This window comes from Pinus tabuliformis, chromosome 6, assembly GCF_031772625.1.
Source record: "Pinus tabuliformis cultivar Carrire ecotype Pingquan chromosome 6, CPIR1, whole genome shotgun sequence".
In the NCBI taxonomy this organism is placed as follows: domain Eukaryota; kingdom Viridiplantae; phylum Streptophyta; class Pinopsida; order Pinales; family Pinaceae; genus Pinus; species Pinus tabuliformis.
The window spans coordinates 1,713,268,539-1,713,340,627 of NC_142292.1; the positions used below are offsets into that span (position 1 = coordinate 1,713,268,539).

Here is a 72,089-nt window from a genome sequence, read left to right on the forward strand (position 1 = left end):
GTCATAGAGTTGTTGTTCATACAGATAAGGAGGACTTTGGTTGCACATATTGTAGACATTTGTATAAATGTTGATATACTTCATTACAAGAAACTTGTCTTTTAAATATTATTTTAGAATATCTATCAACTTTAGGATGTCATTCTGAATAATATTCCATATTTGATTGAATTCTATAGTTGTATCCCTTGACATCATCATCTCTTTTGAAGTGGTAATGTTACCCGATTGTGTTGACTGCTATTTGTGTTGACCATTGCGCATAAAACAAAAGAAAGGGATTGTGTCTCATTGTGAGGAAAAGAAAAACCATTTTGATATATTTATAGGGAAATCACCACTCCATATCTAGGTCATTCATTAGGCAGATGATCTGATGATATAAATTATGTTAAGTTAGGATTTTTGCACTAGAAGGAAACCCTTGGTTTATACGAGGGAATTTTATTATTACTGATTATTATGATTATGAGAGAGAAAGGTAGAGGAGACTAAGTGAGAGTATTAAATTTCTCCATTTTTTTGGATAATATAAAAGGAAGGACTAGTTGTTTCTCTGTGAATGTAGCCCAAATTAGGTGAACTATGCATATCTCTGTCTCTCTTGTTTTATGCATTTCTATATTTGTGTTTCCGTAATTTATTTTTGTATTTCATTGCTCCATTAATTAATTTCTAACATTTTTCATTATGAAGTCAAATCAAGGGTATTATTTAATATGCCATAAATTCATGTGATATGTCATAGGTTCATTGAGTGAAGCCTCTGTGAGGCTATGGCTGCTAAGGTTGGTTGACATGTGATCTCTACAAGTAGCTTATGGTGCAATTTTTTTATATCACAAATACATAAGTCCTTAGTTAATTATAGGATAGATGTGGACCCTAGATCTAAGGAGATCAAATGCTTTAGTTATTTGGAAGGAGGTTATTCACTCGTTTGATGTGATTAAAAAGGGATTGGTTCCGGAAGTGGATAATGGGGAGCAAGTTAGAATTGGACCAAATCCATGGCTCGGGAGTGGCCCAAAGTATCGTCTCCCACAAATATGGTAGATCATCTTTTATAAAATGGATTTCACACATTGGCTCATGTTGAAGATGAGGAAAGTTCCTCAATCTGGGGGCAGGGCTGACATTCAGTGCATCACCTTAATCTACAAGGAAACTGGAAAGATCTCTTACGATATTTCATAGCCTATATAAATGAATTCCATGTCGGCATTATTGATAGGGAGGACTCACTAATGTGGACTCATTCAATCTCTAGAAACTACATAGATGTTCACATCAATGACAACAACATTCAAAAATATCCCCTTTGTTATGAAACTAGCTCACAAAAAGATAGAAAAGATAGATCAACGCCTTAGAATTCAACCTCTTTTAGGGGGAAACCTCCTTTACATTACACAAATGAAAAATTCTTGGATGATACAAATGACAAGACCTCCTTTATATATATAGGAGTCTAAGGGGTCATAATATAATCAGAGTCGAAAAAACAATAATAATGTAAGGGCACAATAATACGATAGTGGGCTTCTATGGGGCACAATAATAACAATATGGGGACCACATGGGCACAAAAATATAATAAGGGGTTTGTCCTCAACGCTTGAGTAGTTCTTGATTCTTCTGTATAAAACTATTTTCCTTCCATGTGGAATATTCAATGAGTAATTTCTTCCACTTGATGAGATACTCTGAAATTAATCAATTTTGTAGCTGTTCGGTTCTTGTTTTTGTGACTGCTTTAGGTTCCAATATGATTTTTCCTTCCTCATGAATTTCTAGCAATATTGTTTGAATTGGGATCTTCTGCAACTTTTGAATGAGTGGCCACACTTCTTCAATGGGATATTTATCCACATCAAAAGAAAATATGACAAAATGTTGTGATAATAACAAGATGGTTCAATTTTTTTGTTGCTTGAAAACATAGAAAACTATAGTAAGTAAAATTGCAAACATTTGTTCATTGTTGATACATGAGAATTTTCCATATTGATATGATTTCTATAAATTTTGAATTTCTTGAAAATAATTCACCTTTTAGTCTACTGTTTGCAAGAACAGTGACATGCCCTCACTTTCTACAATTTTGAACAATTATTATTCTCTATATATCTATTCTAAACGAAATCAATATGTTCAAAGATGGAATTGATTTCTTACACACAAAATTTGGTGTGGCATAATGAATATATCTAAAGTCCAAAAAGGTATGTGCCCATGCTAGTTGGAGCCTCGCTTGAACATATCTCTTCATTGGATGAACCTCGCTTGAGCCTGCTCTGTCTCTCGCTTGGGAAAATCAACATGCATGAAATAGTTGCATCAACAATGATAGGGGATGGGGAAATAATACAAATTTCCAATATTGTGTCAGAAGCATAATCTTCCAATGAAATCCTGTACTTGTCAGAGAGTTGTTGCACTTACAAATAAGGAGGCCTTTGGTTGCACATTTTGTAGACAGTTGTTTAAATTTTTATGTACGCTGTCACAAGAAACTCATCCTTTAAATATGTTTTGAAAATATTTGTCAATTTTAGGATGCCCTTATGAATAATATCCCATCTTTCTCCTACTTTGGAAAAGAGAGATTCATCAAAAAATCGAGAGTAATGTGCCCAAAAGTACAATAGAAAGTGGCACCAATAACGTGTAAATTATTGTCTCTGAATGAAAAAAAAAATAGATGAGCTTTGCGACCATAGAAGCAAAGATAATCACGAGCATTCTCATCATGATATGGATTTTTCCACGACTGACACTTCAATTTTACCCCATGTTCTCTGTTCTTATCTTCTTGAGCTTTCGACGTTCCTTTGCACCTCTCAGTGAAATTGCTAGTTTTAAACAGATTGTATTGTTTTATTATTTAAAAGTTATTTTTAAATACAAAAATAAATTCAATATCCTTAAAATATTCAACTCTTCCAACTCAACCGCAAAAGTTGAAGAAAAACCTATAATGAATTTAAACCAAAATTTTTAATAATTTGTTAGAATGCACTCAACATCTTTCTTATAACTTCTCTATCACATGTTTCTTGAATAGTTCAAGTAACGAAACTAGCCCTTAACTCTATTTTAATTACGTTGAATGTGTTCTCTATGTGGGCTTTTGATGTCCAGACATTGTTCATTGCAGCGAATCAACGAGCATAGTTTTCATCCCCGCACTTATACAATTTTGACATGTGGAATCTCCGTCTGCCTCTCTATAGTGTTGTGTAGGGTGGGAAGTTGTGTATCTGTATTTTCACGATGACAACCACCAGTCACTGTTGACCAACTCCGAAGAACCTCAACGACTACTATAAGTGACGAGTAGCTATCATGTTTTGTTAACATGTGGACTCTCCACGTAAATAGCTCAGAAAATGCATGTAGAGTGGTCTTGAACACCCGGAAGATCTTTCCAAAAAAGTCGTGTTGTCTTCTTGACACCCATTTCATAAAGTGTAGGGTTGGAATTCTGAAGGGTTTTTATTATATGCCAAATCTTACATTTCTATAGAAGAAAGCTTGTTTGAAGAAGAAAATAACTGTCGTGGGGGAGTACAAAATATTGTTGTTCCTTGCATTTGTTTGGGTTTTCTTTAGAGAGGCCTACTATGGAGACCCGTTTGTTTTTTATGAATCAAACGTTTCTTACATTGAAGTTGCTGCTTTGGGTGTGAAGCAACAAGTGATTGGGATTAATGGGTAGTATCTTGGACCCCTGGTTAACTTGACAACCAATTGAAATGCGGTAGTGAATGTTTTGAAAAATTTGGATGAGCCACATCTGATCACCTGGAATGGTTTGCAAAATCGTAGAAATTCTTGGCAAGTTGTTGTATTTGGAACCAATTGCCCTATTCCAATAGGACGGAACTGAACCTATAATTTTCAGGCCAAATATCAAATTGGTAGCTTCTTTTACTTCCCTTACCTTCACTTTCATAGAGAAACTTGAGGGTTTGGAGGAGTTATTGTGAACAATCGCCCAGTGCCATTTGGAACTCCTGATGGAGATTTCACAATATTTTTAGGTGACTAGTATACAAGGTGTCACCAAGATTTGCAAGCATCCCTTGATGCTAGTAAGGACCTTGGAATGCCTAATGGAGTGCTTTTAATGGGAAAGGGCCCTACCATTACAATAATTCAATCCCCGCTCATATTGAGTATGAGACATTCAATGTTCAGCCTGAGAAAAGCTATCGCTTGAGGGTACCCAATGTTGGGATTTCAACTTCTTTGAACTTTAGAATCCAAAATCATAATTTGCTGCTTGCGGAAATAGAAGGGTCCTATACATCACAACAAAATTACACGAACTTGGATATTCATGTTGGTCAGTCTTACTCATTCCTGGTGACGATGGACCAGAATGCAAGCACTGATTATTACATGGTGGCAAGTGCTCACTTTGTTAATAAAACTATTTGGTCCAATTTCACGGGTGTGGCGATATTGCATTATTCCAATTCTAAAGGTAAGGCAAAAGGGCCTCTTCCATATGGTTTAGATGATTATTATGACAAGTACTTCTCTATGAACTAGGCGAGATCTATCAGGTGGAATGTATCTATTACGACGGCTAGGCCTAATCCACAAGGGTCGTTCAAATATGGATAGATTGATGTCACTTGGGACTTTGTGTTGAAAAACAAGCCACCATAATTTATCAATGGGATACAATGTTGCATTTTGAATGGAATCTCTTACTATGCTCTTGCAACTCCACTCAAGCTTGTTGATCATTTTAATCTATCTCGAGTCTTCAAACATGGTTTCCCAGAGAAACAATTGAATAGGACACCAAATCTTGATGCGTCAATAATTAATGGAAACTATAGAGGATTCATGGAAATCATTCTACAGAATAATGATACACCTTGAGAAGTTATCACATGGATGGCTATGCCTTTTCTGTTTTCGTGGTGGAACATGGAGATTAGATCAAAGATAGCAGAGGAACTTACAATAAAGGGGATGGATTTTCTCATTCCACAACACAAGTTTTCCCTAATGTCTGGACAACAATTCCAGTATCTCTGTTAGGCCCCTATACTACTAGTGTAACCCCTTATTGTTATTAATACAAACCCCTTATTATATTTTTGTACCCATGTAGTCCCCATATTGTTATTATTGTGCCCCATAGAATCCCACTATTGTTATTCTTGTGCCCTCACTATTGTCTTGTCATTTGTATCATCCAAGAATTTTTCACTTGTGTAATGTAAAGGAGGTTGCCCCCTCGAAGAGGCTGAATTTTAAGGCATTGATCTACCTTTTCTATCATTTTGTGAGATGGTTTCATAACATTTGGTATCAGAACTTTGGATTCTAGGGTTTCGCTCCTCCAAATAGGTCATCGTCGCATTTTCTCTATAACTTTTTTTCTGCGATGTTTCAGACACTAAAAATAAAACCCATTTGGTTTGAAATCATTCTAAACCTCAGATACAAATTTTAGATATTTTTGCACTACATTTGTAGAGATATGATTTGAGGAATTCGGCCTTTTTGTAGACTCCCGAATTACATTACAAACGGGTGACTTGGGGAAATCGTCATAACTCTCTCTCTCGGCATCAGATTGAAATTTCGTAAGAAGTTACAGAAAGAGGATAGACTGTAGTTTCCTGTGTATAGTTTTCAGATCCGAAGGTCAACACAATGACACATGGCACTTCATACAAGTTCGCTCTTCTAAAAAGGTATATAATCAGGTCATCTTGGGAGATTGTGCATAACTATTTCTTGGAGAATCCAATTTCAATTAGACTGGTGGCATAGGAAGAGGATGCAGAGGACTACTACAGTTCAAGATTTAAGAACTGGAAGATCTGAAATTACAATGTTACAGTCATTTCAAGATCGAGCTCCTAAAATCAAGAAAAGGCGATATGAGGAAGTTTGATGGCAAGGATCTGGTAAATTGGATACTACAGATGGAGAAATATTTTGATCTACATGGCATTGTTGAAATTTGGTACCGAAGGACAGGTGGTTCCCTTAGGCTTTGATCTTTGGCCTAGGGAAAAGTGTCCAAAAGAATTTAATTTTTCTCCTAAAGTGACTTTATAATTTTATAAAGTTAAATCTAATTTAAAAGTGACTTTAAGTGATAAAGTTACTAAGTCTAATTTTAAAGTGACTTTTATAAAGTCAATGAAAAATTAGAAAGGAAAAGTGACTTTGGAAATAAATGACTAAGTGGGTCTTTATTAAAGTGGGGTGAATTAAAACATAAAAGTGAGATTTAAATGAGCATTTAATCTCAGCCATTGATCTAAATCTATTTCAGCCATTGGATTTAGAGATCACCCAAAAGTCACTTGGATCACCCAAGAGTCACTTGGAGTTATATTAAGGGAGGAAAAGGAGGAAAAGATCACATTCGATTCAATTCTTTCATGAGCAGATTGAGAGAAGGAGAGCAAGAGAGCAAGGGAGATTTCTGGGCAGTGTATCAGCAACATCAGCGGTGTATCAGCAACAACAATGATGTATCAGCAACAGCAGTGGTGTATCAGCAGCTGTGTATCAGCAACAACAGTGGTGTATCAACAACAACAACGGTGTATCAGCAACAGCAGCGGTGTATCAGCAGCTGTGTATCAGCAACAACAGTGGTGTATCAGCAACAGCAGCGGTGTATCAGCAGCTGTGTATCAGCAACAGCAGCGGTGTATCAGCAGCGGAGTATCAGCAAGGCTGAGATAAGTTGTAAAAGTTTGTTTGCTGATTTTCACTGAATATTTCTCTTACTGTAAAAAGGCATTTTCCAGAAATAAAGAAGAGCTCTCAAACTGGTTTTCCCCAAGAGTTGTAGGGGGTTTTTCCAGGGTCACATTGACCAAAAATCTCAGTGTTTAAATGTGTTTTAATGGCTATTTATTACTGCTGATTTTTATTTCTGCAATTTCCAGCATTCCGTAAAATTTCCAAAATTTGTGTTTTCAGCAAATTTATTTTTTTCAGCTTGTTAAATGTATGGTTATGGGAAAGGGCATTTAACTATATGGGAGAAATAAGGAGAAACTGAAAACCGGGGTGGGAAATGAGAAATTTCTACATGGTACCAAAGCTTGAGTGCTGAAGGGCAGTTTGGGACAGCAAAAGGAAAAATTACAGTTGCTGATTTTTCACTCAGAAAATTCCAGCAAGCTGATTTTTTTCATAAACAACAGTTTTATCTTTACTACAGCAGTGCTATTTTTCAGTTTTAGGATAGCAGGATGTCATTGGGATTGAGGGTGGAGTGTTATAGACATTTTTGTGCCTTACAACATAGAGCATGAAATGTCAATAATCTAAGGGATCCAAAGTCCCTAAACATGTTGTTCCTACCCCTAGAGGAACAAGGTCAGCAAACCACAGCACTTCAGATCAGTTCTCCACTGAAAAACACTCAAAAACAGGTCAATTTTGGATCAAAGCAGCTGCTCCACTGAGCATCTGCGCTGAATGTCAACTGCTCCATGGTGTACCTGCGCTGAATGTCAACTTCATCAAAGGCTACCTGCGCTGAGCGAGTTTGGACATGTGGAGGAATCTTTCCTCAATGTGCCAGTGCTCAGGAAGCTTCCAAATTGACACTTGGATCAGAAGATTCGCCTAATGATGAGTAAAGAGGTTCTAAAACTCCAAGTGGAAGGTAGAATCTCCGAGTGGACTCAAGAACTAAAGAACAACTGGGGTTGAAGAGGACAACAGTCACACATCAAGCTGACTTATCTTCACTCCAAAACTCTATATAAGGATCTCATCCCATGGGATCTGGAGGCCGGAATTTTGTGCAAAGAATTGCTGTTGGTTTACAGTTGAGAGTATTGGGTGATTGCTTGAGGGAGGTGAAGAGGAGATTTCTTTCCGTCGGGAAGGTGATGCTGGATTGGGCCTCTTATGGTTGTATCACCGCCTAAACCTTACTTTCTTCCATTAATAAATCATTTGAGGTTCTTCTATTCGCATGTGTTTCAATGATGTATTGTCTTACTTGCGTATTTGATTTATGTTAATCCTTGAATCAATTATGAATGCATGCTTCTTGTAGTTTCCTTTTCTCGTCTTGTTTGCAGGATCTTGTGTAGCTGGGCCCGTGAGAAGACAAGGAGCTGGGAGCAAGCGGCAAAGAGGGAAGATTGGATCGACCATTTGTGCAAGACATCGGTAAGTGGATCTCTTCCTTTCCTCTTTTGCATGTCATAAAGAAGTAATCTTAGATAGCTTTGCTTTGACTGTTGCTAAGGAACTATCACCCTTAGAGTGGGATAGGGTCATTCCGTGTCGGATACTTTTCCCCACAACAGACTGGCGACTCCGCTGGGGATCGTGTCTTGTTGGTAGCTTGTGTTTCTTGCTATTCATTTCCTAAACAAAGGGAGTACCGAATCGAACTGCATTCGAATCCTTCGAAGGCAAAGTAGAGGGCAACTACTCTAGCTCAGTTCTGGGCGTGTTTATGATTTGAAGAGCTGATCCACAAGGACTCTTATTAGCTCTTTGTGATAGTGTTCATCTTCCTTTAATCATCCTCTAGTGTATACCTGGTTGATAGCCTTTGATTTGGCCTAAAACAGTTGATTTTTGAGCAATCTGTGACCCGGAACCAAAGAGAGACGAGAGTTTTCTCTTCAGTGCAGCTGCAGTGAAGGCTACCTGCGCTGCAACGCAGGTCCCGAAGGGGCTACCTGCGTTGAATGTCAAACTGACAGTGTCTTACCTGCGCTGAACCAGTTTTGCATTGTGCAACTGGGGTTCCCTGCCTTCTGTTGCCCAGTTTTCAGTATTGTTTTTGCAGCCTGTTGTCAACCTGTATACCCATCTGAAACTATCTTTCTTTGCCATCATTCTGCCTCAGTTGTGTGAAGAAACCATGATTGTTCTTATTGTATTTCTTACTTTCATTCACAGTTTCCCGTAGCGAAAGTGAACTAGTCTTGCTGTGGCCTCTTGGATCTAGACCTGTGATAAAGTGTCGTTGTGATTCTAAGATCTAGTTTATTGCTGTTCATAGCTGCTTGAGCATTTGCTTTCGTTATATGGTTCGGATTTCAGTATTTCTTGTGTTGAAACGAGTGAATCTTAAGGTGTTCTTTTGATTATTGGACAAAAGCTTGTTTGCTTTCGCTTGAAATTGAATTCGAAATCATACAACAGCTTTCTTTTTGTAATACATCAACATTAAGGAAGAAGAAAAGAAATACTTGCATTGTGCATGTGCATTTTGACAGTTTGCATGTCAATTTAGGAAAGTGCATCAGTGTGTGCTCTATGATCTGTTTGAAAAGATGATGTCTTTCTTTTCCCTCAGTAGTTAAGATTTTCATAAGTTGAAAGAATTGAAAAAGCTTGCTTATCATTCTTAGACTGCATTTAGGAGTTGTATCATACATCACGTGGTGATCCATAAAGGCAAACTGCTAAGCAAGATCAACCTAAAACGAACTGAATTTACATAACAACGCTTTGAAACATAACGAAACACAGTAAAGGTCTAGGTAGAGACGTGTTCCGGCGTCGTTAAACATAGTGACTGTCGATCTCTACGAAGGTGGGTGATTCCTCCTGAGGGACGATAGCACTAATACGGACTTGTGCTCCCACGTACCGTCGCGTATATTGGGAGACCCCTATAGGAACAAAGCCTTTATCCATAGGAAGCCGTGTCGGCCGCCCTACTGATCGCGATGCAGTGAACACAGCATTCACGAAGATCGACCACTCGTACCGTAAAACGTATTCTGTGGTTTCGCGAAAGGTTTGGCACACCCTCTGCCTAGAACTCCATAGTAGTTTCTTTTGGCCTTTTTCAAACTCTATAACTGAAAAAGTCCATCCGAGCATTTGTCACTTCGGGCTCGTTAATACATCGAAGGAGACTAGAGTCATCTTTAGGTTTTTCTCGACTCTTAAAAAGTGAAAAAGCAAGTTGTGTCTAAAAGCGTCGTCATAATAAAATTCATTTTAAACGGAACATAATCACCTCCTATTCCTGCGTTGATCTTCGAAGTTAGTCTTTTGGCATCGTAAGTTCTTGTAGAATCGCTATAAAATCTTTTGGATAGACTAGATATGTCTGAACAACCGTCGACATCTAGGACTGTGTCGTCTGACACAGCAGCAGCAGAACCTCCTGCTGCTACTCCAACGATGTTCGCTGGTATACCATCTGTCCCGGCAAATTGTCAACAACAAGCCGGAGTCCAATCGGGGGCGACAATATGGTTAGTTCCTATTTCTTCATCCGGATTATCATCTGGTACTTCTTATGTTGAAACTCAACAAACTGATCCAATGTGTCTTCAAAGGCCAATTTACCCTTTAAGTACTGGATTTCCACCATATGGAGGGCAGTATGCTCTTTCATTGTTCCCTCCCAGAGAACAACCATGTGGGAGTTTACAACAAGGTTCAGGTCAAACTGGAATTACATCCAGCGGTTGGGTACCAATACTGCCTCAACAACTAGGGGTTGTATATTCAATGCAACCAATACACCCTATGTCGAATATTCCCACCACACCTGCTATGGTGAATGCGTCGCAAATACAAGCGCTACCTGTTGTATGTCAACCCCAGGTTGCAATACAACAGCCCCTTGTCTCAATGACTCAATCACAATCTCAGGGTAGTGCCTCCTTATCTGGAGCGACTCAGGCTCAAACAAGTACTGTGGCTCCTCATCTTGGTCAATCATCCAGTATTGGTCAACAGCAAATGGTCCAACAACCAGAGCTGGTTCAATCTCAACAACCGCCATTCCAGCAATCATATCAAGGACCTGAGCAACAAGTCTTTGTAAGTAATGGGCAACCATGCTATAATGGTTATGCCCATCAACCTTGTCAAAGTTGTCAGCATTATGCTGGTCTGCAAAGGCCCATTGCTCAGGCGATACCATCTTATCCTGGATATGCTTCGCCTAACCTGAACCAACAGTTGCCCTTTGTAGCAACTCTAGAATTACCAGATCTAAACCGGCTGACGAATGATCTAATTGCTTATGCCCCTTGGTGGCCAGCGATTCCGCATAAACTTCCATCGGACATTCCTAAATTCAATGGAAATCCAGGTGAAGACCCGTCGAATCACGTCATGACTTTTCATCTGTGGTGTTCATCGAACACTCTAAACGATGATTCGATAAGACTTCGCCTCTTCCAGAGGAAATTGACAGGTCCAGCGGCTAAATGGTACATTGAATTGCCAAGAGCCTCTTTCGACAATTTCAGCTCCTTAGCCACGACTTTCTTAACCCATTTTCAATTACCAATCAGGTATGAAACAGGAACCGAAATACTGACCAACTTCAAACAAACGACAGCTACTCACATATCTGATCATATACATGAGTGGCGTCGTCGTCGTAGGATGGTGAAAACTTACGTTCCCGATCAGCTGTTAGCTGAATGGTTTATAAAGTCGTTACTTCCGGCTATAACGGAAGATGTGGCCAAGGGAGGAGTCGTAACAGAGGAGCAAGTCATTGCTCGCGCTCAATATTTAGACTTAGTATATACTCAGTCTGGCACGCTCTACGACAAAATACCTGACGCCCCCAGACCTGAATTTTCAATTCCTCCCCCTCCTAAATTGAACACTGACTCTCACGCCAGCAATGGCGTGACTGGCAAACACAAAATTTCTATTCAAAATGCAAGTGAAGAATTTCTTGCCTCAGAAGTAAATGCCATGTCGACCGACAAGGGCAAACAACTGAAACAACCAGGGGGCAAGAAGAAAAAGAAAAAGAAAGGGAAACCCCCGACCGGGTGTCATATATGCGATGAGGATCATTGGACGAAAGATTGTCCACATATAGCTGAAGTTAAGAAACTCTTCAAGAGTTCAAAAACCCCAGCAGTATTGACTGATCCGTTTCCTAATCCAAGACAAAATCTGGTTGCTAATCAAAATGCTTCCCGATCCCAAGTGCTTATGTTGTCTACCTCAAAGCAGCAGAATAATGCTTTGACAAGGAATAAAGATTACAGGAATCCAAAGCAGTTGAACAACAAGGCAAATAAACAACCTAGTAGTTCAACAACAACTTTGACCAAAGTTGTGCCACCCATCATTCCTAAACCAATGATAAAGTCGCCAAAGGGAGTAGTACACAAATCGACATTTAATCCTCATGAAAAAATAACACAGGATTATAATATAATAGAGGACTTGGCCCAATCGTCGTCCGCTATGTCGACACTTGAGGTAGCACAAAATTGCACCTCCCAAGAGCAAGCTTTATTATCAGCCATAGGTGGGGTTGGCCCAATGGATTCCAATCTTGTGGCCTTTGATCATAAAGGATATGACCCTCAGATACCAGCTCAACTAGCTTTCCTTATTCAAGTGAAAGCCCTCAACAAAACTGTTCATCGAACAATTATTGATGAGGGGGCATCTACATGTCTTATGTCGATGAGTTGCTGGAAAAATTTAGGCTCACCACCCTTGTCGAAATCGTCAACGACCTTAAAAGCATTTGATGGACGATCATACACTCCATACAGGATTTTAAGTAACTTGCAAGTTGAACTGGGGGGCAAAACAGTAGAAGTTGATGTTGAAGTAATCGATGGAAACCTCGATTACAACATCCTACTGGGAAGGCCCTGGATATATGCCATGGCCGCAGTAGTGTCGACCTATTTCAGGAAGATTGCATTTCCCTTTCAAGGAAGAATTACAATCGTCGACCAACAAACATTTCTCCCCAACAGTTCACAAGTTACGGGAAGCAGCCCAATGATCCATGAAAGCGATCATTCGCTTCAAAATATTGGAGTAGGTCTCCTAAAAGACCCTGCCTTAATGGGTACTTTTGCCCTACCACCTGCAAGTAATCTAGCAGAAGTGGCCACAGTGGAAACCTACAATATGAAATCTTCTATATCTAATGGATTCGGAAGATTCCTAAACATTTTTTCAGCGTGGATCATCACCCTAATGGAAATACTATAAATACAGTGGGCCCCGGGGACAGTTCTTATCTCGTGTCAACCTCGTTAAAAAATGAAACAAGGAGTCATGAGGATAGTTCTTTTACTGTGTCAACCTCATTAAAAAATGAAACAAATCCCCTTTTCAAAATTCAAAGGTAAACCTTCATTCCAACCACCAAGTTGAATGCAATGAAGCTTGGGGGGCACCATCCTTTGACATGCGTTATTATGATGCTGGGGGCATGCAAAAAAAAAAAAAAAAAACATGAGCAGTTTGGCAAAGTTCATGCTCGTTAAAAAATAAACGCAAAACCGAGCAGTTTTAGCAAGAGTTCATGCTCGTTAAAAAAAATAAATGCACATGTGAGCAAGCTTCCTCCAGAGTTCGAGCTCATCCAGAAAAAATGAACCGGTAAATAACCATTTGAGACCGTAAATTCATCAGCCATAAAAAGCCTTGGTCGTGTTTGCACCGTCACCTCCACTTTTTCATTTGGCCGATCATTCACATCCACTTGATTGTTTACCTATTTTGAGGAACAGCTGCAAAGAGTGATTTCACCTAGCCATCCTTGTGACACTGCCGTGATTGGAAAATTCCAACCTGTACCTGGAATCTGCTGCTATCCCTGTTTATCACTCGTTCCTCAAAATACGAGTCTTCTTTGAGCTCTTTTCACTGACTCGTAAAATATGAAAAGTTTGCCAAGTTTTGGCCTTCCAGCTCGTTAAAAGGACTAGAAGAGCTATCCCTCCTCTAGATTTTAATCTTTTTGGACCTGAGGGATTATTGCACAAAAAGATCGAGCACTTGTCTAGTTCAGCTCGATAAAGCTATCGAACATTCATCCCTTTTGTATTGTTTTATACTTTTTTGGACTTAAGGGATTAGATGACGAAAAAGGACCTTTGGAGTTGACTTTATGTACCCTTTTTAGACTCTCTAAAAATGAAAAGGATGGAGTTGTCTTTGTCGCTGGTCTCGTTAAAAATATTGAATAGCGACAAACTTGTCTTTAGACGAGAACGAGTTTCCCTATCGCTAGGCTCGTTAAAACATAGCGATGGGCTTGCCCGAAGGGCAGGTTATAGAACAAGCATATGTTATCCTCCTCAAGCTTGACAAAAATAAAGAGGTACTGGTCAGAAATGACTGGGGAAAAATTGGGAGAACCTCAAAGCTTAATGGTAGCAAGTCGCTCTTGAACATGACACTTTTGCCTCCGTAAAAACATCGGGTTGGGTTGTTTTCATTCACCAGTCCCTTCACCATGGTCTCGCCATACCATCCACATTTGGGATAATGCTACCGATCCATCACATCAGTGTCGTTATATGTTCAAGAGATGTCATTCAGAGAGTGTCAACCGGGTCCCATCCACTGCCATACATCATCTTTCATCCTTTCATGACCGCCACCCTGAATCATATTTCACAGATCGTTTTCACCATCATCACAATTACTAGCTCCATTCCGTGTCACTGATGTGGGATTCATTAAGGCCCTCCTTTGACAGATCGCTTCTTGTCGACATCAACTCATTATCCAAGAAGTTGATCTAGGGACACCCCCTCAGTACTTTGAAGCTTGCATGCCTCAATGGCAAGTTTCTCACTTCCGGCGACAGGTATACATTAATGACCTTCGACCGGGAGACTTTGCGTGGTGTTCGATGCCAAATCCTATATTCATGCCACGTGAATTGTGCTGTAGTACCTTGAGGGTCATCATCATTATCGGTGATTCCTCTCGCGCTTGTTAACAGTTTACATTATTGACTGGTAATCAAGCGATGTCTTTCCATGTTCGACTCCAAGGAATTCTCACATGGATCGACCTGTACTTAGAGTGAAGATCGGACAAGTTTGAAGACCCCGGATCTAGTTTCATCCATCCGGGCTGTGATATATATTCAGGAGATAAAGACATAGACATGTGCAGCAGATGATCATCCTACTAAAAGGATGATAATTTAAGCAGAGAATTATCAGTCTACTATCAGACGATCGTCTGTTTATGTACAGAAAATGTATTTATAAAGCTGAGCATGGGAAATGCCCACATCAGCTAGATCATGAAAGCAGTATGAAAAATAATGTATTGTATTGTATTTTGTTACAGGTCACCTCCCGATGATTGAATGAACTTCGGATCCTCCTAATAAAGAATTTCACCCGATAAACGACCTCATACTTTAGGGGGCAACTGTTATAGACATTTTTGTGCCTTACAGCATAGAGCATGAAATGTCAATAATCTAAGGGATCCAAAGTCCCTAAACATGTTGTTCCTACCCCTAGAGGAACAAGGTCAGCAAACCACAGCACTTCATATCAGGTCTCCACTGAAAAATACTCAAAAACAGGTCAATTTTGGATCAAAGCAGCTGCTCCACTGAGCATCTGCGCTGAATGTCAACTGCTCCATGGTGTACCTGCGCTGAATGTCAACTTCATCAAAGGCTACCTGCGCTGAGCGAGTTTGGACATGTGGAGGAATCTTTCCTCAATGTGCCAGTGCTCAGGAAGCTTCCAAATTGACACTTGGATCAGAAGATTCGCCTAATGATGAGTAAAGAGGTTCTAAAACTCCAAGTGGAAGGTAGAATCTCCGAGTGGACTCAAGAACTAAAGAACAACTGGGGTTGAAGAGGACAACAGTCACACATCAAGATGACTTATCTTCACTCCAAAACTCTATATAAGGATCTCATCCCATGGGATCTGGGAGGCCGGAATTTTGTGCAAAGAATTGTTGTTGGTTTACAGTTGAGAGTATTGGGTGATTGCTTGAGGGAGGTGAAGAGGAGATTTCTTTCCGTCGGGAAGGTGATGCTGGATTGGGCCTCTTATGGTTGTATCATCGCCTGAACCTTACTTTCTTCCATTAATAAATCATTTGAGGTTCTTCTATTCGCATGTGTTTCAATGATGTATTGTCTTACTTGCGTATTTGATTTATGCTAATCCTTGAATCAATTATGAATGCATGCTTCTTGTAGTTTCCTTTTCTCGTCTTGTTTGCAGGATCTTGTGTAGCTGGGCCCGTGAGAAGACAAGGAGCTGGGAGCAAGCGGCAAAGAGGGAAGATTGGATTGACCATTTGCGCAAGACATCGGTAAGTGGATCTCTTCCTTTCCTCTTTTGCATGTCATAAAGAAGTAATCTTAGATAGCTTTGCTTTGACTGTTGCTAAGGAACTATCACCCTTAGAGTGGGATAGGGTCATTCCGTGTTGGATACTTTTCCCCACAACATGGAGGATAGGCTGGATGGGCATATAAATTACAGTGTTTGGAAGGAGAGAATGCAGAGTATCTTTGAGGAGGCAGAAGCCTGGGATATCATGGTGCATACCACATAGAACCCTGTTGTTGTGCCTACTGATGCTACTCAGTTGACAGCTTATAATAAAAAGAACAACAAGGGTAAGAGGCTGATTCTAGACGGAATCAAAGACCATTGCATTCCTCATGTGAGAGGAAAGAGCAATGCCCATGAGATGTGGACAACATTGTCCAATCTCTACCAGAGTACCAATGAGAACCGGAAGATGGTCCTGAAGGAGAAGCTGAAGAACATTAATATGGGTAATGATAGTGCAGCTGGATATCTCACAAAGAATACTAATGTGAGAGATGAGTTGGCAGTGATTGGAGAGGCCATTCCACCCACTGAGTTGGTGCGAATTGCAGTAAATGGCCTCTCCCGTTCATGGTTGAACTTTGCTGATGGGGTTTGTGCACGTGAGACCCTTCCCACATGGGAGAGGTTTTGGGATGATTGCATTCAGAAAGAGATCATGAAAGGTCAGCTTGGAGCAGCCAAGCCAGTTGAGCAGGATTAGGATGTAGCACTGGTGGCAGGAGGCAAGAAAGGCAAAGCTAAAGGTAAAATGGGGAACACACAGAAGGACTATTCCAAGGTGAAGTGTTGGAATTGTCAAAAGATGGGACACTATGCAGTTGTGTGTCCGGAGAAGAAGAAGAAGAAGGGGAAGAACCAGGACGTGGCAGCTTCAACAGAGATTGAGGACTTTGCTGGTCATTTTGACCGAGAGTTTGCGTTCACTACGTGTGAGTCCTCTAGTGCAGGATCACCTGCCACACAGGTTCAGAGGGAGCATGCTTTTCCCTCGATTAGCGGAGCATCTTCAGGTATCTGGTATGTGGACAGTGGGGCTTCACGTCATATGACAGGAGTCTGTGAGTTCTTCTCAGAGCTTTCAGAGAGTGGCACTGATATTGAGGTAGTACTCGGTGATGACAGAGTTGTTAGAGCAGTCGGGGTGGGGACAGTGACATTTCAGAGGGAGTCCAAACCTCCCTTGAAGGTGTCAGAGGTTCTTTATGTGCTAGGGATGAGGAAGAACCTCATATCCATCTCAGCTTTGGAGGATAGAGGATATTAGGTACTGTTCAGGGGAGGACAGGTGTTGATGTATCCCAGGGGCACTCCAGCTGATTCAGCTAGAGTGATAGGTGTACGCCATGCAAAGGTGTACAAGTTTGCATTCCAGCCCCTTTTGGAATTGAGTAGTAGTACCGACATCAGAGCTAGCAGTTCTGAGCTGTGTGAGATTTGGCACCGCAGGATGGGACATATTTATCATGGAGCCTTGAGGACATTGCGGGAGATCACTACAGGTGTGCCAAATTTCAGTACTGATCACTTTGATACTTGCAGAGGTTGTGCGATGGGCAAGTTTTCCAAATCCCCTTTTCCCCGCAGTGACAGCAGAGCGACGGGGATACTTGATTTGATTCATTCCGATGTGAGCGGTCGGATGTCTCATGTTTCCTTGAGTGGATATGAGTACTATGTTTTATTCATCGATGATCACTCCAGGAGGACCTGGATTTATTTTTTGAAGACCAAGAGTGAGGTCTTCAAGCAGTTTCAGGAGTTCAGAGCTCTTGTGGAGACTCAGACAGGTCGAAAGATCGAGTCCCTGAGGTCGGAAAATGGAGGAGAGTACACCCTTGGAGAGTTTGTTGACTATTGTGTGGAGGCAGGCATTAGGAGGGAGTTCACAGTTCCTTACAAACCCCAGCAGAATGGGGTTGCGGAGAGGAAGAACAGATCCATCATAGGGGCTGCCAAAGCCATGTTACATGATCAGGGGTTGCCCTTGTTCTTGTGAGTAGAGGCCCGCAACACAGCTGTTTACTTGCAGAACAGGAGTCCGCATCGTGCCTTGGGGCACATGACTCCGGAGGAGGCTTTCTCTGGGAAGAAGCCTGATATTGGTCATCTTCATATCTTTGGATGCATTACATAATCCTATATACCCAAGGAGAAGAGGACCAAACTAGAGCCCACCACAGAGAAGGGTATCTTTGTGGGCTACAGTGAGACCTCAAAGGCCTTTCGGATTTACATTCCTGCACAGAGGAGAGTTGTTGTCAGACGGGATGTGAAGTTCGAGGAGGATAAGGCATTTAGGAGGTCACGGGAGTTAGAGTATCTGGATTAGCCAAACCCTCAGCAGTAGTTGAGTCAGTCGCAGGGATCCAGTGGGCAGGGATCAGGAGGATCCGGAGGTACATCTATGAGGATGTCAGGTCCGTCAGTGAGCAGTTTCTCGCCGAGCCAGAGGGGTGGTGCTCCGGGAAGCATGCAGAGCAGTTCACTAGGGAGTCCATTGATGGACAGTTCACACGGTGCCTCAGCTTCTATAGGTTCAGGTGCAGGCAGGAGGACAGTAGACAAACAGTCAGGAGTTCAGGCTACTGATGGTGATGAGGAGGAGTTTCATTCTCCTATGGGAGAAGCATGCTCAGGGAAGAGAAAGCCCAAGTGGCTTCAGGACACCTTGAGAGATGCCACATCTGTTGTTGAGCCGAAGAGGCTAGTCAGAGAGAGTAGACCACCTGAGAGGTTTTATAGCTATATGGCGATGGTTACCAGCATCCTTGACTCTGAGCCTTCTAGCTATGAGGAGGCAGCTAACCAGCAGGTCTGGAGAGAGGCCATGCAGGAGGAGTATTCTTCTATCATGAAGAATAATGTTTGGGAGGTGGTGCCGAGGCCTGAGGGCAAATCTGTGGTTACTTCCAGATGGCTTTACAAGGTAAAGCATGCTGCAGATGGGAGAATTGAGAAATTCAAAGCGAGGTTTGTGGCTAGAGGGTTCGCCCAGGTAGAGGGAGTTGATTATGAGGAGACCTTTGCTCCCATGGCTCGATATACTTCGATCCGCTCCATTATATCGATAGCAGCAGAGATGGGTTGGAAGATCCACCAGATGGATGTGAAGACTGCATTTCTCAATGGCTTCATACAGGAGGAGGTGTACATTGAGCAGCCACAGGGCTTTGAGGTGCATGGGAAGGAGTCCCATGTGTGCAGACTGAAGAAGGGCCTTTATGGCCTGAAGCAAGCTCCCAGAGCTTGGTACTCCAAGATAGATACATATTTGCAGGGGATGGGTTTCACAAAGAGTGAGGCAGATCCGAACCTTTACTTTATTGTGATTGGTGAGGAGCCTCTCATTCTGGTGTTGTATGTGGATGACTTGATCATTACAGGTGTAGAGAGACTCATAGAGTACTGCAAGAGAGATCTTGTGACGGAGTTTGAGATGAAGGACATCGGCTTGATGCATTACTTTTTGGGTTTGGAGGTGTGGCAGGAGGAGGGGCATTTCTTCCTGGGGCAGGGGAAGTATATTGTGGACATCCTTAGCAGATTCCACATGGAGGATTGTAGACCCATGTCAACATCGATGATCACCAACTGGAAGAAGCTTCATGCTTCAGATTCCGAGTTGGTGGATCCCACATTGTACAGGCAGCTGATTAGTTCCTTGATGTATTTGGTCAGCACTAGACTAGATATCTGTTTTGCAGTCAACACGATGAGTCAGTTTATGTGTGAGCCTAGGAAGGTTCACTGGGTGGCTGCAAAACACATTTTGCGGTACTTGCAGGGGACAATGGATTATGGTCTGGACTACAGGCAGGGAGATGGAGTGAGATTGGTAGGATAAACTGATTCTGATTGGGCAGGTTATGCTTCTGATAGGAAGAGCACTTCAGGGTGTTGTTTTGTGTTGGGTTCAGCAGTAGTTTCATGGTTCAGCCAGAAGCAGCAGTCAGTAGCACTGAGTTTAGTGGAAGCAGAGTATATGGCAGCTAGTCTAGCTAGTTGTGAGGCTATCTGGCTTCGCAAGATGTTGTTTGGCTTATTTGGTCAGCCGTTGAGACCTTCAGTGATTTACTGTGATAATCAGAGTTGCATTAAACTCACGGAGAATCCAGTATTTCATGACAGGTCAAAGCATATCGGGATCATATATCATTTCATCAGAGACTATGTTCAGAAGGGAGTTGTGAAGCTTGAGTATATTTCCACTGATGAGCAGGTTGCAGATATCCTTACCAAAGCCTTACCACAGGGCAAGCATGTCTACTTCAGAGACAAGATGGGTGTGGTGAGGAACACCTTCCTCGGTAAGAGGGAGTGTTGAAATTTGGTACCGGAGGACAGGTGGTTCCCTTAGGCTTTGATCTTTGGCCTAGGGAAAAGTGTCCAAAAGAATTTAATTTTTCTCCTAAAGTGACTTTATAATTTTATAAAGTTAAATCTAATTTAAAAGTGACTTTAAGTGATAAAGTTACTAAGTCTAATTTTAAAGTGACTTTTATAAAGTCAATGAAAAATTAGAAAGGAAAAGTGACTTTGGAAATAAATGACTAAGTGGGTCTTTATTAAAGTGGGGTGAATTAAAAAATAAAAGTGAGATTTAAATGAGCATTTAATCTCAACCATTGATCTAAATCTATTTCAGCCATTGGATTTAGAGATCACCCAAAAGTCACTTAGATCACCCAAGAGTCAGTTAGAGTTATATTAAGGGAGGAAAAGGAGGAAAATATCACATTCGATTCAATTCTTTCATGAGCAGATTGAGAGAAGGAGAGCGAGAGAGCAAGGGAGATTTCTGGGTAGTGTATCAGCAACAGCAGCAGTGTATCAGCAGCTGTGTATCAGCAACAATAGTGGTGTATCAGCAACAGCAACAGTGTATCAGCAGTTGTGTATCAGCAACAACAGTGGTGTATCAGCAACAACAACGGTGTATCAGCAATAGCAGCGGTGTATCAGCAGCTGTGTATCAGCAACAGAGTGGTGTATCAGCAACAGCAGCAGTGTATCAGCAGCTGTGTATCAGCAACAACAGCGGTGTATCAGCAGCGGAGTATCAGCAAGGCTGAGATAAGTTGTAAAAGTCTGTTTGCTAATTTTCACTGAATATTTCTCTTACTGTAAAAAGGCATTTTCCAGAAATAAAGAAGAGCTCTCAAACTGGTTTTCCCCAAGAGTTGTAGGGGGTTTTTCCAGGGTCACATTGACCAAAAATCTCAGTGTTTAAATGTGTTTTAATGGCTGTTTATTACTGCTGATTTTTATTTCTGCAATTTCCAACATTCTGTAAAATTTCCAGAATTTGTGTTTTCAGTAAATTTATTTTTTTTCAGCTTGTTAAATGTATGGTTATGGGAAAGGGCATTTAACTATATGGGAGAAATAAGGAGAAACTGAAAACCGGGGTGGGAAATGAGAAATTTCTATAGGCATACAACTGTTACAAAAGGTATGTATTGCATCTTCATATTTAGAACAAGATCATTTTTATGGTATAAAGGGCTTTGTTCTCATTAACAACTTGTTACATGGTCAATTTTCACGGAGGAAATGATAGCACATTACGAGGATACAAAGAGCAACACCTTCTTTAGAGAAACACCACAACAATTGGAAGAAAAAAGAGAAAAAAGGCTTTGTTACAAAGTGGAAAGAAAAATTATGGCAACAATGAAGTTTAACCCTCACAACTATAAAGACGGAGCTGTTGTTTCTCTTAGCCTTCCATAACCTACAAGGGTTACACCACAACAATTGGAAGAAAAAAGAGAAAAAGGGCTTTGTTACAATTGTGATAGCAAATGCACTAAAGGTCATAAGTGTGCTGAGAAGAAAATATTTTAGATAGAGTATGACGAGGAGGAAGAAAAGGATCAAGAAAAATCAAAATAAAAGGATATATGCCAGGACCCAACCCCAGAGAAATAAGAAATGAATCTGACCATATCTTGTATAGCATTGGCAAGAATTACCACTTCTCAAACTCTCAAGATAGAAGGACATGTCAAGAAGGAAAAGGTTGAAGAAGTGAAAGATCACATCAAGAAAGAAGAAATGAATCCAACCATATCTTGTAATGCATTGGCCAGAATTACCACTCCTCAAACTATCAAGATAGAAAGACATATCAATAAGAAAAATGTTCAAGAAGTGAAAGATCACATCGAGCATCAAGAAATGAATCTGACCATATCTTTTAAAGCATTGGAAGAAATTACCACTCCACAAACTCTCAAGATAGAAGGACATATCAAAAAGAAAAAGGTTCAAGCAGTGAAAGGTCACATTGAGCATCAACAACAAGTTATCCAACTTTTAAAGGATAACACAACTTTGGTGCAGAATCAAATGAAAAAACAAGTAGATCAACATTGTAGTGAAAAAACATTTGACGTAGGTGATTGGGTATTTTTACGACTACATCTCAAGAAAGCTATTTATGAGAAGGAAATGTTGGAAATGCTACATGCACTTAAGAAATGGTGACCTTATCCAATGGGAAGACACTTCAAGGTAAAAATGGATCATGATAGTCTTAAATACTTTTTAGAGCAAATATTATCTTTAGAAGAACAAAAAAAATGAGTATCAAATATGTTGGGTTACGACTTTGACATCATCTATAGAAAAGGGAAGAAAATTTTTGTTGCAGATGCACTCTCAAGAAAGGATGAGGATGTGGAAGAATTGTTTTGTGTTATTTCTATTACCTAACTAGATTGGATAAATGAAGGGAGGGATGAATGGAATAAGGACAAAGAAGTGTGGCCACTTGTTCAAAAGTTGCAGAATATCCCAATTCAAACAATATTGCCAGAACTTGAAGAGGAAGGAAAAATCATATTGGAACCTGGAGCAGTCACAGAAACAAGAACCCGATAGCTATGAAATCGATCAATTTCAGAGTATCTCATTAAGTGGAAGAACTTACCCATTAAAGATTCCACATGGAAGGACAAGAATTTTATACAGAAGCAGCAATAACTACTCAAGCATTGAGGACAACACCTTTTGAAGGAGAGGGACATGTTAGGCCCCTATAATACTAGTGTAACCCCTTATTGTTATTAGTGAAACCCCCTTATTATATTGTTGTACCCATGTAGTCCCAATATTGTTATTATCGTGCCACATAGAAGCCCACTAGTGTTATGATTGTGCCCTTACATTATTATTGTTATGTCAGCTCTGATTATATTATGACCCCTTAGACTCCTATATATAGAAAGGAGGTCTTGTGATTTGTATCATCCAAGAATTTTTCATTTGTGTAATGTAAAGGCTGAATTTTAAGGCGTTGATCTATCTTTTCTATCATTTTGTGAGTTGGTTTCATAACAATCTCTATATAATGTTGGCATGTGGAATATCCAAGACAAAAATATAGATACCTATAGCTCGGTTAGGAAACATATGTAATGGTCATGAATCTAGAGATAAACAACATAACTAAGTTTCCTCTTCCTAGAAATGCTCTTTACTGTGGTGCCCTCTCGCGCATGTAGAAGCCACAGTCCGATACAAATGATGAAAAAGTGTCAGCTTCATCTATCAATGTTTGCATAATTACATTTCTAGGTGGCTTTCTAATTTCCTGGAGAATACTTTTACGCTAAATTAGCTTTCCCCAAAGAAATCCCTGACCACTTGCAAATACATTCGAGCATTTCTTGTGTGTGAAGATAGGTTAGTGATATTAAAATTCCAGATATGTAGAAAATACTACTATGATTAATTTAAAGCAAAAAGGAAAGGTGAAGAAATTGTTGTTGAATCCATCTTGGGACTTGTGAGGACCTATTGACGTACATTTTTTTGGCATCGCAAATAGGTAATGGTTGGTTGTTACTAAAATTTATTCATGCATTTATGTGTTATGCCATCTTGCTTTGGGTATTGGGATTTAGATTTGAGTTTTAGGCATAATTGTAGCTATATGGCCAACCAAAGTCTTAGGCATTTGCTGTATTTATTCATGACTTTGTAAGGATTCATTTGGATAGCTCGTCTAGCTCGTTGTCCTAATTATACTATCATGATATATATATATATATATATATATATATATATATATATATATATATATATATATATATATATATATATATTGAAACTTTTTTTTTATATATATACCCGTCATTTTGACATTTATATATATATATATTGAAACTTTTTTTTTATATATATACCCGTCATTTTGACATTTTTTGAAATAATTAGCTAGTCAACAATGATGTGTTTATTTTAGAAAAAAACTATATTTTACGACTAAAAAATGATAAAATGGTTAATGGGCATCAATTTTAAATCCTCGTGAAGATACTTGACTTCAAGGAGGTACTTTACAGTACCCAACTCTTTTTTCCTACTCAATTATGGAGGAATCATCAATAAATATCTCCTCTTTATTAGATGGAGGACTAGTCAATAAATATCCCTTCTTTATTTATTTATATAACATTAGATTTGGTGGGCCAACCCACCCACATATTGGATAGAGAAACTAGGCTAACAACAAGAACCTTTCAATCAAAAGTAAACATTCACAATTACAACTACATTTAAACATTCATATCAACATTCTTTAAAAATCCCTAAAAGATTATAGTAATAAGGTTAAAAATACATTCAATAGGACAAAAGGGACTTATAAAATTTGAAAATAAATATATCTCTCATTAATTCCTGTAAAAATTGAGATATATATATTAAAAATAGCTAACAAGTCTAACCTCTATTAGAATACTTAGAGAGCTCTGCAATGTTGAAAGAACTCTACAATGAAAAAATAATCTCTTGCAAAATGATATGCCTCTTCTATCTCTATCTTATTACATCATTTTATAAGTGTGGTTTTTGTGGAGATCACACTAACCTACCTATAAGTTGGTTACAAGATCAATACAATTGATTTACAATTCATTACAGGTATTCATGCTTCATCATATGCCTGCAGAGTATATCCTACTCAATTGTGTAGAGTCCTATGCAATATGTCTTTGTGGAGTGTATTTCCTTCACTGAATGCAACATCCCTTTCCTTTACACATCTATTATGACTTTTTAATACTTTCAAAACTTCAATATTCCCCTTGTGCCAATATCCCTGCAACATTAATATTTGGCTTATCCTCAAGCCAAATATTGCAATTTGGTATGAATGATGTAGTTAATGGAACATTTGTGATGAAACAATGTACAAAAATTGGGATTCTAGTATCTAGTTCCTCAAATGAGTCTTGCACCTTTGGAGGTCTGCGAAAAATCTCATAACTACCTCAATGGTCGTAGTTTCCTTAGTAAGCTTGAATGACTCAAGAGGCATTGGTTTTAATATCTTTCATCATTGCCGAGCTATTAAATGAGCTTTACAGAGTGTCTTATTATAAAAATCTTGATCTTGAATTCGGATACCACAAAATCAAATTAAGAAATGAAGACATTCTAAAAATTGTTTTTAGAACACATGATGTGCAATGAGTTCTTGGTCATGCCATTTGGCTTGACTATATGATCCTTCTACTTTTCAAAGCCTTGTGAACAATTTTTTGCAACCCTTTCTTAGAAATTTTATGCTGGTTTTCTTAAAGGGAAGAAATATTAAGCATGTGGACAAAGTTCTACAAATTCTTTAGAACAATCAATTTTATGTAAAAATATCATAAATAGGGTTTGGGAAATAAGTAGTAGAGTATTTGGGTCATATTGTTTCAAAGGAAGGAGTTAAGGTGGACCCTTAAGAGATCCAAGTTATTGCAAAATGGTATTTATTTCTAACATAAAGAGATTTAGAGGATTTTTTTGACTCACAAGACATTATTGAATTTTAAAAAAATATTATGCTTGCATTGTGGACCCACTCATACCTGTCTTGATGAAAAATCATTTGTATGATTGTGAGGCTACTTTGGTATTCTCTCTATTAAAGGATTCTGCCTTCTACACTAATTTGGGAAACACATGATTTTGGTAAAACATTCATAATAGAATGTGATGCATCAGGAGAAGAAATTGTAGTAGTATTAACACAAGAAGAGGTATGTTTTTCTTTTGAAAGCAAAAAATTCAAGGAAAATACTTGATGAAATCTACATATGAAAAAAATGGAAGAAATTTTACCTGTAATAAAAAATGTAGATAATATCTCATAAGGAGGTACTTTAAAGTTAGGATAGACCAAAGTAGTCCAATGCACTTTCTAGAGAAAAAGTTATCATCAAACGAGAAATAAAATTGAGCAATAAGGCTCTAGGAGTTATTAGTCCTAGAGCCTTGGTTGGAAAAACGCTCTCGTATCCCTATAACAACTTGGGTTGAGTTACTTGTCTTAGAAGTCTTGTTGGACAAACGCTCTGGAAGCCATTGTTGGGTTGACTTACTAGTCCTAGAAGCCCTAATTGGACAAACACTCTGGAAGCCTAGAAAAGTGGTGGGTTCAATTACTAGTCATAGAGACTTGGTTGGACAAATGTTGTGGAGCCCAGTAGCAACAGTAGGTTGAGATACTAGTCCTATAAGCTAGGTTGGAACAAACACTCTGGAGCCCTAGAAGGCTTGGTTAGATACCAATTTGACAATGGTTTTGTTGGAAATGCTGGGGGGGGGGTGAATAAGTATTTCTTTTTAAACTATTATTTTACCATTTGAAACATTGATATTCAGAACACAAGATGAACAAAAAGTATCAATGATTTTATTAATATAATCTTTGCTATAAAATAGATACAATATATAAGTGGTTGGAATCAGTTTCCAAGCACCAACTTGGACTTTTGTGAGGCTCCAACCTCCAAAGCTCCAACTTGTTTCACCAAGGTAACAATCTTGGACTTAGGTGCACCAACTCCCAAGGACTTCAATCCTTCCAGTTCCTGAGACACCAGTCCCAAGGACACCAATCCTTTCTACTTCTGAGGAACGAATCCCAAGGACTCCAATCCTTCTTACTTCTGAGGCATCAACACCAAGGACTCCAATCCTTCTTACTTCTGAGGCACCAACCCCAAGGGTTTCGACCCAATCTTGTCAAGGCATGTTTGATAATAATGTTCTGCTCTTAGAACTCTTCTTTACTGAGTTCTGTGTATTTATAGCTTCACTATAGCCTCCATGCTACAACATCAATGACAACTAGACTTCTTAGGAAAGAGTCTTTGCAACTCTTCATACTGTCCACATAGAGTCTCCAATAGATGAACTCTGATAATGTCTCCACACAACTTTAGTGAGTCTACTATTAGTTGCACTAAGCTCTTCATAAGAACCAACTTTCTGTTCAAGCATCTCTTCTTACTCTCACAGTAAATGCTTCATCATAACTATTTCTCTGCTAACTACTTTTCCCTTCAAACCATGTTAGATAAAACTCTATTCATTACATCACATAATTATTCTTCAAATTTCATTTTTTACCTAATTGATTCTTTCACAGGGTAACCTGATTAGCTGAGAAGCACACCCTTCGAATGCCTCCTATCTTGTTGGTCCTTCGACCATTTTCTGTTCTGCTGGACCTTACCACTGCCTCTGTTTCCTCCAACGTTTTCAACAAAAAACACAAACTTTCATTATTCTTTGTTTTTGTATCTTCCTGATGCCTTTGACCATTGGTTTCCTCTTTCTACTGCCCCTTCAGCTTCCTCAATGCTCGCTATAGCTTCCTCTGCGCTGGCTTAGCCTCTTCGACACTTTGGCTTCCTCTGCGCTAGCTTGTCCTCTTAAGCACTTTGGCTTCCTCTGCACTGGCTTGTCCTCTTTGACGATTTGGCTTCCTCTGTCTCTTCATGCTCACCAACACTCCTGGGACACATTGATTCAACGGCGAGGACCGAATACATAGAGAACAAACTTTTGCATAAAAAACTGTAACAAAGGCCCCCTTTTTTGTAAGAATATGCAAACACAAGTCATTATTGTTTCCGGGGAGAATTCATTGGAGAAATAGTACCAACAAGGAGGCCCCACCTACCACATCACCTTCGCAATCACAATTGGCTTCGTTCAGGCCTCCTCAACTATCGAGAGCATTTTTTAATGCATTTTTCCCATCAAACCCCACGCAATACAAATATTCAAATTCACAGGAATATATGAAAAACAACCGACTGAAACGCTAAAGGGCAGACTTCAAAAAACTTTACACCCGCATCTATTCCTATATCAGGTCCCCTACATATATTGCAATTGGCAGTCGCAGCTTCCTGATGGCCGATGGTTGATTCACCTGTGGATGCGATATGATATTAATCAAACTGTAATGTTGCATCGGGTCCGCAACATACATCACAATCGGCACTGGTAGGAGTGAGAGCCCTTTGTGTATTGCAATATGCAAGTACCGATAAGACGGATGCGATATTATTATACACTATTTTTAATGCCTTCGTCGGGTCCATACATATATATCGCAATCGGTGGTTCGAGGGTGACAACCCTTTATATATTGTGATGTGAGAGTCCCAATTGGCAGATGCAATGCTATTAAGGGTTGTTGCTATAACCCGTTCGGGTCCGTGTATATACTCCTCCACTCTTAACTTAACCCATAACTTGATTTCTGCCAATATTATGTTACATCACATTGTAATGGTCTGTGGGTCCACGTATATATATACACATCGCAATTCAGGGTTTTGGGTAGTGGCACATAACTGAACCCACCGATTATCATATGGTCGATATATATATGCCCCGCCTCTATACTCTGTGTTATGAAACCAGCTCAAGAAAAGATAGAAAAGATAGATCAACGCCTTAGAATTCAGCCTCTTCGAGGGGGCAACCTCCTTTACATTACATAAATGAACAATTCTTGGATGATACAAATGACAAAACCTCCTTTCTATATATAGGAGTCTAAGGAGTCACAATATAATCCAGCCGACCTAACAATAATAATATAAAGCCACAAAAATAACAATAGAGGGATTCTATGGGCACATTAATAACAATATGGGGGGAATGGGGGCACAACAATATAAATAAGGGGTATAACTACAATAGTAATGGGGTAATCACTAGTATTATAGGGACCCAACATGCCCCTCTCCTTCAAAAAAGTGTTGTCCTCAACGCTTGAGTAGTTTTGGATACTTCTGCATAAAATTCTCATCCTCCCATGTGGAATCTTCAGCGGATAAGTTCTTCCACTTGATAAGATACTCTGAAATTGATCGATTTCGTAGCTGTCGAGTTCTTGTTTCTATGACTGCTTCCGGTTCCAATATAATTTTTCCTTCCTCGTCAAGTTCTGGCAATATTGTTTGAACTGGGAGCTTGTCGCCTATAACCTTCTTTAAACATGAAACATGGAAAACTGGGTGCAATCGAGAAGCTGCAGGAAGCTCCAATTTGTATGCCATAGTACCAATCTTTTGCAACACCTTGTACGGACCATAATACTTTGGTGATAATTTATTATCCTTCTTAGCTTGCTTGAGGGACATTTGCTTATATGGTTGTAGCCGTAGGAATACCCAATCACCTACATCAAAACTTCTTTCACTGCGATGTTGATCTGCCTGTTGTTTCATTCTATTCTGTGCCAACACGAGGTTATCCTTTAAGAGTTGGAGGACTTGTTGTTGATGTTCGATGTGATGTTCCACTGCCTGAACCTTAGAATTTTCTCTTAAATATGATGTGATGGATGGTGGTTGATACCCATAAAGTGCCATAAATGGGGTCATTTTTGTTGCTGTATGGAAGGAAGTGTTATACCACCATTCAGCCAGAGGCAACCATTTGACCCATTGTGTCTGTTTATCAGATACAAAGCAACGAAGATATCCTTCCAAACATTTGTTTACTATCTCAGTTTTCCCATCAGATTGAGGATGATAAGATGAGCTATGAGCTAACTGAGTACCAAGACAAGAAAATAATTCTGTCCAAAAATTTCCAGTGAAAATGGGATCTCTGTCACTTACAATAATCTTTGGGTTTCCATGTAGCTTTTGAATTGTTTCCATAAATGCAGTAGAAACTGTACTGGCTTTAAATGGATGTGATAATGCACAAAAGTGTGCATACTTGGTAAGTCTGTCAACTACCACCATGATGACACTCTTTCCCTCAGACTTGGGTAAACCTGTGATAAAATCCATTGAAACCTCCTCCCAACGTTGGCTTGGAATGGATAAAGGTTGTAATAGACCTGGTGTCTTAATTGTTTCAACTTTATTTTGTTGGCAAACCAAACATTCTGCCACAAACTTTTGAATATCTGATTTAAGGCCATCCCAAAAAAATTCCTTCTTAACCCTGTGGTAATTTTTAAAAATCCTGAGTGCCCTCCTAAGGGAGAAGTGTGCAATTCCATAAGAATCTTTTGTTTTAGCTGGGAATTCTTACAGAGGTATAAGCGATCTTTGTACCATAACGAATCATTTTTCCAGCTAAATGTATCAGACGTACTGGAATCTTGTTGTAGCTTTCGAATAAGTGCCCACACTTCTTCATCATTCTTCCATTCCTCCCTTGCTTCATTTATCCAATCTGGTTGGATAATAGAAATGGCGCACAACAATGCTTCCACATCCTCATCCTTTCTTGAGAGTGCATCTGCCACCACATTTTGCTTCCCTTTTTTGTAGATGATTTCAAAGTCATAACCCAACATCTTTGTGACCCACTTTTGTTGCTCTTCAGAGGATAATCTTTGTTCTAAAAAGTATTTAAGGCTATCATGATCCGTTTTTACCTTGAAGTGTCTTCCCATTAGGTAGGGTCGCCATTTCTTAAGTGCATGGAGTATTGCCAACATTTCCTTCTCATAAATAGCTTTGCTTAAAAACTTTCCCTTGATTGGACGACTTTCAAAAGCAATGGGTCTTTCATCTTGCATTAGAACAGCACCAATTCCATTTCCTGAAGCATCACATTCCACAATAAAGGTTTTTGTGAAGTCCGGTGTAGCTAAGACCGGTGCTTGGCACATTGCCTCTTTAAGATGTTCAAAGGCCTTTGTTGCTTCCGGAGTCCATGAAAATGCATCTTTCTTCAATAATGTTGTTAGAGGTGCTGCTATTCTCCCATAATTCTTAACAAACTTGCGATAATACCCTGTCAACCCAAGAAATCCTCGCAGATGCTTTATGGATGTGGGGATTTTCCATTCCTTAATGGCTTTAATTTTGCTAGGGTCTACCTTAACTCCTTCATGAGATACAATATGACCCAAATATTCCACCTCCTGGACTCCAAAGAAACATTTGGATCTTTTTGCATATAATTGTTTCTCCTCCAATAGTTGTAGCACCCTGTCAACATGTTCAACATGATCCTTCCAAGACTTGCTGTAGATTAGTATATCATCAAAAAATACTAACACAAATTTTCTAAGGAATGGTTTGAAAATTGAATTCATCAAACCTTGAAATGTTGAAGGTGCATTGGTAAGGCCAAAAGGCATGACCAAAAATTCATAATGACCCTCATGAGTTCTAAATGCCGTTTTCGGAATGTCTTCAATCTTCATTCTGATTTGATGATATCCTGAACGAAGATCCAACTTGGTGAAGTAAATTGATCCATGCAATTCATCCAGTAATTCATCAATGACAGGAATGGGGAACTTATCTTTAATAGTGAGCTTGTTGAGCTCCCTATAATCCGGACACATGCGCCATGATCCATCCTTCTTGTGCACCAATACTACTGGAGCAGAGAAAGAACTTTGACTCGGTTGAATTATACCAGCCTCTAGCATTTCTGCAACCATACGTTCAATTTCACTTTTTTGGACATAGGGATATCTGTACGGCCTGATGTTTGGAGGAACACTTCCTGGAATCAGATGAATAGCATGATCATGATCACGCATAGGTGGGAGACCTTTGGGAGTCTCAAATACCTTGGAATGATTGTCCAGGACTTTTTGGAGATCTGGAGAAATAGATGATTCCAATGTGGAAACATCTAGCGAACATAATTGTGCAATTACACCTCTTTGCTCCTTTTTTAGAAGCTTTGTCATACCATTAGAGCTGATTATCTTTCCTGGTTTCCCTGCAATACCCCTTAATTCAACTTCCTTTCCTTCCGTAGAAAATTTGATGAAAAGTTCTTGAAAATTAAAAGCTATTGTACCCAAGGATTGTAGCCATTGGACTCCTAGTACAACATCAGCACCTCCCATTGGAATGGAAAGCATTGGGCTAGTCAATACATATTCTCCCATGGATAGCTTGATATTATGGCACTTTCCAGAGCAATTTATTGTTCCTCCATTTGCAATCATCACTTGACACTCTGGTGCTGGATATAGGAAGCAATTCAATTCTTTTGCTACCCTACAATGAATAAAATTGTGGGTGCTTCCTGAATCAATCAACACTATTACCTTTTTCTTCTTGATTTGTCCTTCTATCTTGATGGTTTGAGGAGTGGTAATTCCCGCCAATGCATTACAAGATATGGTCGGATTTATTTGTTCTTCATCTAGGCTTTGTTCCTGGAGTATATCCTCTTCTTTTGACCTTTCTTGCTCCTTTTCTTCTTCCTCTTCACAATCTATGTAGAATAATTTCTTCTCAGCACACTTATGACCTTTAGTGTATTTGCTATCACAACTGTAACAAAGCCCTTTTGCTCTTTTTTCTTCCAATTGTTGTGGTGTCAACCTTATAGGTTGTGGAAGACTAGGGGCAACAACACTTCCGTCTTTATAGTTGTGAGTGGTATGCTTCCTAGTTGCCATAATTTTGCTTTCCATTTTTCTTGCTAACCTGAATGCCTTCTCTAATGAATCAGGTTCCCAAAGGCGAACATCATGTTGGATATTATCCTTTAAAGACCCTATGAACACATCAATCCTATGCTCCTCTGGAATATCTTTTACCCTTATGTTCAATTTTTGGAACTCCTCAATGTGCTCCATTATTGAACCCTTTTGTTTGAGACTTATCAATTGGCTAAAAAAAGTGTTGCTTTTTGTATCCTCATAATGTGCTATCAATTCTTCCGTAAAAATTGCCCAAGTGATAAATTGTTTACGAGAGCAAAGCCATTGATACCATACAAACTGATTTGGTTCCAAATATAAAGTTTCCATACGTACCTTTTGTGTGTTTTGCACATTATTGAGATCGAAGAACTGCTCCATCTGTAATATCCATGTGGCGGGATCCTTGCCATCAAACTTCCTCATATCGATTTTTGGAATATGGTGGGTCTTCAATCCAACATTAGAGTCTATGGAATCATGATTAACATTTCTTTTGTTCACATCATGAGTTTCCTTTACAACCTTTTCACCATTAGTAAGTATTTCTTGTAGAAAATTTGTCAAATCTGCCTTCAAATCTGCCATGTCTGTCTTCAAATCTGTCCTCAAATCTATCTTCAGATCATCCATCTTAGCTTCCATGCCCTTTATCTTAGATTCCACGCCATTTATCTTAGCATCTGTTATCTTTTGTGAGCGTGACATTTGTTGCACTTGTTCTTGTAATTTTGATATATCATGTAGCATTTCTTCCTCTTCTTCATGAGTCATGCTAGAGCTTTCAGGTTCCTTACTAGGTGTTTGCATTTTCTTTCCTCGGGGCATCAGTTACCGATAATAATGCTTTACTATGCCCTTTGAATTCCTTCAAACCAATCTTATAAAAAAAAAAAACCTACACACCTTTTTTTACTTTGTAGAAGCCTGATATTGAATCTGATGTATCTCTGTAATTTCGAATCATCCAGTTCTGAAATTGTGACCTGTAGTAGCCTTCTATGTACTCTTTCCAATGCCACTAGTCTAATCCAAATTGGATTCTCCAAGAAATAGTTATGCACAATCTCCCGCAGTGACCTGATTATAGACTAGTTCAGTAGAGCGAACTTGTATGAAGTGCCACGTGTCACTGTTTCAACTTTTGACTCTAAAAAATATATAAAAGAAAACTAAAGTCCGTCCTCTTTTTGTACCTTCTTACGAAATTTCAATCCGATGCTCAGAAAGAAAGTTATGACGATTTTCCCCAGGTCACCTGTTTTGAGTGTAATTCAGGACTCTGCAAAAACACAAACTTCCTCAGATCATATCTCCGAAAATATCGTGCGAAAAGCTCTGAAATTTGGACCCAAGGTTCAGCGCAATTTCGTCTCAAATGGGCTTTTTTGTGACTTCTGAAACATCACAGAAAAAACGTTATAGCGAAAATGCCACGATGACCTGTTTGGAGCAGCGAAACCCTAGAATCCAAAGCTTTGATACCAAATGTTATGAAACCAGCTCAAGAAAAGATAGAAAAGATAGATCAATGCCTTAGAATTCAGCCTCTTCGAGGGGTCAACCTCCTTTGAATTACATAAATGAACAATTCTTGGATGATACAAATGACAAAACCTCCTTTCTATATATAGGAGTCTAAGGAGTCACAATATAATCCAGCCGACCTAACAATAATAATATAAAGCCACAAAAATAACAATAGAGGGATTCTATGGGCACATTAATAACAATATGGGGGGAATGGGGGCACAACAATATAAATAAGGGGTATAACTACAATAGTAATGGGGTAATCACTAGTATTATAGGGACCCAACACTCTAATATATATATCTTTTCGCCTCCAATAGTTTATATCACATATACCTATGTTATATACTGCTCCGCCTCTTTTAACGCTTCTGCTCTTCTTTAGCTCTGCTCCTTTAACTCTTCCACATATATATGTATTTCGCTCGTCTTTGGCTCTTTGGTATGTATTACTCCCGATTAGACTCCTTGGCATATATACTCCCGATATGGATGATATGCCTCTGATAGATCTATTTTTCTCCTCATATGGCTCTGTTTTCTCCTCCAATACCTCTGTTTTCTCCTCTGGTAGCTCTGCTTTTCTCCAATGTCTTCCTTTGGCTTTGCAATGTCTTTCAATGACCTTCTCTCATAACAGACTCTTACTCATGGCTTGGCTTTTCTGATGGCCTTGCTCCTGCTTCTTCATGGATCTACTCTACTTCCCCTTGGCTTCATATCATCATCTAGTATCTAGAATATTGCCATATTGACATCAATGACAACCTATGTCAACAATCTCCCCCTTTGTTATTGATGGCAATATTCTTCTTCTCTCCCCCTTTGACGTCAATGGTAGAGGAGTGCTCTGGGACTCCCCTATCAAACTGCTTCTGTTCTTCATGAATGGTAGGTCTTCATGGGTTCGTGACTCTCCCTGTCATAGTGCTCTTCTTTTTAATCAAGATAGAACAATTGATGCTTTATCATCAATTAGCACATTATTCCCTCTTCATTTCTCAGAACTACTTTATCATGGCTTCAATAATTCTTAAGATGCTTTACTTTAATGCTTGCAACCAGATTGCAAATAGCCATACACCAAGTGTCCAAGTCCAGGTTTTTATGCTTCAATCCATATTGTTGTCTCCATAGTCAGAATTGGAGGCCTTCATAGTCCGAATCAAGAGAAAATGTCACTGAAATTTTCTTTCTTGCTATCTTTCTTCAGATCTGAGTTCCTTTGTGTTTCTCTGCTTCTCCTTAAGTCACTGCCATCCAGTATTCAACATCATTGTATTTCGATGAAATGGTGAGAGATTGTGCCTCACTGTTGCTGTATTTTCTAAGTGAATAGTATCTGCTTAAGTTATATTTGGTTGCACGACATTCTTCTTTCTATGAGCCATCTTTTCTTTGTATTCTTGTTAATATTGATACCATGATCATAGAACAACTTTCGGAAACAAATCACTCCAAATCTTGATACGTCAATAATTAATGGGAACTATAGAGGATTCATGGAAATCATTCTATAAAATAATGATACGTTTGTGAGAAGTTATCACATGGCTGGATATGCCTTTTCTGTTTTCGTGGTGGAATATGGAGATTAGATCAAAGATAGCAGAGGAACTTACAACAAAGGGGATGGAGTTTCGAATTCCAAAACACAAGTTTTCCCCAATGTCTGGACAACATTTCTAGTATCTCTAGATAATGTTGGCATGTGGAATATCCAAGCCGAAACTCTAGATACCTATAGCTGGGTTAGGAAACATATGTAATGGTCATGAATCCAGAGTTAAACAACAAAACTAAGTTTCCTCTTCCTAGAAATGCTCTTTACTGTGGTGCCCTCTTGCGCATGTAGAAGCCACAGTTCAATACAAATGATGAAAAAGTGTCGGCTTCATCTATCAATGTTTGCATAATTACATTTCTGTGTGGCTTTCTAATTTCCTGGAGAATACTTTTAAGCTAAATTATCTTCCCCAAAGAAATCCATAACCACTTGCAAATACATTCGAGGATTTCTCGTGTGTGAAGATAGGTCACTGATATTAAAATTCCAGATATGTAGCAAATACTACTATGATTCATTTAAAGCAAAAAGAAAAGGTGAAGAAATTATTGTTGAATCCATCTTGGGACTTGTGAGGACCTATTGACGTACACTTTTTTGGCATCGCGGATAGGCAATGGTTGGTTGCGACTAAAATTTATTCATGCATTTATGTGTGATGCCATCTTGCTCTGAGTATTGGGATTTAGATTTGATTTTTAGGTATAATTGTAGCTATATGGCCAACCAAAGTATTAGGCATTTGTTGTATTTATTCATGTCTTTGTAAGGATTCATTTGGATAGCTCGTCTAGCTCATTGTCCTAATTGTACTACCTTGATATATATATAAACTTTTTTTTTATTTTATATACCCATCACTTTGACATTTTTTGAAATAATTAGCTAGTCAGCAATGACGTGTTTATTTTAGAAAAGAACTATATTTTACGAAGAAAAAATGATAAAAGGGTAAATGGGCGTCAATTTTAAATCCTCGTGAAGATACTTGACTTCAAGGAGGTGAGAGTGTTGTGAATGATCAGATTCAGGTTATGGTGATTAAGTTTCAGTGATTGGTTGATGAAAATGTACTTGATGATTCTATTGCAGTTATGATGTTGTTGATGGGTCCAGTATGAAAATTGAATGAAACGTGGCCTTCAAATTGTGGTGTTGTGTTCCAAGAGTATCTAGTCTAAAAATTCATGAAACGTGGTCGCTGGTATAAGAGTGAAGTTTTGTGTAGGCTGACACCTATGTACTAGTAAAGTATTGGCTAGTACAAGAGCTAGGGGGTTGTAGCTCCCTTCCAGTAGTAGTTGGAGAACGAGAGAAGGTTGTAGCCTTCTGCAGGTGGGTGCCTGCGTACTGGTATGAGTGTGCACAAGTACAAGATTGTAAACAGATTTTCTTATTATTAAAAGAATACGTAGACGACAACATCAAGTGGTTTTTACCCACATTGGGTTTCCACCTTATATCTTGGTGTTCATGTGTTTTTCTTATGTTTTATTCTTTATTCTACTTTTACTGCACTCTCTAATAAATCTATGATATACTGGTTAAAGTTCAACACATGATAAACTGTCTAAATCAATAGTCTCTGCATATACGTTGGTTTCTTTAAGTACAGTCATGTGTACACACGAGTTCACTTAGTTGAAGTAGCGTATATAAATCTGTTTGGGAAATTAAATTATTGATCTAATAATACTGATTCACCCCCCTCTTAGTATTATTTCCAACACAACTACTTTCCCAAGCCAAATTTTCTTATAATGATTCTCCAAATATAAGAATTGATCAAAGTCCTTATCAGATTATGCATGGAATGCATCCAAGATGAGTGAAGGAACACATAAACTTTGGTAAAGGAGTGCAACAGGAGAATATTTTGTTATAGTCATGCAAGAGATCCATGAATAAGTGAAACAAAGATTGCAGGAGAGTATTCTTGCTAATATTTAAAGGAGATTGAAATGAGATATTGCAAGGAGATTTTTAGTATTGATACCATGATAGAACAACTCTCAGAAACAAATCACTCCATATTTTACTAGCGAAATGAGGGAAATTTCACCTTGTGATATCCCAACATTTCTCAAGTTCTTTCCACATTAATTCATCATGTACTTTACCTAAAGCTAGTAATATTGTGACAACCACATATTCTTCCAATGAAACCTTATACTTGTCATAGAGTTGTTGTGCATACATATAAGAAGGACTTTGGGTGCACATTTTGTAGACATTTGTATAAATGTTCATATACTGTGTTACAGGAAACTTGTCTTTTAAATATTCTTTCAGAATATCTATCAACTTTAGGATGCGATTTTGAATAATATCCCATCCTTCATTGAATTATATAGTTGCATCTTTTGACATCATCATATTTTTTGAAGTGGTAACTTCCCTTCTTTGTTAGCCTTCAACTTCTTTCAAGCAACATCTACCAACACTACAAAGAAGTATTTCCTTACGCACAAAATATCATGTAATTTAACGTAATTGTGCTGATTGGTAGTTTTGCTCGTCTCTACAAATAAAATAGAGAAAGGGATTGTCTCACATTGTGAGGAAAAGAAGAAAAGTTTTGATATATTAATATAGAGAGCGTCACTCCATATAACGAACCAAAATTCTTGGTTCAATATGATTGGAAAATATTATTTATTTATGAAAATATTTAACACATCAAATTATTTTTATGCATTTATACTCAAATATATATGAGACGCATACATCATTATTGCATATATACACTTCGACAACTTATACACACCACTGTGAAAGTATCAACCTTTACAATTCGACATAACAAATCATACATATGAAAAATAAAAACAATCAATAATATTGATAATTCTACATATAAACCATAAAGTAATGACACATTAAAGAAAAATAAGCACCTACACATAATGTGCTCGATTAAATGTGATAATGTTTATAATGGAAATAGTTTACTTTATTCACTTACATTTAATGTACCCCCATTAACACATGATAATATTTTTTTTTTACAATAAATAAAAACAAAACATATCAATTTTTCTTAGAAAACCATTTTCTTAAAAAAATAGAAATATACATAAAAATAAATTTTGAAACTTATTCTAATTGAAGTCAATGTGTTAATTGATACATTGACACCTATAGTGTTTTATTTGTTTCGAGACATAGAGTGAACACCCACTCTTATTCGCTGAACAATAATGCACTCAAGGCTTTAAGCCTCTATTAACTCAACTCTACAGCCTAGCCAACTCCTAACCACTTCATAACCTCCTTACCTTCCATTACAAAAACAATTGAAGCATGCAAAGGAAAAAAACTATGGTTGTTTTAGATATACGTCGAGCTGACTGTGATTGACCTAATGTGTGAGCCCAATTAATTAAGAGGAGGTTGAGATTTCATGGAGTACATGTGGGTCTACGCTGACTCTTACTAGAGGTCAAGACATGAAAGAATTTTAACATGAGCTGGGGTCATCAGTTGACAGAGTCAGACCCAACAACTAACAAAGAAATCTCAGAGAGTTTGTTTGCTAGGTTCAACTCTTGTGTGTGCATTTGAACAACCCAGGATGTCGTAAGCCTGAGCCAACATCTTCAGGACAAAGGAGATTAGGGCCAATAGTTTATAGAGCTAAGTTTAGTGTTTGAAAGAGAAATCCTGGAGTCTGCCTCCCGGGGATATCCCTTTGTGCGCAGTCGGGGATAGCAGGGGTGATGTAATGCTTGGCTGACATGTACAAGTGAAAAAACTTAAAGCGGGCTTTGTCACAGGTTTTGGTCATGTTATAAATGCAGAGTGTCGAAAAAAAAGGTTGCAGAGGTAACATCTTCTATGAGAGATAAGCCATCTTTCCTTTGGAAACTTGTTACAATATCGACTATAGTGGTTCTTTAGGGTTTTAGGTTTATTGAATACCTTTTGATATATCTATATATATATATATATATATATATATATATATATATATATATATATATATATATATATATATATATATATATATATATATAGATATAGATATATATATATATATAGATATATATATATATATATATATATATATATATATATATATATATATATATATATATATATATATATATAGATATAGATAGATATATATAGATATATATAGATATAGATATATATATATATATATATATATATATATATATATATATATATATATATATATATATATATATTCTTGCTAGTAGTGGTTCTGGTTAGCTCTGACCATTAAAGAGTTCTAAAGTACTTGAGGGGAAATCAAGACTTTAGACCCAACTATACACAAATCAGCGACATTTAGCTTGATTGGATACTCTGATTCAGATCTCGATGGAGATAAATAAATTGTAGTATCTACTACAGGTTATGTTATGAGTCTTGGATCATGAGACGTCTCCTAGAGGTCACAAAAACAATCATTTCCAGCAGATTCCACATCTGAGGTAGAATATCTGGCAGCAACTCAAGAAACAAAGGAAATTGTGTGGCTTCGAAAAATTCTGGAAGATTTGTAGGAGAAACAAATCCATTCAACTCCTCTTTTGATTGAAAACACTTTTGCAATAAAGTTGGCCCAGAACATAAAGTTCCATGATTGAAACAAACACATCAATACAAAGTATCATTTGATCCAACATCAAGTTGCGACATTTTTTTACAAATCAGCATATAACAAACATCTTCTCCAAAGATCTTGGAGAGGAAAATTTTCAAATAATCAGAATAATTCTTGGACTCACCAACATCACTTCAGATTAAGGGGGGGTTGGGGGATGTTCACACCTAATTTTTGTGAAAAAGTATTATCAACATTTTCGATTCTTTCATGTGCCCAATATGCGAATGAAGTAATCTATGAATTATTTTATAGTGTTTCTATATCACAACGAGTTTTCAGATTTTCTATTCCTTCAAATTTGGTTTTGTAATTTATTTAATATTTTTAGCAAAAAGAAAATCACATACCCTCCCAAATTGATTGTTGTTCCAAATTTTCATGTTTAGTGAGCTTGACAAGATGTTTGGTGAAGGATACCAGAACTTACCAAGAAAGGTAACCAATCTCTTATAGTCCAACATATAATCGATGTCCTCATATGCTTCTAATTTTCTTGAACTATGGCTAACTATTATTAATGCAAGCAGAGAGAGACAAAGGCAAGGTGGTTTCTTCAATATGGTGTTACATAAAGGACCATTCCAAAGATAGAGGAAACTCCTAAACCTAGCTGAATCATCACACAATTATCATTGGATGGTCTATTGAGTGGTATTCATGGCATATAAAGAATGTAATTTTCACCATGAATGAATGTAATTTTCACTTGCAATGAAATTAAAAATAATGCATAGATCCTATAGGTTTTTAAGGTGCATAAATGACCCACCTTACTATAACCTTATTTTCTAATTAAGAGGGGTCTCAATCTAGCCATTATAGAGGTAGGGGCCACTATGGGAGAATTTAAAATTTTTGTGATTAGAAAATTCGATACTAAATTTATTATTTATCCACATCAAAAGAAAATATGACAAAATGTTGCGATAATAACAAGATGGTTCAATTTTTGTGTTGCTTTAAAACATAGAAAACTATAGTAAGGAAAATTGCAAACATTTGCTCATTGTTCATACATGAGAATTTTCCATATTGATATGGTTGCTACAAATTTTGAATTTCGTAAACATAATTCCACTTTTAGTCAAATGTTTGCAAGAACAATGACATGCATTCACTTTCTACAATTTTGAACAATTATTATTCTCTATCTATCCATTCTAAATGAAATCAATATGTTGAAAGATGGAATTGATTTCTTACACACTCAATTTGGTGTGGCATAATGAAGATATCCAAAATTCAAAAATGTATGTGCCCATGCTAGTTGGAGCCTAGCTTGAACATATCTCTTCATTGGATGAACCTCGTTTGAACTTGCTCTTTCTCTGGTTTGGGAAAATTAACATTCATGAAATTTCCATCAACAATGATAGGGGATGGGGAAATAATACAAATTTGCAATATTGTGTGAGCAGCGTAATCTTCCAACGAAATCCTGTACTTGTCATAGAGTTTTTGTGCTTACACATAAGGAGGCCTTTGGTTGTACATTTTGTAGAAAGTGGTTTAAATTTTTATGTACGCTGTCACAAGGAACTCATCCTTTAAATATGTTTTGAAAATATTTGTCAATTTTAGGATGCCCTTATGAATAATATCCCATCTTTCTCCTTCTTTGGAAAAGAGAGATTCATAAAGAAAAGAGAGTAATGTGCCCAAAAGTACAATAGAAAGTGGCACTAATAATGCTTAAATTATTTTCTTTGAATGAAGAAACACTATCGATGAGCTTTGCCACGATAGAAGCAAATATACTCGCGAGCATTCTCATCATGCTATGGATTTTTCCACTTCCACAACCGCATGAATAATAATTTACATAAAATCTAATTCTACAAAACAATCTAATTTACATAAAATTTAATTGTACATGTCTTGCAGTACACTACTACATGTTGGGGGGTTTTAAGACAATATTTGAGTCAGTTGTCTTAACTTAAGACAAAAAGAAACTTGTGTATTGTCTTAAATATTGTCTCTAAGCGGGTGTCTCAAAATATAATGTCTCAAAAATTTGTCTCTATAAAGACAATATAGAACACATATTATTATTGTCTCTATAAAGACAAGAATTATTGTCTATTAAGAGACAATTTGATTTGTCTCTCTAGAGACAATTTCATTTGTCTCTTTAGAGACAACTTCATTTCTGTCTCTTTAGAGACAATTACATTTTTGTCTTTTTAGAGACAATAGCTGAGATTAAAAACATATTGTCTCTATAGAGACAATATGTCCATAATTCAAACTATTGTCTCTCTAGAGACAATATAAAAAATTATTTAAAAATAAATAACTGTCCATAATTCAAAGTAGTTTCACATTCAAAGTTCACAAATAGTACTCGTGTATGAGAGAAACCACCATAGAAATCCCTGTCTGATAGAAACCAGCGCATATGGGTTATTAGTATTACCTTTGTTTAGCAAGAGGGGATTCAATTCATTAGTAAATTTACGCCCAAGTTTTACTTTGTGTTCCAACAAAACCTGGCACCCCTGTAAATCTGTAGGTTTACTCTTCCAATTAAATAATAACAAGCTATGTGTGTGGAGCGCCGAGTCCAGCATTCATATTTCCACACTAGTAATTACTAACATCACAATGCAGCGTTCCATGCCTGACGTGGTTTTCCTCCAACATACATGAAGACAAGCAACACTTCAGAAAATATTGCTTGAGAATTAAACATGTTAAACCAACAGCAGATAAAATGTGATGCTTAAGCAATAAAACGACATAGAAATATTTCCTTCAAAGCCAAAGTTACCCAGCATTGGCATGAATATAAGTGATAAATATATAAAAGTGAGGACTAACAATTGATGTCGAAACACTCCTATAAAATCTAAATCACGCCAGCATTAATACAGAGTAGAAAATACTTTCCTCCAAGACCACGTGAGCTTAACATGGCCAGCCATATATAAATGCAATGTCTAGCCAGCATATTTAATTACCGTCAACTTTTCAACAGTGTGCCATCTTATAAAGCTTTAATATCTACTTCAAATGGGAGTCAGAATTTTGGATTTAAGATGCTACCTTAGCTTTGATAAGCATTCCATCTCCGAGTTTTACTATAGTTAAAGAAGAATCTGTAGGCTGTTGAATGGAAATGACCGTAGATAATGCGAATCCTTATGCAGAAATCAATCGAGAGCCCAATTAATGAAATGTCGATACCTATATGTGTTCGACAGACAACATACCCACAAGAATACCCAGGCAGGATTTATAGCCAAAGTTATCAACTATGTAAACCAATTTCAGAGTTAAAATAAATCCTCAGACATAGCTAGAATTTTCAGAGAAAGTTTTAACAAGCCATAATATATTACAAGCAACAATCATCGCAACTAGCATTTCCCCCAATAGTACACAACGAAAGGCACTTGAGCATTCTTGAAATATTTGAAGAGTACAAAAAGTTCTTGTGCAAAATGTGCAAGAGTATATAATGGAAAAACTGTCTTAGCATATAAAATTAGCTCTGTAATGGAGTTGAACTAAGATAGCTTAGCCAACTCCACTGATGAAAACATCTGCACAGTACCCAAATCACATATAGAGAGATGTGATAATGCTATTCTAAGCCCCAAATACAAATCAGAATTAAATGTCGGAACTCAAGAGCAAACTCCAATGATACAAAACTAATTGAATCCTCCAATCCCTAAATATGCAAAAGCATCTTAACAAAGCTATTCAAAAGCATCATCATCATCATCTGGAAGGTGTTGGACTGCAGTTGCTACAAGTTCTGCCTCGTACCTGACAATATAAAAGATTGTAAGCCAAAGTTTCAATCTTTTAGAATTGGAACAAATTATTTCAATAAAATTTAACAAAAAATAATAAGAAAATAACATTCTACTTACTGCACTAGTTGACAGGACAACTCAAATATTATGGCAGTGGTTTCGGAAGTGATATTAGAAGATTCTACGAAAAAATTGAAATACAGGAAAACTTTTGAAGATAATTATCACCATTCCTTCTTCAATTACTTCTTGTCCATATCAGGTCCATAATGTCTTTCAATTTCACCAATTGATCTGAAATCAATTCCCTTGCCTTCATTTGCATTAAAAACATCCTTTCAAGGCAATAAGCCCAAACTTCTCAGAAGTTTTATGTATCTGTTGTACCCTTGTCCATACTGAGATGCATCTTGCACTACAGAAGCATCTGACAATGATCGACATCTTAATAACCACTACTGTGTCTTGAACTTTGTACTGAAATTCTTCCCGTGTAATGAGGATATTGAATTCAGGTACTAAAAATTCATTTAGATCCAATTGCCTAAAGGCTTTCCTATTTGATTTTATATTGCTTCTATGTGCTGAAATTATGTCCAATAAACTTTTAATTGAACTCCATGAAATTACTAAGGGTACTTATTTATGCCACTTTTTCATGGTTGTTAACTCTCTGTAGATGCCTTTTACAGCATCCCTAAAGCCCTTTTCCAACACTGATACAACCTACTACTGCCTACCCAACCTCTATTTCTCACTGTTATTGCCTATTACAAGTCACCCAGCCTCTGTTTCTCATTGGTTAAGGTTTGTTACAAACTGCTCAACCTTTCTTTCTCCCTACCTGAGACTGTTCTAGGTTATCTATCTGACTTCTATTTATTGCTAATCAAGGTCGATGACAAACTTCTCAAGCTTGTCATTGAAGAGCCTGAATGCATAGTACATACCCATGTTGCTTGAGTGTTTGCAATTAACACCAGGGGCCTGTGGTCCTGTACAACCCTACTCACGCTTGTTGAGAGTTTCCTATTGTTGCCCAAGGCCTGTACAGTCCTTCTGACACCTCTAAAAGAGTTCCCAGACATTTTTTTCCTTATCTATGAAATGTATGCAATTATTTTTCTTGTATATGACTTGTTACAGCCCTACCCACAACTTTGTATCACTGCCACAACTTCGTATCACTGCAATGAACAACTACCTCAAGAAGCCTACATGTTGTTAATGTGATGTACACAAGCCCAAGGAAGTGTGTTTATTGTAGTACCTAAGCCCTGGTGCCGTGATTGGTGTTGTTGTGGCAATTCTATAGCTCTTACGACACTTCTACAGTGATTTTTGGCTGATTAAATACTAATTTTTCCTAGAAAAATAGAATAGTAATTTTATGTTGACCCATAAAATATTAAATCACAGCATTAACTGACAAATAAAAATTCAAAACTAACTACAAACCAACTTCAGGATGTGATGTCTTTATCTTAGTGTTTGTTTGAATCTTCATTGTTGTACACATGCCAACCAATCCTTTTGTCATGCCACCCTTTCTCCAATATGTTGTAAATGCATAAAATAATCACAGAAAACTAAAAGCACCAACAATGAAATAGGGAATACCTAAAAACGAGATAGATTACCATTTTAAAAAATCATTATATCTGTCCAAATCAAAGTGACTCTTCATATTGCCAAGTGACACTTCATATTCCACTAACCTTAGCCTAATCAAAAGCAACTTAAACTAATCTAACTCATTACATAACAACAAATCTAAGTCACATGGATTGGGTTCAAGTATCGGTTTGGCAATGATTAGGTTCAGTTCGAATTCGAATTTTTTGATGAGGTTCAGATGAGGTTCGCAATTAGATTCACACACACACACACACACACACACACACACACACACACACACACACACACATATATATATATACCTATATACATACATATATTAAGTTTAAAATGAAATATAGGATAAAATACTAAGATATCAACATCAATAAACATACAAAATGCTCTCACGGACATGGAAATTGCAAGGATAGAATACAAGCTTGATTTGTGACATGACGTTATGAGTTTTAATTTATGGACTTCGTCAATGATCATAAGGTTCAACGAGGTTCGCCAAACCTCAAAAAAAAATTAAAGTTTTCCAAACCTCAAAAAAAATTAAGGTTTGCCAAAATTCAAACCCCAAGGTTGAAGTTCAACGAATCTTGTGACATAGCAGAAAAGTACCATTGTGGTACCACGAACTTTATAAACGTGCGTGACTAAAGTACACCCTAAAGGTTATATGATCATGACGCAAACTTTATCATCTATACTGAAAACAATTAGTCTAACCTTTCTTGGTCCACAAAATTCTTTCACCTTAAGGTTAATATAATTATAATTTCACACAACCCTAGTTGATTTATGCACGCCATCATGTAAAAAATGCAACAAGTTTGATTTCTCCTAAAGGTGTTAACCAAACTCCTGCTAATAAATGTGAATAGACAGCTTTGTAAAAGTTAAAATGGCACTATAGGTGAGGCCATGTTCTTGTGCACAAGAAGTTGAAAGTCAGAAAATGTATGGTTCAAGTAGCACACCTCATTAGAAAATGCCCAAAGAAATGAGTGTTAGCATGACTTTTGTTGAGCAGAGCATCAAAAGGAACTTTATATCCAATATACTAGCCAGAAAAATATTGATATGCAAATCAATAGATGGTTGGTTCAGTTCTATTCATGATCATTGTGAATCGTGATTGCTGAGGCTGGTCATCTAAGCATTCTAATTAGTATCATGAAGATGACATACGAGACTCTGAATTTGCTTTGAGGATGGGGAGAAATGTTCCAAGGGCCTTTCTAATATATACCCTTTAATTTTGTGGTATAGTTGTCAAATCATCATCGGATTATTCATTTGATCGGTGCAACCTAACCAAGACATTCTTATTATAAGAAAGCAACCTAACCAGACATTCTTATTATAAGAAAGCTAGACAATTTCTTATAAGGAGAGCAGGTATGGAATCATGCAACCACGTAGATTTTTCCACATCAAAAAGATGAACCCTAGTAGCTTTCTAAAGCGCCAAACTGAAATAATAGTTACTCTCAATTGTGCACTACTATAAGCAAGGAAACCACATGCAGGACGCCCTCTACTTGTCTTAACTAAATACCTGATAGGTGTTTTACAACCAATACAACTGAATTGTTTCTTGGCAAATTTCATAATTCCACTATTTGAAGGAGTTAATATGGAAACTGCTCGTGTGTGACTACCATGAAGAATGTCCTTGCTTGCATTCTTCAAAATGGGCTCAAATATTCTCAATGGCGGCTACAGAGCCAAAACAAGCACTAATAAAAAACACTTAGCTAGAAAGAATTACTATCTATCAAGATATATTTGAAACACTGGTGAAATTTTCAAAAAAGAGCATAAACTGCAAGTGATGATGCTTTGGTCTTTCACCTTGCTTAGTTGATTCTCCAGATAATATTGTGGATCAATAGGGATGTTATTCTCCAGTACGTAATTGGATCCTTAGATTTCTCATATGCCTGAGCCCAAGTAAACACATTAGTCATTATATCCATAATCCCTCTGTAAATTATGCCTCCAAATAAAACATAACAAAATAATTAAAATAACCATTTTTTAGTGCAATATCGAAACTTATGCTGAGCATAGAAGGGGTTAATTATTACCTTGGCACCTTTTGCAACCTTTATGATGACATATGGAACACGATCACCCACAGTTGGAGCAGTTGCAGCATCCCTCTGTAAACCATGGGCAACTTGGCTTTAAAACACGACATCAATTTAAAAAATCCAACAATGGACTCATTGACAATGAAAAGAAAAATATTACAAGAGTCTTTAGATGCACTGCAGTAATAAAAATAGAGAGATAGGATTGAAATGGAACCAGAAGGCATTGCACCATTCATTATACTTGTTCTGAGAAGTTATTTCCAGTATTTACCTTTCGCATGCGCTCAGCTAGTTCCACGTGTGCTGCCTTGACTGCATAGTCATCTCCAGTCTTTGTCAGACCCTGACTCAACAAAGAGATTGTTAGCATAGGCAAACAACAATGCCCTTAAGAATATGCTGATAGCCTTGATAAAGGATATGACGTGCAAACATCTGTTTCTACCACAGCTAAACAATAATCAATTTTTCTCAGGATGAGATTAGAAATGCAGATATATTATATATTGTCATGTTTTTATTCTCTTAAATTGTATAAGAGCCTCCCTTGAAACTTCTTCCTCCCATTGCTAGCAGTAAATATTGACTGAATCCCTTCCAAGTACAAAATGTAGGGAGAAGAAACATGACAGACTAAAAAAGGAAACTTCCATGGCCTACCCTAACTAGGTATATAGTATATACTTCTAACACTTGAAACCAGGAATATGTAATAAGTGACTTGCTCGCAATGTAAATCTCGTCTTCCCCCTATCATATTTTCTCCATTTCAAAAGTAACAAATGGTCAAACAAATTTGGTCATAAACATGCAGAAGGATTCATTGTTCTCACCTTAGTTATCACCAAAAGTGACAAATCCATTCTGTTCATTAACAAGTCAGAAATAGTGTTCTTGACATACTGCACTGCACCAGGTATGTCACGATCAATGAGTATTTTGTGAAGGCACTATGTAACCAAGTTCTTCACCAGCAGGCAATTGTCCCTTCGCACTGTTTCAATCCCTGTTGATATGGAATATTTAAAAGATCAGGAATATTTAATAATTAAGAAGTCATCAAATAAATTATTTTTCTAAGAGCATTTTGAGCCTTCACAAACACTAAGGCCTGTCTTTGAAACAAGAAGATCAGGTTTGTCACCTTTAGTATCCATTTTGTCATAAGCATCTGGCTTTGTCCACAACAACCTAGCATATCGTTTCTTGCTGATCAACAAGTATGGGTAGTATATTTTTTCAAATTCTAGTTTAATAAGCTGCATAAAATCATATGTTAAATAACGCACTGATTAGATGCCAAAGATGCACCAAACAGATGAAGATAAGCCACAGAAAAGCATAACTGATCATCTTGTCCTATGCATATTTACAAAGATCTCATGGAAGTTGAATGTCAAAAGAAGATTAGTTTTAAAAAGAAAGGTGATATTAAAACATTCATCCCTACAAAAACATCATTAACAACTCTAGAGGCTTCACGGATATTTAAAATTCTTGACACTGTACCTTTGTAAATGTACCACTTATATAATATGAGGCTTCCCTCCCTAGCGTCATGGCCTCTTCTATATTTGGTACACCAAACTATATCATAACTAAATCTGTATCTCCATATACAACCTAGATTTAAATATAAAAATTAATATCAAGCTTTACAGTAGAAATCCTGGTTAGGATCAGATCACCCATTATGATTTCAAGAACTTGGACTATCACCAATACAACAAGTGTACTTCTTGTCATTATTGGTCCAGTTCAAAGGTTACAAATGCCTTTAGTTGCTAAATAATAGCCTACCTCAGCATTGTATTGGTAACCACCAACTATTGTGAACCTTTCTTGAACTAGCCTCTTTGTATGCTCTATCATTTGACAACCTGACAGGTGGAAAAAAAATGAGATGATTAATGATATAAAATTTTAAAACAATACGTAAAATCGATATTGTTTGATGGAATAGAGAATGTGTCAAAATATCAAACTGGAATTGTAATCAAAATATAATAAGAGGGCCTAAGCATATCATCTTAGTTGTACAAGTACACATGACTAATTAATGCAATTCAAGAACTCGATCTTATTTGTACAAGATTGTCAATTACAGTTCATACCCAAAACATTATGCCAGGAGGAAGAAAATAATTACATGGATATAATTGATGCCCAAAAATAATCAATGTGAATGGCTGATACATGCATATATAGAATAAGAGAGGACTGCAAGCATCTCTATCTTGTAAGTAAAAGAAGCACCAATAACATTACAACTAGGAAAAACAAGGGGAGAATCAAGGTGTCCATGGATTTAATGTTTTTTTTCCATGGAAGAACTATGAAATTACCATAGCTAATCAAACTTGACGAAATCTCCAAACAGGGCAATTGCCCAACAGTGGCACAAGTAAACCCATAAACTGAATTCACACTGATCTACAAGTGCACACAGTCAAAACTATTTTATGTGTTTCACTAGCATACCTAGTTTTACTTTTATTCCATGTCCAAGCCATAATTAATACAGACTTGAAAAAGATGTAATTACCTTCAAAGCCAATTGTCAGCCATTTGGGACAGCCTTTTCAAAAGGATATTTAGCCTCCTAAACAAGATTACATGAAGTTAAAAACTGAGATGCTAAGTGGAAAAAGTACAAGCATGTAACATGAACATAGGAAGCACTTAGTTCACCACCTTTAGGTCTGCCTTGGCTCTTTTCCTGGCAGCTAGTAACTCTTCTAGGATCTCTGGTAATATGCCCTAGGTAATAGGAAAAAGAGCATTCAATTTAGCATCATCGAAAATGGTCAGCATATGATGGTTAAAAAGTAAATAATGAAATAAGTATTAGCGATCGTCGTAAAAAGTCATCTATGAAAAATAAGCCCATCCTGATCTAGCTTCAAATAAATGCCAAAGCCTACATATATTTGTGAGTTATAACAAATCACAAGCAAGGAGAAAGTGTATACCTTCTGTAAAGTTGGCTTCACAAAAGTCTCACCTGATGGTGTTTTATTTACACACTCTGGCTAGAGATTAAATTTTACAATGTCCTCTGACCTCACCAATGTTGAGAAGGATCAAAAGCCATTTTGTAACTGTTTTAGTTGATAGTGCGAATATCTCAATCTTCTAATAATATAGCTTATATGGGGATGCCTAAGGGGCAGGGCTACTAAACAGATGCCAGGCTTGTTGGTCTCCGTATGCATTTCTCTTTCAGACCCATTATAGATGTACAATTTTAGTGACAGCTAAGACAATGAGAACGCTCAAGTGGCATAATTATCATCATTCACAACTATCATGAAGGAGTAGGATGATAGGTTTTTATTTCATATATCAGATAAAAATTCAACCATCAAATTGGGAAGATCTTACGGAAGGAGTAGGATAAGGGATTTTTGTGAAAATTGGGTAAACATTCCATTTGCATCATGAAATAGCACATATCAAATTCACATGGTAAAGCATAATCCCAAAATAGTAGCATTTACAAAATTTCATATCAAATTTATCATAATCAAACAGATAATAAAATTTAGGACCTGCAATGGTCTTAGTGATGCCCATAATCTGTAAGTACTCATAAATCCATGAGTACCAAGCACAAGAGGCTACTTCAGCCCAGAAAGGGACTTCTTCAACTTGCACACATGGGTATCCCATCCTAACAAAGATATTATATTTGAACCCAAGCTGAAACAAAACCATGAATCACTCTTCCTGCCACCTGCATCTCTGGCCCTGTCAAAATCCACTAAAGCATGCAGCAGCTCAAAGCACTGTGCCAGTGTGCCCTTTAAGTACCTCGCATACCTCAGACCATGGAGCATATTTGCAGCAACCTCAGCTCAACCATATATTAGCAGACAAGCTGGACAATAAATTGGTGTCTGAGCCCCCCTTGTTTGTGAGACAAGGGATCTCATGCACACAGCAATTTGACTACTAAATTCTACCAGATATGTTAGGGAACCTATATACTTTTTGTATGCTGACAAATCAACCAAATTTGAATCTTAATCTACTGATAACTTCAAAATATGTATCATAAAATTAGCCTATGGTTTATTGTCCATTATCCAAAACTTCTTCAGAATCTCAATTTCTTACTTACCCCTATTCGAGGACCAACTCACCTCAACTCAGCCAAACCTCCAAGACCAAGAAATAACACATGAGGTGTATGTCCTTCATGTCAACTTCACTTGCCAGTTTCTTCTTGCACCATGGGATAGAGTTTTTTAACTAACTTTTAGGACCAGGTCATCTACATACAACACAAATATAAGCATATCAAATTGATCATAATCAAACAGATAATACAAGTTAGGACCTGCAACAGTCTTAGTGATGCCCATAATATGTAAGTACTCATAAAAAAAACAAAGTATCTTCAAAATTTGTTTTGTTGCACACATAATTGGTTTATGTTTGGACCTCACAACCTAGTGCGCTCCTTAGAAGCTAGAGTGATGCACGTTCAAGTTATTAAAATTTAACACATACCAATCCTTTTTGTCCTCTTTTTGGGAGGCGCTACATTAGCTGTGGGTGTGGAATGCTCATCACATTGAACACACTCCTCATTATTTCTGTCTCCCATTCACTGAAATTCAACAATGGTTTCCTGCCAAGGTTTAGGAATGACTATTGGATGATTTTTTGCAACAAGCAAATCATCATGTGCTTGTATCTCCTCACCATGCTCACTCCCAGATGTTTCACCTGATTCCTATACACAACACACTTTAACTTGTTATAATAACATTAAAACCTCCAACTGATTTATTGCATTATTCATATAATATTATAAACAACTAACCTCGGATCCATAACCAGTAATTATTTTTTCCCCTCGATTTATCATGTGTTGGCAAAGACCTTGGGAACCATGTAATACAACATATTTTAGGTCTTCCTCTGAAGCTTGCTTTTGAAACTGGTGAACCTACATTAACAAAGATAATCATATCTATAAGGTAAAATAACTAATAAGATACAATTAACTCAACATGACCATGGTTACTTTACCTAAAATAGAAAATATAATAGATGGAAATATCACTTACCATACCACCACGAATACTATTATATCCACCAGAGCCTAATTTGTGAGATCCAATTTTTGACATCATAGCTTGGGTTGCTTTTTTTGTATCTCGTAGGTGTCTCTTAGCTCCTCCTTGTGAAGATGGCGTATAGTTTGGATTTCTAAGGACTTTCCTCTTAAACTTGGCATCTTTCATAAGTTCATCCCACATCACTTGGTCTGTGATCCAAGCTAGACGTGGATACATCAAGTTTTTTCTTAACTTTGTCCTTAAATTGGACCTCTTTGAGTGCATGTATTTATTTGCAATATTTAAAATAAGTACCTTATCAAATCCAAGATTACCAAATGATATTACTACATCTTTAAATAGTTCCTCTTTTTTGGCATTGGCTTGTTTCCTCCAATCCATTTGGATGGTATTTCCAAATAACTGTTCTGCACAACGAAAAATAAATTGATAAAATTTCAGCCCTGTTTCATCCTTCAAGACATTTCGTTTTGAAGTGAGCAAGATTGCAACTGCTTGCATTCCTTTTGTGGTCACCGATGATATTGTTGTAGTCTTTGGGATTGAGGAAGGTTCCCTTATAGATACATTAGGCACTGTGTCACTTCCTACATTTACAATGAAATTGTGGAACTATTAAGAACCCAACCAAAATATGAAACTATTTTTCATATCTAAAATAATGATCCTAAACATAACAAATGAAATTATAAAAAAAATAAAATAATTTTACCTGTTGATCTCTTGCAGGAGCTACACTCTCCAACAATGACATTTCCCATAACTGAATTTGTTCAATTATTTCTTGTATGATTCGAACATTTGTAGGAATATATGGTAGGAGCCTTAACATTATTGTTTGTGAGTCTATAAGACTCCTCAAAGAAACTTGTTCTGGTCTTGGCGGGAGAATGCTGACTAGACCCACATTTGATGTAGAGGGCATGTTATGGGGTTCTGGTCTAGGTGTAGATGGCATAACATGACCCTCTATACCAACAGATTGTATACTTGTTGGAGTCACCCTAGAAACATTCTTCAGGGCACAAATATAAATAATAAGATGGAATAACAGATGGATAATGTTGAAATATGTAACTAGGTTCGGTCTTCATAATGTCATATCTAATCACAATTCTATGTAATTTATGTAAAAAAAGGAAAAAGAAGATTATTTTTGTTATGACTTTGGCATGGGTTTCATGAACACATGAAGAAGCAAGTCCCATTATAGAATGACAATATCTCGGAAGACTCATTAAAAGAAGGCCATGAAGGTGGCAAATGATTAATGAAATGTATAGTAAAGTTGCAAATAATCATGGCAACCAAAATACTAATCAGTACAGATAGGTGTCCATGAGGTATGTATAATAATTTTCTTTTAAAGGGTCCATCATAAGATGTAGTAGGGTTGAATTTATGGGTTTATATTTTAAGAAATACCCTAGTATTTAGAAACCTTAATCTTAAGCTATGTGTTCCCTATGATTTGATTTCTAGGGCATGGGATAAACTCTAGAATGACATAAAGGGAAAAGAATATGATCTAAGGCTTGAATTTAAGAAACCCCAAAAAGGCCTCTTGATTACATAAAAACCCTAAAAAAGTAACTTGACATCATGTTTTGGAATAACATATTGCTTGGGTTACTTGTTAAAATAGTATTGTATGTACAAGAAGAAGAAAAATGGATGGGGTGATCCATTTGAAGGCATGATGTAGCTCTTCGTAACACCTCATAAATCATGGAGTCATTGTGCAAAAACTTTATTAAATATATGCCCTAGATTTCTCAGCAAATAACATAATCAAACTCACATAAATAAATGGTTGAATCTTACATCTTGCATAACATTAGATGTATATGGGGGCATTAATGATCCCTGCATGCCAACATTGGTTGTATTGAGGGGCATAAATGAATCCTGCATGCCAACAAAATGCACGCTTAGTAAAAACACAAATATTAATAAATATATATAGTGAAATAAGTTAACTAAATGCACAAAAATATTGATCAAGTTTTACCACTATCATTACCTTAGATGTTTTATAAGGTGTTATAGGGGTTGGAATGACTTTAGCGATTGCTTGCATTCCACAAACATAAATTAGCATAATATAATAAGGAATATAAGATAATTGAACATATAAAAGACAATATTCAAGCTTACCTCATGCATCATCATAGCAGCGTCTTGCCCTCGTGCATTTGTTAACATTTCCATAAAAGTAGTGAATATCATTGAATCCCCCATAGTAGCATTGGTAACACCCATGGGTACATTCTTAAGAAAACACATAATAACATAAAAATAAGAAATCCTTGATCAAAAAACCGATAATAAAATAGAATCGGTAACACCAAATATGTGTTGAGTGAGCATTGAAGATCTGTCCAACACTTTGAGGCAAGCTTATCAGAGTGTTCCAACGAGCATTTAACTAGTCCCAAACAAAATTTTGAAGTATCATTTTAAGGTTATTTCTAAAAAAAAATCCAACCTCTAACTAAATCAACAACATAAATAATACAAATACCAAAAGCAACATAAATACCTGGTCTGCCATTTTGTATAGAATAATGTAATAGAAATCCGCGAAGAAAAGTTTGTGAACACTAATTAGGATCATTACATAAATAAATGTTGAAATATATGACAACGTGTAAAACCATAAAATTATTATAAAATATGTTGGTTTAAACTTCTATGCATGTAATACTAATTTCATTGAGGATTTCTCTGGATTATATTACAAAGGGTAATGCACTATCTTAAATTGATGTCGCATAATGCAAAGTAATCTCTGTAGAATATCTCCTTGCTACCTATAAACATTACTTCACTATCTCATTGCAGCCACAATCAACTCCAAACCAGACCTTGCTTGCCTCAAAACCCCAGACCATACCTCAAGATGATTTGTTGCCACATAAAAACCTTAGGGGTGATTCGTTGCCACAAACAATCCCTTATAGGTGGTTTGCGGCCACAATTGATACCCCAAGGATGATTTGTTGTCATCAACAGTGCCTCAGAGGTATCTTTCTATCTCAGAATTGCTTCATAGACATATTGCTGCCACAGTGAAGCCTCAGATTTAATGTGCTGCTATAGATAATGGCTTAGAGATAGGCCAATGTCTCAGATAATATCTCAGGGATGATTCACTGCCTAGATAATGCCTCAAGATAGTTTGCTGCCACAATTAGTGTCTGTTCGATCATTTATATAACAACATTCAGAAGTTGGATTAAAGTGAGAGATTTCAGAAAATTAAATGAAAGTTTGGTTGGTTGACTCTCTGCAATTATGGATTGAAACCGACGAGGTTCCATATATGGTGCTCAAATAATAAACAATGTTCCTAAAAAATAAGCATCATTTTGTAAATAAAATATTTAAATAAATTATCACTAGTTTATATTAAATTGTGAAATCAACATTTGGAAAGCAATGCATATGAAGCATATTAAGTATGCATGGAAACTACTAATCGGAGTCCAAAGAATTATTATGGTAGATGAAGCGATATGGTTTGCTGCCTTAGAAGAGCACCAATATGCAATAAAGAACCCTGAAATATGCTTGGAAAATGAAAAGACATAAAATAATGTAGAGCACTGGTGGCAGAGAGGGTATAAAAACTCAGAATTATGTTTAACCCTCCAATATAGTTAACCACACATGGAATAATTGAATTCAAATGAATGACAATGCAGTGAATGCCCATGAGCTCTAGTTTCATCAATTCATGAGTAAATGTTGGTGTGGGATTAAACCAAATAATGCCAATTTCATGCCTCATACTTCTCAAATACCCAAGCTACAAATATCATGTCTTGGTATTATACCTATGCACAAATTTGAGATGTTCAGAGGAGAATGAATCATATTTCCATAACACCCCTCTCGAACCTATTTCATGCTAACGAATTAGAGTCTAGTGCCAAACACATGATCACATATCCAAGCAAAAGATCATCCCAATGCATCTCCTAGAATGGTGGATATCAAGTGACTCAATGTGGCCATTTATTGCACAAAAGTTGAAATATATAACAATGAGCCAATGGGGCATGCATTTTCATAAAAGGATGACCTCATTTCTCAAAACACACCCAAAGGAACTAGGATTGTTACAATGTTGTATGTTGGGTTAGGGTGCAACACTATCATGTTATAAGACACAATTTCATATAAAAGGTTATACTCCATGGGATACATAAAGAAAATTCCTTTTCTTGTCTTAATTAGAAAGGAGACAGTTTTTCATTGACAAGAAATAATTTTTATTTAGAAAGGAGGAATCATCCAATGAAGTTCGAGATGGTGAAGAATGCACCATACAATACATTTCAGCTACTTCTGTTCAGGAAAATCCCATCTCACTTGTTAATAATGAAACTCACGAGTATGGGTTTAAGAATTCAGATGCAATTGAAAGATATGAAGGTCATGTAGTTGAAAAAGATGAGCAAATTGAACAGGTTTACAAAAGTGAAACTCACAATGATGAAGAATGAAAATCACATAAGAATTATAACAGTAGCCAAAATGATGGTTGTCCCATGTTTTCTAATGTAGTTTCTTTGAAATTTGGAGATCATCAACTGATTCATTCATCATACAATGAACCTCAAGAAGCTTATGAGAATATTTGAGTTTCAGATGTTGGTCTGCAACCTCATAACTCAGCTATTAAAGATGAAGTTCATGAAGACAAATCTCATTATTCAAATTCCAGACAATGACAAACAGTTTTATGGCCTCGATGAATTGCATGGTTTGAAAGTGGACAGTGTCTCTAGTATGTATGAGCCAATGCCTAGTGTTTCCCAGCATGCAGGTGAGTCATATCATTACAAGGTTGATTGGATTCATGTCTACACACAAATAGAGAGCGATACTTCAAAGAAGAAATTAAGTTGTTCATGTAATTATAACGAAACAGAACTAGACGCGGCTCAGGAAATTGTTGATTCTTCAAGCAATTTTGAAGGCAGTATTGATGTGTTCGCTAGTTCGGGAATGCCTTGACTCTATTCTAGTTCCCCTAGTATTAATATTAATGATGTGTTCCCTTTGCTATAATGATTTCAATACTCCATTAAACAAGCCCAACCTTACCGACAGTAATGATGTGTTCCTTTTTCAAGTATGGATGAATCTGTTCTTGAAAAAGCAGTCATAGTTGAGGAGACTGTTCAAAATAATCCCAATTCCTACAGCTATACCAATCAATATAGCTACACAAGGAATATAATACCAATGCCAACCTCTTTGCAAGGGAAATACATCAAATTGAAAGGGAAATACCTATGGAAAATAAACCCTTTGTAGTCTTCCTTGAAACTTCTAGCTTAGCTTCAAGTTCCTTTGCAAAATAACAATGAAAGCCCCAACATATAAAAACTAAAATAATTTAGCGCCAAAAAGATTTTTGGCCTCTACACCAAAAACGTTTCGGTGGTTTTAGCTGTCTTGTTTCCATTTTAAGATGGCCTAGCCCATTGTTTCCTGCTATTTCCCGCCCATGTCTCCCACTTTTCATAAGAATGAGGGTCTTAATATCTATCTCCTACCACCCATGAATAAATGAGTATGTACTCTGCTGCTATTGGGCCTCATGCCCTTAATTCCCATCACAGAAACCCTAGTCTCGTGGCTCTCAAACATTGGTGTTTGTCTCTCCATTTTCTTGACAAACCCTCCATTGCAATGGGGCAAACGAGGAGGAAGGTTTGGTTGATGACGAGGAGGAAGGTTTGGTTGTAGAAGCAAAGGTGTTGGTTCATTGTAGTGTGGAGGAAGGTTTGGTTGATGAAGATGCAACACCATTTTCCACTGGATTCGTAATGGAAAGTCGTGGCAGGAATCAGGTAGGGAATGGAGTAGTTCCGCCAGGCCCACCGCTGGATTCCGTTCCATCAATTCCTCCCAAAAGCCCAATTTCTTTCTCGTGCCGTCTGGAGAATCCCTCTGGAACAAATCGAGGCGATTCTCTAGCCATCTCTTAGCACAACAGAAACAAAGTGACATTGGTGTGGCACTGTCACCATCTTCGTGAATCTGCAAACATTTCTCAATCTTTTTCGTTCCTCTGTTCCTTGCAGAAACCCTATCTGTTCCTTGAAACCCTCTATGTTCCTATATATACTTTTGAATACAAATTGGAAAAACCAAAGTAATTAAGGTATCAAACCAATGAGTCATGATCCTTATATGAAAAAAAAAAGAATGGCTCCAATCTCAAACCAAGTCCATGAGCTAAGCATCAAATCTACGTAACATACCAAATCCTGGTCAACCCCACACATAGCCCAGAGCTCTAGTTTATAGCCAAACCACAAAGGGAAGAGCCCACAAGGGGTGCAAGTGTATGCGTGAACTGAAAAGAAACCCTGATTGTCGTCCTCCAGCTCTGAAGAAACCAGAAAATCCAAAATACCACTTTCTTCCAAGGAACTCTTCAAACCACCATTCCAACGCTGGCTGACAGAGGAATTCTCCAAAGCTTGAGATTTCAATAGACACGAAACCACTTGCAAAAATAAAAGCAGCTTTCAAACTGCAGAGCTGCCCAAACCCTAAGCTACGAATAAGCCATAATCTTGAAAACCAGAAATCCACCGAGATCTTGAAAACCAGAAATCCACCGAGATCATGGGGAGGCCACCTCTTATAAAAGAAAGATTGTGGTCTTAACTAGATGTCTGGTGAGGCCAGGGGCTCGTTTGCCTCATAACCGCTTTAGAGGCTAGAAAAGAAATCCAAATGCCTTGACTGTAGGTTTTCCAAAAGCAGTGAGTTTCCAAGTTCAGTGGGAGGAAAGGTTGGTCGGCTCCCACTTTGATTTTTCCTCGTGGCTTTTCTTACAGCTCGAAAACAAGGCTTGAAGCGGTTTCTTTTTTGATCGCAAGGCTCTCGGATGGTAAGAGGTTTTGGCTCATCAAGAGCAATGCCACTCAGCTCTCCCACGTGGCGGTGGTCAGAATCTTCAAACCATGCTTCCCCACGCCTTATTCTCCTTGCATCTTGGTGCTCCGATATCCCTCAGCGCCATCCATTTCGGCGGAAGCTTTCGAAGGTCAGATCTTGTCACGCTAGTTTGGCAGGCCGAGAGTGTGTTTACTATTTGAAAATATATTTAAATTAAATTTTAAAATTATAAGTAAAGGTTTATATATATATATATAGATATATATATATATATATATATATATATATATATATATATATATATATATATATATATATATATAATGAGTGTTATTTTATATTATATAAAACATGTATTAAGTATAGTATAAAAATGACTCACCGAGTTTTAAGGAATGAGAAGGAATTTATATAATGTGGATTTAGTCATTTAATAAATTATATAATAGAGCTTAAATTTGTTTAATTATTATTAAAGTATTATGTTGAAATGAGTAATAAAAATTGAGCTTTTTTATTTAATATTAAAATATTATGTTGAAATTGATAAGTTGTTATTTTACTTTATTATTTATTGGAAGTGTGAATATTTATATCATTATTATTTCTAATCTATTGTGTGTGTGGTATTTTGAGTTAATAAGAAATTTAAGTGTAAATTGATTATCGATAAAGAATTTATTGTCAAACATATTAGGCATACCAAATCGTTCATGGATGGTAAAGGTGGTAGTGGTTCCAAGCATTTCAAACTATAAACTAAAGATTTAACGAGTGAAAATTAAGGTGGAAGAATCCCTAGTCTAACTTGAAGATGGATGAATCTATGATAAAAGATATCAAGTGAGAACTTGATGAGATAAGACAATATTCACAATGAAAATCATGCAAGTGATGGATAAATCACTAGGGGACAACAAGCACATCATTTCAATTGTGGGGACTTGAACCCAAGCTGCTCTAGTAAGAGCCAAGTATCTTGACCTACTCGGCTACAATGGAAGCATAACAATGGATTAAGCCTTCATGCAGGTGGATTAAGCATAGCCTAAGACTTAAATAAGGATGACCTCATGTATGTGTTCCATTTGGATAAGCACAATATGTATAGTGATCATGGAATTTTAACATGATATTGATGATTTAAATGGTTGTACAAACAATAATATCTTAACATTGAATTTGACTCAAATGTCCTTTGGGAAGGAAGAATATTCGACAAGAGGTTAAGGCTCAAGATGATGAGTCTCATTTGAAATTTAATGATGTACTTAGATGAGTATACCTATGATGTAATGGTTAACTTCCTAATAGAAAGAACAAGAAATGTATATTGAAAAAGTAATTGGTACCTTGATGAAAACATGACACTAATAGTACTCATGGGATAACATAATCCTGTTCAAGGTTGGACCACATCCTCACATAGATCCTAGAGGGATGTTGAATTGTTTATACAAGTAAATTAAATTAATTCATGATAAGAATGAGCTTATAGTGTATTGTTGTTCTATATTTGATAAGTATTGAGATGATTCTCATATTAATGATGTTTCGTTATATGACGTTATGTGGTAAATGTATATAGTTCTAATGAGAGGTTAACGATGTATATGTGGTGCTTATTTAATTATTTTTTATGATAATGATGTTGAATTCTCATGATGGATATAATATGCGTAGGGATCATGATGTAAATTGACATGTGGTTCATTTATTATGAGATGTCATGATATATCCTTGATGTTAATATGTTGATGCTATAACTTATGAGAGTATTTTATGATGTGAAACATGGGGTAATTGCATGCAAATTTTATGACATTCAAGAGTATGCATATCTTTACTATTCAAAATGTTGTGATAACAATCACTTTATGTTATCAAGATGAAATGAAAGTGTTGGTATCTGGACTATTTCTCTAATACTATGATTATAACTAATGCATTGATTGCATGTTTAGATGCGGTGATTGACAGGAAATCCACAAATGGGATGAGAGGGCTGATTTATTGGATGATCTCGTGGGCACCCATACCTGCGAGGGAGAATATGTAACACCATATGAACCGAGGACAACTGAAATCAACATTACATATGCTAGTGGTTCTTTTGTATTGTATAGCTCTTGATGGATAGCTCTTGAGGGGCTATGGGACCATCTTGAGGGGCTATGGGGGGAATTAGTCCCTACTATTGGCACTAATTGTCATTCCTTCTCATCATCAGCCTAGTCAATCTTGATCTAAGGCCAGTCCTATTCTGATAGGAAGAGCTCTAAAGTAAGGCTATGAGCTATGACCTACAAGCTTTGTTGGTACCCTCAAGACTAATCAAAGTACCCAATAACAAGGCTCCTCAAGTCAAGTCCACTAGCCTGGGGTTGATATATTATTATAGAACAGGCCTATAAGGTTTGTTCAAGTCAGCCTAGATCCTCTCCTAGGCATCTTCTTCTATCTGACACATAATTATATCTATGCACTTGTCCCTTCAATATATCCATAAGATGCCTTGTAAAATACCTTACGGTGGATTGTTATTTCCTTTCTGATGATGATGATACCTTATTTTACAAGCTTAATACTTACTATAATATTGTCTGTAGTAGAATCTTCCAAGGTGCTAAGTCAAGAATCTTTACTCAAGGTGATAGACTGATCCTCTTCTTTAGTTCAGGTCATAGTTATGTAGTTTCTCAACACTTACATATAATTTCTCCTCTTGCAACCTTTAACAATAGGTCTAGTCCCTTGAAATATTTGTAGAATTCTATTGCAAGTTTGTCCCTTTAGGGCTTTCAATAGTCCCAAAAGGATGCGAAATTGATCTTCCTTCAATGTGTCACAATTTGATGGAGTGATAGGTTTATATTTGGCAATACTTGTATAAATATAATAATTTTTGAAGATAATTGTGTTCCTTTAGGGTGTTTGAGCTATGGATCAAACCTTCTAAATAATCCTACTATGCCCCTATATAGTTTGGTCCTAGTATTTTTTAAAATTAGTTTCCTTGCTACTTATTAGGACTATCTATAGTCTAGAAAATATTAGTTTAACTAGTGACTCGATCACCTTCACAAAATTTCACAAAACCTTATGATTTTCACACGTTTTTAATGTGTTACAAGACCTGTGAATTTGAGCACATGTCTTAGATCTTTCTCCTAGAATTCTCAACCTTGCGATGATTCAAACTCTCTAGGTTTGAATTTCTTATAAGCTGTATTGAGTTCCTTTTTGAATTTGAAGATGACAAAAATCTTATGTGTCTATTGCAAAAATCAAGCCATCTAGTCTGTGTAATGAAATATCTATGTCTCATTAGTTCAATCTCATTTCTAAGCTGAGTAGCCTATGATTGCAACTTTGTGGTCTTGATCTCAGACAAACATGTCTTTATTCTCCAATCTCGCATATGTTTTTCCAAAGACAATAATAACAAAAGGTCATTATTGTGAAATGATTTTTGATCTGTTATCCTCTTAACAATCAAAAGCATTCAATAGATGGTTAAAGTAGTGGTTGGGAGGAGTTCATTGTCAAAAACATCCAAGGGTTTCCAAACTAGAGAAACAAGGGCATGTGTTTGCTTTATGGGCTAACATTTGAAAATTGTCTACGATAAGAGGAGCTGGTGGGAGTCCTTATGGCAAGGGCTTGCACCTCTTCCTTTATTTCTTAAAGTAGGCTTGAAATAAGTGATTATAGATATATGATACATATAATATGCAAAGCTCTCACAACACAATAATATTGAACATTTGCATGAGACATAACTTAATTTATTTTCAATATATTTTTTCTTTAAAATATGCAATATATGCTACCATGATGCAATACAATGATTCACCAACATTGGGCACCAAACAAATGAATTGGACCATGGATGTTACATACGATCACAATCATCCACGATAAAATATGATTATTAGCCACTCTGCAATCAAAGGCACAATGCAGGGACAACATGTATCCATATTGGAGGAGTGTAGAGGCATTCATAGATTGATAGATATGCTGAAAAACGTGGGCATGAGAGGATTCCCATGCTTCACCTTAGTTGTCTTCTTGATTGTTGGTTAAATATTTTTAGGATATGGTTGATGGGACAAATGTGGAGGATATGGTTGATGGGTCGATATTGAAGTCAAAATCCTCCCTTAACCCTTTAGCCAAAAATATGTCTCCTCAAGTATCTCCAATAATATCATATGAAGAGTCATAATATTTAACATGGAATTATGGCCCACCATGATCATCTAATAATTAATTGAAATAGCAGTACACCCCAATTTAGGGATTGGGTGGATCATATGGTGGGACTATGATAGTGGGAACCCTAAATAAATGACTTGAAACCCCCTAGATTTTCTACCTTGATGGCATTCATCTCCCAAATTTCTTGTTGGATACACAAGTCCTGAAAACATGACAAGGAAGATGAGAGGAAGTTGACAAGGACATTAGGTTGTCGTAGAATGTCATAAAGTGCGTCCACATGGATGAACATGGAATGGGAATTACTGTCATAAAGTCATAAAGGTCACAAAGGTGCATCAAAATATTTTTGGAGTGTCCCAAAGGTAAATATACAATTCTTGTCTCATATAAAATAAAATATACATTTATTGTGGTGATAGTATCCACAAGATTCTTAGAACTAGTGGTATAATGTTTGGAAATGAATGAATAAGCAAGAAAAGGGGGAAAGTATCTAACAAATATGGTTAGAGTACGCATCAAATTCCCCATCCTTGAATGAAATGGTGGTTTACACAGGGCTCATGAGAGAATATGGGATGGAGGGTAGATTGGCATGGTCAGAAAATGAGAGAAGGGTTTTATCTACTAAAGGAATATGGGATGGAGGTTATGTCTAAGTTCAAGGAGGCTTTTAACATTTTTGACAAGGATGGAGGTGGATTTATCACAACAAAGGAGCTCAAGACAATAATGCATTCTTTGGGTCAAAACCCCAATGTATATTGGAAGTGGTCCAAATGTTTTATATTCAATAATCCAGTCTCGAATACAATCAACCACAAAAGAGTAGTTATAATCTGCGTGTAAATGAAACATATTAAATACACCATTCCAAAATGATTTTTCTGAGGAGAATCAAAGAAATAGATGAGTCTGGCTATCCATCACCTCCATACATAGTAAACAACAACCAAGCCCACTATGTCCTTTACGACACATTGTCTCATGCCAAGATGAAGCCAAAAATATACATTTACTGATATTCTTAAGTAGAGCGAAAATATGAAGCCAATATACAGAGATTCTCTGAAGGACTGCTCAAACTAGAGTCAACTTGCCTCCTATGGAGAGCCACCTCTATGCCCATGATAAAAGTTTACAATGGATTTTCTCTATAAGTCAACCCCAATCCTTAATTCCATAACAATTATGTTAGAGCATAAATCTAAGATTTTCAAAATCTGCATCTAATGTAGTGGAGATAACACAAAAATTATGATAAATCTCCAGTACTAATGCATCATCTCGGTAAGAAGAAATCATATGAGATTTATTATTATTCATAAGGAGTACAGATACCGATCAAAAGAGGTCAATCTACCAAATAGTAACACATTATCGACAAATATCAAAGGAGTAGTTGTGACTTGTCTACTGCACAATTACATTTAATCCATCTACCTCCACACCTGCAACCAAAATTACCGCCCTTGTGAATTTTGTGACTAATTCTTCCACAATCCAATATTTTATCCTCAATGTCTTCTTCTCGCAAAAGTTGTCATACTTTTAAGTAGGGATATTGTCTACTAACAAGTATTCTATAATTTGCCTCCACCATCCTTATAGAAATTATGGTGTAGAGTTGCAACTACTTATGAAGTTTTAATCAAAATCACAAGACACAAACCTACTCTATTTCTCTCTCGAAGTTAATTCACACAAGTTAACATCATCCAAGTTGTCTGTTGATGTGGAAATTTGAATCTTTTCAATTTAATCAAGGAAAAATCAAATTGAGAATTTCTTGCTGCATTTTTCAACACATAGTTCATTGGAAAGTATTAATTTCACTATGAACTCGGCATAGTTCACATGTTAAGTTCATAAGGTTTTGGGCTGATGTGGTTCTATGTGTTGTGTATATAAATAATAGGTGTCCAACTCTTGCTATTAGAAACAAGACTCCCTATTAAATGTGGTATGGCCACATTCCTTCGGTGAGGCATCTCAGGGTTTTTGGTTCCTCATATTATGACTTCGTACCTAAGGAACAGATAAAAAACTCATTGAAATGAATCAAAAATGTATCTTCATTAGGTACTCATACCTCCAAAGCATACCATCTCTATGATGAAGTGAATAAGAAGTTTGCAATATCTAGAGATGTGATCTTTCTTGAGTCTGCCAAGATTGAGAATGTTGTTGAGTGGTAGCTTAATTGTTTGGATATATTACGAACATGCAAAGTATTTTCAAGAGTTTGATAGTGAGATTCCACATCTCCTTCTCTTAGCTCTATAATTTCTATGAAGAACCTTGAAGAAATCAAGTTGAAGGAAATTCCTTCACCTTCTTTGTCAGGAAAGAGCTAAGAGACTATTAGTAGCAGGTAGCCAAATTTGACAAGCCGTGAGGGTACATGCAAGATACAAAGCAAGGATTAATGCAAAGGAGTAATGCAGAGGAGTGTAATGACTACATACAAATCATCAAACATCTTTCATCCCACTTAGGATGCCTTGCATCGTGCCTGGTTAGTCATAAGATCATGTTGGTCACAACCTCAGTAGCTTAAATAAACAAGTGGTAATACTCTTCATCTTCTAAGCTATATAATAAACAAGTGAAAGGGAGCAAGACATGTAGATCAAACACATGGAATGAATTTCAGTTATTGCAACCATGAATGTCATTGAAGACAGAATTATACGACAATGATAAGCAAACTTTTAAGCTACATTAAGAGGTGTATTTCAAAAGACGTGCTTTGTTTTCCATACCTAGTCTCCAAAGGGTTATGCATCAGATGGAGTCTTTCTGAGGTCCTAATATTCTATCATACCTTGGGTTTCTTAGTCTGCTTATTTTTCTCCTCAGCTCCTTGAGAGTCATCTATCACGTCATCTTCCTTCGTGGCCCATGAGAGACATAATTGTGTAGTTTCAACGGGCAGCGAATGTTGCGAGATGAGGCCTTGGGAGGACACATTTACACAGTTTTAGGATGTAAGGCACTACTTGGGACGAGGCCCTAGGAGGACACATCTATGCAATTTAAGGATGAAAGGAAGACTGGGTAGTCAAGGGACAAAACTGCACAGTTTTTGGAGACAACGGATTCTGGCTGAGGAAAGGACACTGGAGGAAACCACTGCACATTTTTGAATGGTAATGAAGGTTGGCATTTCTGCGCATTGCACGGTTCGAACAAGAAATGGAAAATATTGAGGGTTACATATGTGAAGTGTGTAGTTCAGGAAAGTTGGAAGAGGCTAGGTTGCTAATGAAACTCTGAACTTTAGCTAAGTGTGGGATCAGTGGAACTTATGTGAATAGTGATAAAAATTCACTACGATCACACACTTGAAAACTTATTGATACAACATAGACCATATAGAACATATAACACATACTTTACTTAATGCAACAACCTTTGTGGCAGCTTACGGCAAGTGTGGCTTCGAATATGGACTTTGGGAGGATAAAGGCGACACTTGTGTAAGAGTGTGTGAAATGAGTGTTAAAAATGTCTCATTCTCATAAATATTTCCCCTTGAAGCAAAAAAAACCTCCCTTTGCATGATAAGTGATTACCCCCATGCCCAAAGATGACACATTCTGTGTAAAGATAAAAGCATAAACGACTCTTAAGATCGAAATGGGGAGCTTGAGATTATCAACTTACCAATAAGTGACTAAGGAACGATTGATCACAATATCCATAGTAGGCTCTGAAATTTAAGTGGAGGCCAAAATTTTGGAGGCTGTTGTAGCCTCTACAACAGAGCCTTCACCTTCTTGTTAGCTTTGTTTTCAGCTAGTGTCTTGAATTCTACGAACTCAAAGAATGTCTCATCTTTATTCCACGTGAATAAGATCCAACACTTCTATGAGAAGTCATCAATAAAAGTGACAAAATATTTATGTTTGATAGTGTAGGTTGTCGAGAAAGGTCCATAAACATCAAAGTGGAAGCAGGGGCTTGAGGCGTGTGGCGATCACTTGGAGATAATTTTATACAATACATTGCATAGTGCAATAGGACGGAATTTGTCCAGAGTCTGGTTGTTCTCCTCCTTAGGGATGAGGGCGATGAAGGTGGCATTCAAGGATGGAAGCATCCATCTATTAACTCTAGACTCCTCAACTACTTGCCAGACTTCCTCCTTGATTAGATCCTAGAAGTTGTGAAAGAAGTCCAAAGTGAAGCCGTCTGGTCCAGGTGCTTTCCCAACTTTGCACTGTCGCATAGCTGTCTCCACTTCCTGTAAAGAAATAGGCCTGAGGAGTACTTGAATGTGTTCCTCAGTGACGATCTTAGGAATAATCTTGATGATATTCTCTATAGCTGGTAGTCGATCAGTCTCCGTTTCCTAATCACCCTTCGAAAGTGGGTGTGGAGTTCCTATTCTATATCTTCATACTTCTCTAGACGTTCCCCTTGTCTATTTTGGAGGAGAGTACTGTTGTTGTGCATTCTCCGTTGCATTCCAGAAAATTCTCCTGTGACACTTGCCTCTCTGAATTCGCCTAGGGATGAGTAAGAGATCATGAATCTCCAAGTGGAACCAAGAACTATCAGAGAGAGGACACTAATCAAAAACGCGGTAGCTGACTCACCCCCTGCAAACATCTATATATGGATCCCTCATCACAGAGGAGGCTGGAATCTTGTATTTTTTAAGGAAGTGTTGTTGGTTTCTTGGTGAAATATCATAGTGTTGGGAGATATAAGCTTTTCATGAGGTGAAGAAGGGCTTTCATGTTGGGAGGATGACGCTGGGTCAGAACAATTGGTTGTAATCCTCTTTGCTATTCTTTCTATTAATAAAGCTATTCGAGTTTTCCTCCACATTCTTGTATGTTTGATGATATATGCATTTGTGTGGTCAATATATATCTGGTCCTATATTGTTTATGATTGTAGATCTTTGTACTTCGATAGTATTATGCTGCTTTGACTCTACAGCTGCTCTTTGAAGCTAGGCAAGCGAGGAAGGAGCGGAAAAGATCTGTTAGAAGGGAGAGGAACCAAGCAAGGAACCAAGCGCAAGATTGAGGTTGGTATCCTTTTTTCCCCTCTTATCTACTTCTCATAAAGGAAAGCGAAAGTAGTTTTGGTTTGTTTGTTTCCAAGATAGCTACCCATCTTAGTGGGACTAGCAGCTCCGAGTGGACACTAGATTTCCCGATAACAAAATGGTGACTCCACTAGGGAGTGAATAACTTGTTTGCTTGTCTATATTTGTTTGCTTTATAAACTACAGACAGAGCCTAAAGTTAAGCCAGCTAGCCTTCGAACTGCATTTTCTATGCGAGTAAGTTGAACAATGCTGCTTCAGTCTATCTCCGGGTTTTGTTTATAAACTGAACAATCGATTTGCAAACATCCTAATCATTTGCACAATCCGGTGTCATCAACCTCTGAAGATCATGTTGAAAGTACACCGTCAACTAATGAAAGCGAAGTCTCTGAACAGAAAAGGAAATGTAAATTTCCTTGCAAACTCTCTGAATGTGATCACGTCGTCCACCGTTGTCCCTTCCTATATGAAGCTAAAAGAGTTTTGGATAACCGTCCCACTTCACTGCTACAGCTTCCTCCTAGATACAAGAAACTCCTGCCGAGTCTATCGCTAGTTGAAAATCCAACTGACACGCCATTGTGGTCGGTTGAAGCATCTATCATTGAAGATAAACCCTCTGAATCCACACCAGACAAAAGTCAAAAGGTCGAGGCGGCAGTCGACCCGGTCTTGCCTTCGGAAGGTCCATCTTCAGATGATACAGTCACTGAAGAGAATGAGAATGACACCATTCAAATTCTTTTCATAAACACAGACTCCGATGAACATGGGGGCAATATACCCATTCCTTTACCGCAGGAAGGAAGTTCGTCAGAGTCATATCCGGCCGTCCATTCGATCCCACCTCTTAGCAACCTAGTCATTTCCTTCGATTGGAATTTACTAGGCAGACCCCGTTTACCAGCTACTGTACCATTCTGAATCATTGTACAAGCTTTCAGAATGGTCATGGTCAGTACCATCATAGATGAAGGGGATTCTATGAGTATCCTTTCCTCAACTGCTTGGAAAGCGCTTGGTTTGCTTTCACTTCTACCTAAGATGAGAAATCTGGCAGGCTTTGACAAAGGAACCAGTCGACCGTTAGGGATCCTTCTAAATGTGCCTATAACTTTGAGAAGGAAAATTGTTTATATGAATGTAATGGTAGTCCAAGGACCTCTAGACTATAATATGCTCCTTAGGTGTGACTATATTTATAGCATGGTAGCCATTGTCTCCTCACTCTTTAGAGTAATGTGTTTTCCGCATGAAGGCCGAGTGGTCCAGCTCGTAGACCAACTTTCATTCCTTGGCTCACACATAGCTAACAGTCAAATACCATCCCTAACTGGTCTTTTCATGCAAAGAATTTCTCATCAATCTCCAGTTTGACCACCTGAAGAACGCGAGTAATTCGAGGGTCATGACTGAAACCCAGGGGGCATGCACCCTAGCCTGCTTCGGTAGGGAAACTCTAGGTATAGGGTAGGTTTCCCTGAAGGATATATGACTGGTCCGACACCCTTCCATATAGGAAGATGGGATTAGACTGGGAGAAGATACCTCCGTTAGAAGGTAGGCCTTTCCTGATAGAACAAATGTTTTGTCTGCAAATTGAAGGGTAACCTCAAAACTCTACTTCGTTATACCTGGGGGCATGCAAGCCATTTTGTGTGCAAGTGAAGAACGACCATTTATTTTCATTGTTTGTAGATTCTCAAACCCTCTAAACTCATAGGATTGGTTGTTCCTAGCTTTCATGAAGAAAGGATATGGAGCAAAGCTTCGAAAGGTGCAAGCTCCACAAAAATGGAATCTATCGATGAGATGTCCTTATTATACGACTAGCACGAGCAGTTTTTGTGTGAAGTTCAAGCTCATTAAAAATTAAACCTAAGCAATGGGCAAATGTTCCCCTAGAGTTTAAGCTCATTAAAAAATGAACCAATCTTTGGTAAATAACCATTGTGAATGCATTATCATGAGCTTTTGAACCTTGGTTGTGTTCTCATCATCACCTCCACTCTATTTTAGCCGATCATACGCCTCCATTTGACTGTTTACCCTTTTTGAGGAACATCTGCAATGAGTGATCTTGTTAGCCATCCTTGTGACACTTCCGTGATTGGAGAATTCCAAACCTCACCTGGAATCAGCTACTACCCAAAATCATCACTCGTTCCTCAAAAAACGAGTCTCCTCCTCCTCAAGCTTGATAAAAATAAAGAGGTACTTGTCAGTAATGACTGGGGAAAAATTGGGAAGAAAACTTGAAGAAACTTTATTGGTAGCAAGTCGCTCTTGAACATGACACTTTCACTCCATGTCTGAGTTGGGTTGGATTTCAGGGGAGTACACCCTTACAATGTCTTTCAGAGCTTCTTCTTTCAACCTGTTGCCTGACCCTCTGCAATTCTAGGAGATGTATTTCATTATTTACTGGCTCGGAAGGTTGTGGCGCCTTTTGGAGCCTGACCATGCTTGCGCCTAAATCTGGTATTCGTCATTCCTTTGAGAGTTTTTTGACAGCCTTGGAGAACATCCAAATAAGTTTGTTCCTCTCTTTGTTTCTTCTTGGACTTTCAACCACTAGCCGACTTGATAGGAGTGACTTGCGAGCTGTCTAAATCTGAGACTCCATCTTCTAAATCTCCCTCAGAATCGGAGCCCAGACTGATGCGCTCCTCATTTTCTTCTTTTTCCCCTTGTTCATCCTCTGATGGAGGAAG

At 37.4% G+C, this 72,089-nt stretch overlaps 1 long non-coding RNA gene and 1 pseudogene across 1 annotated transcript; one reads left to right on the forward strand and one right to left on the reverse strand.

Moving 5' to 3' along the window:
• Nucleotides 1-3,361: 3,361 nt before the first annotated feature.
• LOC149265609 (monocopper oxidase-like protein SKU5 pseudogene) lies at nucleotides 3,362-36,220 on the forward strand (annotated as a pseudogene).
• Nucleotides 36,221-48,061: 11,841 nt separating this feature from the next.
• Nucleotides 48,062-49,044, reverse strand: LOC149265610 (uncharacterized). Its single transcript, XR_016251817.1, has 3 exons — nucleotides 48,897-49,044; nucleotides 48,335-48,406; nucleotides 48,062-48,129 (listed from the first exon to the last, which is right to left on the reverse strand). It is a non-coding gene; the product is annotated as an uncharacterized LOC149265610 (long non-coding RNA).
• Nucleotides 49,045-72,089: the final 23,045 nt, after the last annotated feature.